At 37.5% G+C, this 69,417-nt stretch overlaps 7 protein-coding genes, 1 non-coding gene and 1 pseudogene across 16 annotated transcripts in view; 4 read left to right on the top strand and 5 right to left on the bottom strand.

The window, feature by feature from the left end:
* Window positions 1-450, top strand: part of LOC104731846 (xylogalacturonan beta-1,3-xylosyltransferase-like) — a 3,187-nt gene extending 2,737 nt beyond the window's left edge. For both annotated transcript variants that reach the window (XM_010451339.3, XM_010451340.3), the window contains exon 4: window positions 1-450. This exon is cut by the window's left edge and continues 394 nt beyond it. In XM_010451339.3, the coding sequence (XP_010449641.1) occupies window positions 1-269 (269 nt within the window). In that variant the 3' untranslated portion in view covers window positions 270-450.
* A 6,862-nt stretch (window positions 451-7,312) lies between these two features.
* Window positions 7,313-9,041, top strand: LOC147930558 (uncharacterized). Its single transcript, XM_087479423.1, has 2 exons — window positions 7,313-8,185; window positions 8,385-9,041. The coding sequence occupies exons 1-2, from the start codon at window positions 7,967-7,969 to the stop codon at window positions 8,844-8,846; spliced, it is 681 nt and encodes a 226-aa protein (XP_087335549.1). The 5' UTR covers window positions 7,313-7,966; the 3' UTR covers window positions 8,847-9,041.
* A 7,284-nt stretch (window positions 9,042-16,325) lies between these two features.
* LOC147930557 (ubiquitin-conjugating enzyme E2-16 kDa pseudogene) lies at window positions 16,326-16,977 on the bottom strand (annotated as a pseudogene).
* Window positions 16,978-44,099: 27,122 nt separating this feature from the next.
* Window positions 44,100-46,913, top strand: LOC104731845 (putative MO25-like protein At4g17270). Its single transcript, XM_010451338.3, has 11 exons — window positions 44,100-44,606; window positions 44,755-44,916; window positions 45,001-45,119; window positions 45,236-45,310; window positions 45,466-45,559; window positions 45,653-45,712; window positions 45,815-45,883; window positions 45,990-46,088; window positions 46,203-46,247; window positions 46,429-46,531; window positions 46,636-46,913. The coding sequence occupies exons 1-11, from the start codon at window positions 44,478-44,480 to the stop codon at window positions 46,704-46,706; spliced, it is 1,026 nt and encodes a 341-aa protein (XP_010449640.1). The 5' UTR covers window positions 44,100-44,477; the 3' UTR covers window positions 46,707-46,913.
* LOC104731844 (cytochrome b561 and DOMON domain-containing protein At4g17280) lies at window positions 46,883-48,717 on the bottom strand. Its single transcript, XM_010451337.3, has 3 exons — window positions 47,810-48,717; window positions 47,473-47,727; window positions 46,883-47,366 (listed from the first exon to the last, which is right to left on the bottom strand). The coding sequence occupies exons 1-3, from the start codon at window positions 48,440-48,442 to the stop codon at window positions 47,064-47,066; spliced, it is 1,191 nt and encodes a 396-aa protein (XP_010449639.1). The 5' UTR covers window positions 48,443-48,717; the 3' UTR covers window positions 46,883-47,063.
* Window positions 48,718-49,483: 766 nt separating this feature from the next.
* On the bottom strand, window positions 49,484-49,564 carry TRNAL-CAG (transfer RNA leucine (anticodon CAG)). The gene has a single exon. It is a non-coding gene; the product is annotated as a tRNA-Leu (tRNA).
* A 1,393-nt stretch (window positions 49,565-50,957) lies between these two features.
* On the top strand, window positions 50,958-54,609 carry LOC104731843 (asparagine--tRNA ligase, chloroplastic/mitochondrial). 2 transcript variants are annotated; one of them, XR_015573797.1, is made up of 14 exons: window positions 50,958-51,547; window positions 51,645-51,713; window positions 51,822-51,932; window positions 52,019-52,123; window positions 52,365-52,502; window positions 52,643-52,723; window positions 52,813-52,890; window positions 52,972-53,040; window positions 53,133-53,200; window positions 53,312-53,395; window positions 53,494-53,580; window positions 53,844-54,014; window positions 54,098-54,224; window positions 54,316-54,609. XR_015573797.1 is itself a non-coding variant. In XM_010451336.3 (14 exons), exons 1-14 carry the CDS (start codon window positions 51,101-51,103, stop codon window positions 54,429-54,431), a joined length of 1,758 nt encoding a protein of 585 aa, XP_010449638.2. In that variant the 5' UTR covers window positions 50,958-51,100; the 3' UTR covers window positions 54,432-54,609. The 2 variants fall into 2 exon arrangements, 1 of the variants encoding a protein (XP_010449638.2); XM_010451336.3 differs by having other exon boundaries at window positions 53,133-53,207.
* A 101-nt stretch (window positions 54,610-54,710) lies between these two features.
* LOC104731841 (protein NONRESPONDING TO OXYLIPINS 2, mitochondrial-like) lies at window positions 54,711-56,627 on the bottom strand. 4 transcript variants are annotated; one of them, XR_758671.2, is made up of 4 exons: window positions 56,351-56,615; window positions 56,092-56,266; window positions 55,282-55,326; window positions 54,711-55,027 (listed from the first exon to the last, which is right to left on the bottom strand). XR_758671.2 is itself a non-coding variant. In XM_087477499.1 (4 exons), the coding sequence occupies exons 1-3, from the start codon at window positions 56,497-56,499 to the stop codon at window positions 55,307-55,309; spliced, it is 288 nt and encodes a 95-aa protein (XP_087333625.1). In that variant the 5' UTR covers window positions 56,500-56,616; the 3' UTR covers window positions 54,711-55,027; window positions 55,282-55,306. The 4 variants fall into 4 exon arrangements, 3 of the variants coding, with proteins under 3 accessions (XP_087333625.1, XP_010449636.1, XP_010449635.1); XM_087477499.1 differs by having other exon boundaries at window positions 56,148-56,266; window positions 56,351-56,616; XM_010451334.2 differs by lacking the exon at window positions 55,282-55,326 and having other exon boundaries at window positions 56,148-56,266; window positions 56,351-56,627.
* A 57-nt stretch (window positions 56,628-56,684) lies between these two features.
* On the bottom strand, window positions 56,685-65,726 carry LOC104731840 (protein SWOLLEN 1). 4 transcript variants are annotated; one of them, XM_010451332.3, is made up of 18 exons: window positions 65,536-65,710; window positions 65,292-65,391; window positions 63,763-65,174; window positions 63,565-63,630; window positions 62,975-63,385; window positions 62,664-62,825; window positions 62,057-62,376; window positions 61,546-61,952; window positions 61,371-61,423; window positions 61,195-61,296; window positions 59,377-61,082; window positions 59,186-59,294; window positions 58,764-58,944; window positions 58,564-58,631; window positions 58,339-58,454; window positions 57,435-58,256; window positions 57,244-57,341; window positions 56,685-57,148 (listed from the first exon to the last, which is right to left on the bottom strand). In XM_010451332.3, exons 3-17 carry the CDS (start codon window positions 65,162-65,164, stop codon window positions 57,252-57,254), a joined length of 6,015 nt encoding a protein of 2,004 aa, XP_010449634.2. In that variant the 5' UTR covers window positions 65,165-65,174; window positions 65,292-65,391; window positions 65,536-65,710; the 3' UTR covers window positions 56,685-57,148; window positions 57,244-57,251. The 4 variants fall into 4 exon arrangements, with proteins under 4 accessions (XP_010449634.2, XP_087333624.1, XP_010449632.2 ...); XM_087477498.1 differs by having other exon boundaries at window positions 65,319-65,391; XM_010451330.3 differs by having other exon boundaries at window positions 63,565-65,174; window positions 65,536-65,726.
* Between the last annotated feature and the right edge of the window lie 3,691 nt (window positions 65,727-69,417).

Genomic DNA, 69,417 nt, shown 5'->3' with positions numbered 1-69,417 from the left:
CGGTGATCATATCGGATAATTATTCATTACCATTTAGTGATGTGCTTAATTGGGATTCCTTCTCAATACAAATCCCTGTTTCCAGGATACCAGAGATCAAAACCATTCTACAGAGTGTCTCACTCGTAAGATACTTGAAGATGTATAAGAGAGTGTTAGAAGTGAAGAAGCATTTCGTGCTGAATCGTCCAGCTAAACCCTACGATGTGATGCATATGATGCTTCACTCTATCTGGTTAAGGCGACTTAATCTTAGGCTTGGTACATAGTATACATTATTGTTTTGTTTTGTTTTGTTACAAATAAACTTTTAAGTGTCTAAATTCATATGAGTTACCATAGCTTTGTGTTCTTTCTATAAATTTGCATAGTTCTCTCTTGTATATATACACTACAATAAACATAAGATCAAAGAGTTTCATGTTAATAAGAGAAACAAAGCATTTGTTATTCTTGTTCTAACTGATATATCATGGTTTTTATGTGCTTTTAGCATGATAAAAGTCTTATTTATAGAGTATTTTTGGTATTTTGAGAGTCTTTTGAGTCTTTATAGGATTTAGTATGGATGGGAGCATAATGGAGCTAAATAGGAAGAATTGGAGCATAATCAAGCATTGAGGCTAAGCTGTGAAGTTGGGAGACGTGTTCAGAAGGATGCATCGACCGATGCAAATGATGGTGTCGATCGATGCTGAGTCTACAAGACAAATTGGAAGTTTTCCCACAAGTTTTGAAGATTTACAAAGCTGCCCCAAAGTTTTCCATATTTACATCATTAGTTCCTGGACGTGTTTTAGGAATATAAATAGGATTTTTGGGTCATTGTTTAGACCTAAGCTTTATTTTTCCTGCAACTTTTGAGAGAAAACCCGGAGAGATTTTTAGAGAGTTTTGGAGAGAAGAATCAAGACTCTTTCAGAGAAGATTCAGAACTCCTTTTCTTCCTTTAATCTCTTAATGCTATCTATTTTATTCATGATTTGTGTTCTTACAATTATGTCTGAGTAGATCTGCTTGTTAGGTTTAGGGTTTCTCATTAGGAATGTCATGGATTATTAGATTGATTAATTGCTTGGATTCATTATTTTTCTTGTTCTTCACCATAGGTTGTTCTTAATGCTAGATCTTTGATTGGTTATCTGGATTTTAGATCTTAAGATTATTGATTGATATGAGAATATAATTGATTTTCCTGACAAAAACCTTTGGTGAACAAAATTACTTTTTGCAAAGAAATTTGAACTAGTGATTTTGTGAACTTATCTAAACTTGATTTTATTGCTGGTTTTAACTTGAATTTTGCAAAGAGATTTAGATTTTTGGGTTTTAAAACTTAGATAATATTTGCAGTGAGAACTGATTTATTTTACAATTGTGTTTAGATTTCAAGAACGATGCTTAATTGTTGAATCCTGCTTGCTTAATTCATTGATCTGATTTTCCATGATTTCCTGAGAATTTCCCTAGGCCTAGAGTTTAATCCTTCTGAATTTTACAACTCTTTTATTTTCTGTTTAATCTTTCAATTTAATTACAATATTTTGGTTTAGCATAACTAAAAGACGACGGAAATGATTCCTAGTGCTATCACGCTTGAGTGTGAGTTAGATCAATCGACACGGTTGATAATATGAGGCTTTAATGACTGTGTGATGTAGTCATATTTCATTCATTAAAATAGCACAAAAACCCGTTTTCTTATGAGGAAAATCATTCCTAGTGCTATCACGGTTTTGTAACGTAATTCACACAAACATTCTAAGGGAATTTAATTAAAAAACCCCTCGCCGGATCCATTTTTAATTTTAAACTAGGAGATATCATGTGCTTAAAGCACGGATCAATATTTTAAAAGAAAATTATAATATAGTAATAAAAGTTATTGTTATATTTCTTTTAAAAAGTTATTTTCTTTGAGATAATATTTATTTTTAATTATTCTGTAAATTTATATATATCTTTTTGAATATTAATTATTTTAAAATACTATAGAATTTTATTTTTGATGTATATTACAGTTTTATATTGTTTGTTTGTTGTATTTGCATCATTATTTTGTGTAATATGAAATAGTAATTTTAATATTATAAATGTGAAAAAATAAATGGGGCATTCTCAAAAATGCCCCTTTTTCCATACCCCTTTTTAAAAATACCCCTTCATGTTAACCATTTTTAAAACTACCCCTCTTTATATACAAAATGACCAAATTACCCTTTTTTGAGTGACAGCAAGAATGTACAGTCATCAAAATCGAAAATATTTTCCCGCCAAAAAAATTTTCCGCCAAATTTTTTTTTCCCGCCAAAATCGAAAAGTTTTCCCGAAAAAAATATTTTTTCCCGCCAAAATCAAAAATTTTTCCCGCAAAAAAATTGAAATTTATACCTTTTAGAAACATTGTAAACGCTTTTAAAAAACTTTTAAAAGTGTTTACAAGGTTTTTAAAAAGTTTTTAAACACATTGTAAACGCTTTTAAAAACCTTGTAAATGCTTTTAAAAAGCTTGTAAATGCTTTTAAAAGGTTTTTAAACACCTTATAAACGCTTTTAAAAGCATTTACAAGGTGTTTAAAAACCTTTTAAAAATCTTATAAAAACTTTTACAAGGTTTTTAAAATCATTGTAAAATCGTTTACAAGGTGTTTAAAAACCTTTTAAAAATCTTTTTAAAAACTATTTGAAAACCTTTTAAAAACCTTTTAAAAATCTTGTAAAAGCGTTTACAAGTTGTTTAAAAAACCTTTTAAAACTCTTTAAAAATCTTGTAAAAGCCTTTACAAGGTGTTTATAAGGTAGAAACCTTATAAAACCTTTTAAAAACCTTGTAAATTATTTTTGGCGGGAAATTTTTTTTGTCAAAATTTTTTAACAAAATTTTTTTGACAAAAAAAATTTCTGGCGGGAAAATTTTTTCGAAAAATTTTTGGCGAGAAAATATGTTGGAAATTTTTTGGCGGGAAAATTTTGTTTTTGAATAAAATAATTTTCATCTAAGGGTAAAACGGTCATTAAAAATTAAAAGAGGGCAAAAATAAAAATGGCCAGAAAAGAGGGTATTTTTGAAAAGGGGTATATTAAAAGGGGCGTTTTTAACAAATTCTCAAAATAAAATTTATAATTTATCAATTATATAAATTTAGTTTTACCAACCCGCCAATGTGAAAATTAAAACACACATTTTTTTCCATAGATTGAGTAATATATATTTGTTTTAAAAAATTCAAATCACAACATATGTTGAAAAAATTCTGCATATTTATTAATCAGAAATATTATATAAAAATTTCAAACAATTTGTAAATAAAATTAAGAAAGATGATAGTAGAATCATAATTTGAAATCTTAATAAAATCATTGAAATCTAGTTATTAAAAATAATTTTATTGTCTACTTGGATATGAAATCTTAATTTTTGAATTGTGATTGGTTTATATTTTTTTTAAAAAAAATTAATAATTTTCGTCAATAATTTATTACAGAGAGAAAATAATTTTTAAAGCACAAATTAGTTTTGATCTGAATAGAATTTTTTATTTTTTTTTTTATTTTATTAGAGAGAGAAAATAAATTTTCAAGTACAAATTACTTTTTTATTTTTTTTTCAAGTACAAATTAGTTTTGATTTGAATAGTTTTTTTTTACTTTTCTTCTAGATTTTTCATATTTGATCTGTCAGCATTTTTTATTTTTTTAATTAATTTATTAATCACAATTAAGTTTTTCTAATGGCAATTGAATGTAATTTTTTACACATTTTAAAGTTAGTTTCATATTTGTACTTCTCAATTAATATAGTAGGATTCTCAACTATTTTTTTTTTCAACCAAACATTAATAAATTAAAAGAGAACTCCTAGGTTGGTTGCCTAAACCAGAGGAAAAGAGTTTACAAAAGAAATTTCAGTAGCTAGAATTCTAGAGGAACGAGCTAAACAATCTGCCCTTGCGTTAGACTCACGAGGAATCCTCGTCAGAGTGAAGGAAGGGAAATATGATCTGATCTAAGAAAAATCTTCCAGAAGGTTCGAGAAACCGGGCCAATCTTCGGGCTTCTGGACCATCGCAAGTAGCTCTGCACAATCCGTCTCAAAAGCTTGACAATCCACTCCTGCTGCTAAAAGAGACTCCATAGCCCAGATCAGGGCCTGAAGCTCCGCATGTAAGGGAGAAAGACCGCGACGATGACTCCCTCCCAGAAGAAATGTCAAGTCATCACCACTGCAAAGCCACCACCCCAAACCTTGAAGCGCATCCGAACCTTTCCAAGATCATCGATCTGACAGTGGGAAGAAGACTCCCTATCATCCAAAGAATCCGGAGGAAATGAGTAATTCCTAACAAAGGATTTGGCGTCATCCCACAACAATTTGTCATTCGTCGCCTGATTTAAGATCTCCATCGGTGCTGCCTCCATTCCCTGAAAAACCTTTTTATTCCTATCTTTCCAAATGGACCAGAGTATCCAGGGAAGGCGAAAGGAGACGCCAAGCTATTCACTACAAGAAAACACACCTTTTGCGATGGACGAATATATCGCTATTCCCTCGCAAATCGACAAAAGCGAGAGATTTACGAGGAAAGTCGGTTCCTCGCAAATCGCTTCTCGCAAATCGGTCAACGTCGCAATTCCCTCGCAACTTTTGCGAGGAATAATTGTCCCTCGCAAATCCCACGCAAATTGCGAGAAACTATTTTTCTAGCAATATCCTAGCAAATATGTCTCTAGTAAATCCCTCACAAATTTGTGATTCTTTTGCAATTAATATTTCCATCACAAATTGTAATAACGGTATAAAAAAATTATAATTTTCATTTTGGTAAGCTTAATTATCATTAAACATGTAATTAAAATTAAACCTGTAATTAAAATTATACCTTAAACTTATGCAAATTAAAGCTGTTATTAGAAGTACTAATTAGTTTACAAAATAAGTTCACAAAACATAATGGGTGAATTACTCAAATGTTACTCATTTTAGGTAATATTACCAGAATCTACAAAAAACTTTTTTATTACTAGAATGTTTCAGGTATTTTCAAAATACCCAGCGTGCCCCTGTTTTATGTTACCGGAAAAAACGTTATTACAAAAATGCCATTGCCACGTCAGACGCCACGTCAGAAATCGCTGACGTGTAACCATAACTCAGCCGTAACGCGATACAGAGTATGTTGCGGCTGAGTTATAGGTATGTTGCAGCTGAGTTATCGGAAAAACATTTGAGTAAGAGCGGACGGCTGACTTATGAAAATCTGGCTGAGTTATGCTCATAAGTCAGCCAAGCGTTATGGCTGACTTATTAAATTTGGCTGAGTTATGCGCATAACTCAGCTGTAGTAATGGCTGAGTTTTCACCTGATGGTTGAGTTGTCAAGATTTTGGCTGAGTTATCGCTACAACACGGTTAAGTTGTCAAAATTTTGACTGAGTTATCACAACGACACGACTGAGTTGCCATTTTCCGACTGGCTGAGTTATGAAAAATGGCTGACTTATGAGATGTAGTTACGGCTGAGGTATGGTAAAAAAACTATAACTCAGCCATCATAGGCTGACTTATCGACAAGTCAGCCGTTTGACGGCTGACTTATTGGCAAAAGATTAATTACTAGAATGTTTTTCAGTTACGGCTGACTTATCAAACGATACGGCTGAGTTACATATTTTCAGTTCATGAAGCGGCTGAGTTTGGCAGCAATTTTTTTTGCTTTTTAATTACTGTAATGTTTTTCGTGTTGTGGCTGAGTTTTAGTTAGGCTGAGTTATTGTATTGTTTCATGGCTGATTTGCCACGTCGGATGCAGCATCCATGTCAGCATTCCATGTCATCATCTTTTTTCTTCGGAAATACGAAACGTCGTTCGACTCTGGTTCTTCAACTGGTTAATAAGTGAACTATTTACCTTCTTATTCACCTTGTTCTTCTACTTCTTCTTCACTTTCTTCTTCACACCTTGTTCTTCTACTTTTGTTCTTCTCCACCTTGTTCTTCATTATATTTCATGGATCCAGTGCCGGTACTAGTTGTGTCCGGTAATTGGATAAAGACACAGATATATGTATTTAACTCCGACGAGAGAGGGTGTATAGTTGTGTAGATAGATGGAGGCACAACATACGACAAGCTTGTTAAGCTTGTTCTTGAAGACTACGGATTGGACTCGTTTAGACCTGAGCTAAAGCTGAGCTACATGTTCTCGAACAGGGCAATGAAACATATGGCGCATGATACTCCACCAGTTTTTGTCTCCAATGATCGACAGTTGCAATGTTTTTTGGGGCTATGGAAAACCGATCAGCTACGTCTCTGTGTAGAGTTTTCGGCGAAAGAGTCTACAGAAACTAGTGGAGCTAGAGGAAGTATGATTCGGTGAAGCAGAGACTCGAAAGCAGAATCTACATACGAAGTGTGCGGTGGGGGATTTGAAGGCACTTGTTTTGATTATGGTAAGATTGTTGACAAAGAAAACGAAGAAGAAGCTGTCGAAGTAGCATCTGACGAAGAAGAAGACGATGAATTTTCAACCGATTTGATGTTTTCGAGGACTCCGATGGTGAGTCATCTGATGACGAGAAGTTTTCTGTATTGGGCGAGCCTCAGAGTACAGTGGAAGACCCACCTACTCCGCCTCCTCAGAAGAAAGCTCATAGAGATGATAACTTTTCCGGATCGAAGATGAATCCGGAGGCTATTAGGTTGGAGGTGTCAACGCTAAAAATTGCTGTAGGACAACGATACAGTAGCAAAAAGCAGTTCAGGAATCACGTGAAACTTATTTCGGTTAGGGATGGATTTGATTTTAATGTACCAGTCTCAAATCCGAGACAAGTGGTTTTTAGGTGTTGGGTTAAAGGATGTCTTTGGAGAGTTCGTGCATCTGTACAAGGGGATGACCCGGATTTTCATGTTCGTGTATACGATTCGGAACACACATGTTCTGTGACGGAACGTTCTACTAGATGCCGTCAATCAACAGCTGATGTACTGGCAGGTCTTTATAGGGACTATCTTGGTGATCTTGGTCCGGATGTTAAACCTAAAAGTGTCGGAGTCATTTTCAATAAGCAATTTAGTCTAAAGGTAATTACTATGTTTCGACTGACTTATTGATAATAATGGTTGAGTTATAGGTATGTATAGGCTGAGTTACTTATTGATAACAATGGCTGAGTTATAGGTATGTATAGGCTGAGTTATTTACATTTTACGGCTCATTTATTGATTATTTAAGGCTGACTTATTCGAATGTATCGGCTGAGTTATTTATATATTATGGCTGATTTATTAATTTGTTGGTGTCGACAGATGGGTTTTTGGAAGGCATATCGAACGCTGCTGAATGCAAGGCAGATCCATCAGGGAACTCCTGAGGAAAGTTTTAGCGAGTTGCCTTCTTACATATTCAAGTTAAAAAGGGAAAATCCGGGTACAGTCACGCGTCTTCTAATAGGTGATGAAGATAGATTCAAATATGTTTTTATTGCTTTTGGTGCGAGTATTGTTGGGTTTGCTTTCATGCGCAAAGTTGTTGTTGTCGACGGAACGTTTCTCCATGGTAGTTACAAAGGGACACTTCTAACAGCCCTAGCTCAGGATGGTAACTTTCAAATTTTCCCATTAGCTTTCGCTGTTGTTGACACTGAAAATGATGAGTCTTGGCGTTGGTTCTTTACACAACTCAAAGTTGCCATTCCAGACGAAAAGGATCTTGCGATAATCTCCAACAGACATCAGTCAATAGGGAAAGCGATTCGTCAAGTGTATCTGTTGGCTTCACGTGGAATTTGCACTTACCATTTGTCTAATAACATCTTGGTGAAGTTCAAAGGAAAACATTTGTTCCCTCTGGTGAAAAAAGCGGCAAAGTGTTTTAGGCTAACTGATTTTAATGAGGCTTTCAATGAGATTGAAGCACGTCATCCCAAACTACATGGATACCTCCAACGAGCTGGTGTCTGAATGTGGGCGCGTGTTCATTTCCCGGGTGAAAGGTACAATTTAATGACAACGAATATTGCAGAATCAATGAACCATGCACTGTCGAATGCTAGAAGTCTTCCCATAGTTCAACTTCTAGAATCGATACGGGATATGATGACCAGATGGTTTTCTGAACGGAGAGAGGATGCGAAATCGCAGCAAACAACGCTCATTCGAGGTGTTGAGAAACTACTACAGGTAATTTTACATAAGTCAGTCGTCAATGTTGATAACTCAGCCGTAACAGTTACCATATCTCTGCCGTAATTGTTTCCTTATCTCAGCCATTACCATTATAGTTTCCATAACTCAGCCATTGTTGTTTCAATAACTCAGCCATAATTGCTTTCATAACTCAGCCTAAAACGTTTTTGTTTTTTGTTCTACTCCCTTATAGGACCGTGTCACCGGAGCAAGACTTATGGAGGTACAAACGATTGATGCTGTACGTGTTGAAGTGAAATATGGATCATCTTTGCATGTTGTAAATTTAGAAATAAAAAGTTGCACATGCCGTCGTTTCGACCACGAGAAAATACCATGCATCCATGCAATCGCAGTTGCAGAGCATATGGATGTGTCTCGTATATCCATGTGCGATACGAAATTTAGGAGTGTCGATTTGGTTAACAGATGGGCTGGTTCAATCATGCCTCCAGATGAATCATTCCCTGCTCCTGAAGTTGTGGATAATCAGAAGTGCTTGCTTCCGATTGTTGTGAACCAGCCAGGAAGACCAAAGAAGCGTAGGATTAAATCATCTTTGGAAGTTGCCACTGAAAATAAACGCCCTAGGAAGCAACACGCATGTTCGCGATGTAAGCAAGTTGGGCACAATGCGAAAACTTGTGCTCTATAGTTTATTTTGTGTTATTACTCATCTGTCAAAGTATTATTACTTTATTTTGTGGTATTACTCATCTGTCAAGTAGTATAACTCAGCCATAACACACTATAACTCAGCCATCACATGAATCGACGAGATATTTCGTCCTGTATCATGATAACTCAGTCGTAATAAACTATAACTCAGCCATATAATCAGTCGTATAAATCAGTCCTTTGTTTTCATATTGTTTCTTTGATAACTCAGTCATGACATGAATCGACTATATATTTCGTTTTCCCGTAAAAGCTATAACTCAGCCGTAAATTTTATAACTCAGCCATGACATTAAACTTTGCTAAAATCGTTTTGATTAGTTTCTATTACACTTCATCCAAACAACAACAAAAAATATATATAATAACAACGCCTAAACGAGAGATCTCTGGTTGGGGGAGCCCGATCGAAAAGTTTCGCCACCAACCCTCTAGCGTTCTGGACGGTCCTGCAAGTTTCACCCGACGACTCCACGAAATTGACGTATCGGATTAACCTAGTCAAGCAAGCTCGATAGGCCCAGACATCTGTCACGAACGGGAAGGCGGTTTCCCTCAGGGGTTCGCGATCGCCTTTCGGGAGATCGGGTACATCCATCTGATCGACCAGTTCTTTGCACGCCTTGTGCTCATCAAGTAGACGGACCATTCGCCAGTGTGCCAAGAAGTAACCTTCGACGATAAGGTCTTCCAGGACTAGAATGGTTCCCTCTAAACGGTAAAAACGATGGAGCTGGTCAAGTTTCAGCCGAAGCGCCCGAATATACGCGCTCATCCTCTTTCGCCGAGCTCGGTACTCTCGGAGTTCTAGCTGAAGGGGAGACACACCGGGGTCGACAGTATTTGAGTTCGGAGCGACCTCACGAGATCGGGACGTCTCTCCTACCTCCTGTGGAATGGGATTTTCCGGCTCCCGATTGCCGGATGCGGCGGCTATCCTTTCCCGGGCCTGTCTCAGCAATGCGGATCGAGTTCTTGCTGGCATCCTTCTATTTCTTACGCTGGTGGAAGTTAGAATGATTTATTCCCCAACCTTCATCCCTATTTATATAGAGTCATGGGATGTAACCGCCGCTGAGTCCACCAATCAGACTGCAGCGAAAATTCCGATGTGTCCCGAGAATAACTATAAAAGACCGTGCAACACATTTAATGAAACGCGTCTTTCGTTTTCCCGTAAAGCTATAACTCAGCCGCTAAGCAATATTTTGGCAAGTTAACCTAATAATTACAAAAACATTTCTTTTGATAACTCAGCCATATAGATCAGTCGTTTGTTTTCATATTGTCTTTTTCGATAACTCAGTCATAACTCACTATAACTCAACCATGACATGAATCGACTATATCTTTCGTTTTCCCGTAAAGCTATAACTCAGCCGTTAAGCAATATTTTGGCAAGTTAACCTAATAATAGACGCGACCTTTCTTTTGATAACTCAGCCATATAGATTGTTCATTTTGATAACTCATCCGTTATTCACTATAACTCAGCCGTCACATGAATCGACGTGACTTTTCGTGGTCCCATAAAACTATAACTCAGCCAATACATGAGAGTAGATACTAAAATGTGGAAGCATGAAAGGTGGATACATAGAATTAGCCGAAGAAAAAAAGGGACGTTTAATACATGAAAAAGATGGGAAACTATACGAATAAATGGAAAACAATTATTTTAAAATAAACAAAAATTAGAGTCACGAATTGATAAGGTAAAACTAAAAATCACTGCTGGAAACCCTAAAGGATCTCCGAGACTTTGAGGGACAACCACAGAAGGTAACAGTTTTCGCACATGATTTCATAGTCTCCATAGCGGAGAGAATGGAAACCATAATACAAACAACACATCACAGCACAAACGGGTTTAGGGAGTGACGGGCTGTCAGGATAGCGATGGGAGGCTGAGTATGAGTTTTTCCGGGCCGTCTTATAACGAGATAAATCATCCAGAAAATAATTACCGGTTACAATGGCATCCAAAGACTTCAGAGGATAATGATTTGCATCAAACAGCTGGAGGTAATGGACGGCCATATCCTCATTCCCTTGACAAATACTTAGTACCCCACATGCTAAGGTGGCATAACCATCGGCCGGTACAATACGACTGAGAATATCAATCCCACGCTGGATATCTCTATCCTCAGCCACAACCCTTAGCCCTTCGAAGTAAATGGCAATGGGGTTGCCGGCGTCAAAGCATTTGACGAAGAAAGGCATGTGCCGCCCTTCATTTTGGAGGCTACCATCAGGGGCATTGGATGTGTTGATTTCTGATGGATCAGTACAAAGGCAATATATAGCAGCTGTCTTTAGAACTTCATCACTGTATACTGCATTTTTCCCCCTACGACCAGCCCTTAAAATAGAACCAAGTGCGGTCCATCCACCATATTCTGCAGCATTTTCTGCAAAAAGGGAAACGATTTTGATGAAAACGTCGTCGGGGAGATCCGGCATCTTGGGTGCTAGCGCGGACATAGTGTTGAAAAAAATAATTTTATTCTAGTTTGTAGTTGAGAGGTAATAGACTAAAGTAACGGGAATATTATAACTCAGACACTTGGTTCTATTTGTAGTTGAGAGGTAATAAATAGACTAATGATTTTAGGGTTAAGCATATTTTGGCGGGAAACCATAAGTTAAAACTATAACTCAGCCATAACATGAATCGACGTGACCTTTCGCTTTCCCGTAAAACTATAACTCAGCCGTAAAGCAATATTTTGGCGGGAAACTAAATAATAAAATTATTGCAAGTTAACCTAATTTATTGGTAAACAATATTTTGGCGGGAAACCATAAGTTATTCCTGTAATAGACGCATCGACGAGACCTTTTCAGATTATTCCTACTGATAATTCAGCCATTACTAACTAGAACTCAGTCAATACATGAATCGATGAGAATTATGGCTGAGTTATCATTAGAAACGAAGGTCATTTCTTCAAATTGTTTATAATGATAACTCAGTCATCATTCTCTATAACTCAGCCGTCATATGACCTGTAACTCAGCCATATAGATTGTTCCTATAACTCAGTCATAACTCACTATAACTCAGTCATAACTCACTATAACTCGGCAATTAAGCAATATTTTGGCAAGTTAACCTAATAATAGAATCGACCTTTATTTTGATAACTCAGCCATATATATTGTTCATTTTGATAACTCATCCGTTATTCACTATAACTCAGCCGTCACATGAATCGACGTGACCTTTCATGTTCCCGTAAAACTATAACTCAGCCAATACATGAGAGTAGATACTAAACTGTCGAAGCATGAAAGGTGGATACATAGAATTAGCCGAAGAAAAAAAGGGACGTTTAATACATGAAAAAAATGGGAAGCTATACGAATAAATGGAAAACAATTATTTTAAAATAAACAGAAATTATAGTCACAAATTGATAAGGTAAAACTGGAAATCACTGCTAGAAACCCTAAAGGATCTTAGAGACTTTGAGGGACAACCACCAAAGGTAACAGTTTTTGCACTTGATTTCAAAGTCTCCGAAGCAGAGAGAACGGGAACACATCACAGCACAAACGGGTTTAGGGAGTGACGGGCTGTCAGGATAGCGATGGGAGGCTGAGTATGAGTTTTTCCGGGCCGTATCAAAACGAGATAAATCATCCAGAAAATAATTACCGGTTACAATGGCATCCGAAGACATCAGAGGATAATGATTTGCATCAAACAGCTGGAGATAATGGATGGCCATATCCTCATTCCCTTGACAAATACTTAGTACCCCACATGCTAAGGTGGCATAACCATCGGCCGGTACAATACGACTGAGAATATCAATCCCACGCTGGATATATCTATCCTCAGCCACAACCCTTAGCCCTTCGAAGTAAATGGCAATGGGGTTGCCGGCCTCAAAGCATTTGACGAAGAAAGGCCTGTGCCGCCCTTCATTTTGGAGGCCACCATCAGGGGCATTGGATGTGTTGATTTCTGATGAGGGATCAGTACAAAGGCAATAGATAGCAGTTGTCTTTAGAACTTCATCACTGTATACTGCATTTTTCCCCCTACGACCAGCCCTTAAAATAGAACCAAGTGCGGTCCATCCACCATATTCTGCAGCATTTTCTGCAACAAGGGAAACAATTTTGATGAAAACGTCGTCGGGGAGATCCGGCATCTTGGGTGCTAGCGCGGACATAGTGTTGTAAAAAATAATTTTATTCTAGTTTGTAGTTGAGAGGTAATAGACTAAAAACGGGAATATTATAACTCAGACACTTGGTTCTATTTGTAGTTGAGAGGTAATAAATAGACTAATGATTTTAGGGTTAAGCATATTTTGGCGGGAAACCATAAGTTATTCATGTAATAGACTAATAATCCTAGTGATAACTCAGCCGTCAAGTCATATATATATATTTCAGCCATCACTTACTATAACTCAGCCATTACATGAATATACGAGACCTTTCGTTTTCCCGTAAAACTATAACTCAGCTGTTAAGCAAAATTTTGGCGGGAAACCGTAAGTTAACCTAATAATAGACGCGACCTTTCTTTTGATATCTATAACTCAGCCATCACATGAATCCGTAAATCTATAACTCAGCCGTAAACCAATATTTTAGCGGGAAACCAGAAGTTAACCTAATAATCGACGTGACCTTTCGTTTTCCTATTGTTTTTCCTTTATATTCTCTTAATTCATTGTATCGTATTTTGGCGGGAAACCATAAGTTATTCATGTAATAGACTAATAATCCTAGTGATAACTCAGCCGTCAAGTTATATATATATATATATATATAACTCAGCCATAACATGAATATACGAGACCTTTCATTTTCCCGTAAAACTATAACTCAGCCGTTAAGCGATATTTTGGCGGGAAACCGTAAGTTAACCTAATAATAGACGCGACCTGTCTTTTGATAACTATAACTCAGCCATCACATGAATCCGTAAAACTATAACTCAGCCGTAAAGCAATATTTTGGTGGGAAACCATAAGTTAACCTAATAATCGACGTGACCTTTCGTTTTTCCATAAGTTAACCTATTGTTTTTCCTTTATATTCTCTTAATTCATTGTATCGTTTCGGTTTCTTACTCATTGTATCGTTTCCTTCTTCTCCGCTCACAATATATTGCACATACAAATCTCCTCTACAACCAATATCAATATATCCTTCGATCATTGCATACGTAAGTCTCCTCTCCATCCCCTCTCAATCTATTGCATATTTTCCGATTATTGCACCTATCAGTTGGTGAAGGTTGTTTTTATTTTGATAGCCAAGCTATGGACGGAGAGGGTTCCAGTAGACGTCAAAAACGCAAGGCAGACGAAGCATTATCGTTAGCAAGAGTCCCAGATTACGAGTGGGAAGAGGAATCACTATTGGCCGTGTCCGAAGCCTTTTCTCAGACAAGAGCCGCGGTCGAGGCGGAGTCAAAGCGTCGCTACACAAAAATTCTGCGTATGATGGATGAGCATATGAAGAAGAAGGAAGAGAAGACCGTCCTCGGGCATCAACTGGATCTAATCGACGCTCAACTAAACCAACTGAATCAAATCTTGGGTGGAGAACTTGTCGACTTAGCCACAGAGCACAAGAAGTTAGAGGAGATGAGAGAGATTGCGGAGGCCGATGCCGACCAGTGTGTGGTTCCTCCTCCTCCTCTTGATTGGTTTTTAGAAGCTCATGGTTCCTCCTCCTCTTAATCGGTTTTTAGAAGTGAATTCCATTGTAATGTCGTCTCTTCTTCTTTATGAACCCTGAACTTGTTTTATTTTTATTTCTTTTTGTAATGTTTCATATTAATATAACTCAGCCGGTATTATGATAAATCAGCCACTAAAGATTTATAAATCAGCCGTCACATGAATCGTTGAGACTTTTCGTTTTCCCATAAATATTGTAACTCAGCCGCAAAGTCATATATATCAGCCATTTATTTTCATAAAGTTTCTTGAGGTAACTCAGCCATACTCACTCTAACTAAGCCGTAACATGAATCGGTGTGACATTTCGAATTCCCGTAAATATGATATCTCAGCCGTCAAATCATATATATCACTCATTTACTTTCAAATTTTTTCTTGTGATAACTCAGCCATAAGTCACTATAAATCAGCCGTTACGTGACCTTTCGTTTTCCAATAATGGTTTTAACTCAGCCGTAAAGCGATATTTTGGCGGGAAACCATAAGTTAACCTAATAATTTTAAAATCCAGTTGTTGGCGGGAAACCATAAGTTAACCTAATAATATTAATATTCAATTGTCGAGTGATGTTCTTCTTCTTAAAAACAAAAATCCCCAAATGTCGAATGCTTAAACCCTAAAAAATCAAATTCTGGTAAATCATGAGCAATGTATCTGGAGATTCGAGTTGTGCATCAAATGTCCGAGAGAGAGGAAGAGGTACAGTTGTTGGCGTACCTAAGAGATGTTGGTGTGGAGAAGCAATCGTGGCCAAAAATTCGAAATCGGAGTCAAATCCTTGTCGACGATACTTCCGTTGTGGGTATGCAGCTGCGAAGAAGGTAGACTCTGTTCTTGGTTATGTTGAATCTGTTCTTGTTGGTTTATATTGAATCTGTTCTTGTTCCAATTGTTGTCTCCATCACCTTCATAGCTTATGAATGATGACCACGTCTTCAAGTGGGTCAATGAGGCACTGTTGGATGAGGTAGAGTCTTTCTCTGTTCAAACTGAAAAACTACAAATGGAGCTTGGGAAGGAGCTATTTGAGAGGGTTGAAGATGCAAAATCAGAATTGAAAGAAAGGATGAAGGTTATGATAGTTGTGATAGTTTTTGGTTATATAATCATGTTTGGTCTATTTAAGATAGCAGGATGAGATAGTGTATGATGGGATTATGTTTCCATAATGTTGTTGTTAATGGTTATGGATTCCAAGCAAACTAATGTTGTTGTTAGTGGTGTTTTATCAATCTTTTTTACTAACTCAGCCATATATTTACTATAACTCATCCATAACTCACTATAACTCAGCTGTCACATGACTTTTCGTTTTCCCGTAAATATTATAACTCAGCCGTAAAGTCATTTATATCACTCATTTACTTTCAAATTGTTTCTTGTGATACCTCAGTCATAACTTACTATAACTCAGCCGTCACATGACCTTTCGTTTTCTCGTAAATATTATAACTCAGCCGTCAAGTTATATATATCATTCATTTACAAGAGTATATCTGGTTTTTAGAAAGTTTTAAAAGGTTTTACAAATTGTTTATAATGATATATATCAATTTGATTTGCTTTTCTAAAAGCTTTACAAGTTGTTTCTAATATTAAAACAGTAGACTCTGAATAAAATATTTTTTAAAATAGAGTTTACAAGAGCAGTGACTGAAATATTTTATTAAAAAGTACAAAAACAAGATAAATTATTCAAGAGTTCTTAAAATAGATTTGAACTATTTAAGTTCATATTTCAGTTTCCTCTCCCAGCGTATTGAATTGTCATCTCTCTAGCCATTGCTTCAAACCTTCTCCTATCAGATTTGTAGAGGTTGGCAAGATATTCAATGGTCTGTTCCTCATCATTGACCTCTGGTTCAATCAACTTCTCCACTAATCCCTTGAAAAGCGTAACAATCGGCAAGGCAGTGGGAATCCAACGGTCGGTCCTCAAAACTTTTAGGTAAATGCCTCCACTATCTGATACATTTGGGTGGCAAATTCTTGTGATGAAAACAACCTGCATTATCAAGAAATTTTATTTAAAAAACTATGTAGTTGGGAGTCCTAATAAACATGCTTGCTAAAATAAAAAGGAGTATAATAAAAAATAGATACCTTGGGGGGACTTCTTGGGTAATCAGGTGGAAAACTAAGCCTAAGTTTAAACACTCCCCCTTCATAAGGAGTGTTCACCGGTCCGATTAGGGTGGCCTCCCAACGGAAAATGTCGTCATCAACAGTTACTAAAAAAAAGTCAAACACTCAGTCTCATTTATCCTTAACAGTAAAACAAATCTAATCTGAAGATGTATGTGTTTACCTGCTGTGATGTTTGGCGAAAGATCCCTGTTCAGATATTTCAAATCAGTCCTTATATAGTTTGAAGGAGAACGACGGGCCATTTCTGACGGATTGAAGGAAGAAGGTAAACAGACTTTTTGGATCTGAGAGATGATTTAGGATTTTTCGTGAGACAAAGGTTTGATGTGTAAGTGGAGAGCAAAAAGAATTTATAATACGCGAAGCGTCGCTTTGGTTTACAAAAAGTACCCCTTCGAAAACATAAATACATAATTCTAAGCCCTTCAACGCGTAATTATAACCGAACTAAAGCGACGCTTCGCGTATTACGCCTTCAATCAATTACGGTTTTACAAGCCTCTGGTGGCTATAACTCAGCCATAACGTTATAGGGCGCTATAACTCAGCCGTCACATGAACTTTCGTTTTCCCATAAATATTATAACTCAGCCGTCAAGTCATATATATCACTCATTTACTTTCAAATTGTTTCTTGTGATAACTCAGCCGTCACATGACCTTTCGTTTTCCCGTAAATATTATAACTCAGCGTCAAGTCATATATATTACACATTTACTTTCAAATTGTTACTTGTGATAACTCAGCCATAAATCAATATAAATCAGCTGTCACATGGCATTTCGTTATCCCGTAAATATTCTAACTCAGCCGTCAAGTCTCACATACACAGAGCATTAAATTCGAATTGATTACATTCAGTTCTGCAATTGATTACATTCAGTTCTGCAATTCGCCAAAAAATAAAAATAAAAAAAAATAAATGCGACAAGCATCATATTAGCGAACTAGTTCCCATGGGAAGGCTATCGTCTCTAGCATTCTGTACGGTCCTGAAGTCTCAGGATGGGAGCAGACCGTATAGATCGGACTCCAACGGTTCTTCCACCACCAGCTTGCTCAGTTCAGATCGCCAGATCTGACAATCCCACCTTAAGGATTCAAGCCTTTCCATCGGCACTTCGGAGCCCTTGGACACCATCTCCTCCAAGAAGGCACATGGACCTTCTATGTCATGGCTTTCGCGGAAGAAATGGTCCGTTGACTCCAAGTGGTTGATGTACCGCCTCAGCCTCTCCAGGCAAGCTCGGTAGGCCAAGACTTCCGTGTTGTGCGGGAAGTCCGAATTTCCCAAAGGTTCGTAATCACCTTCGGGTAAGTTGGGCACCACCATACGGGAGACCTGTTCTACGCAAGAGGCATGCTCAGCACGTAGACGAGTCATGCGCCACTTCGCCAGAAAAAAACCTTCGGCGATGAGCTCATCCAGGACTCGGATAGTCCCTTCCAATCGGCAGAGCCGAAAGACTTGCTCGAATTTAAGACGAAATGCTTTAATATAAGCGCCAAGTCTCTTGCGGCGAGCTCGGTACATCCAGAGTTCCCTTTGCAAAGGATTAAAGTAACGGGATCGAGACGGAAACTCTTGAGGGGGGGCATTATCCGATGCATTCGGACCGAAACCGCTAGTTCCAGCGGCTGTCAGTTCTCGGGCCCGTTTCAACCATGCAGATCGGGTAGTCACTGGCATCTTTGCTAGTTTCGTTCTAGTTTGGAATGCTCTTAACATTTCCAACCCTTTCCCTATTTATACTAAAACTTGGAACGCAACCCCCATTGATTCCACTGCCGGGAAACCATTAGTTAACCAAATAATAGGCGGGAAACCATAAGTTAACCAAATAATAGAACGTGTAAAAATCACTATAAGTCTATAAAAATCCTACATTACGGATTTATAATTGGTACGATATCTCAGCCATTACGGATTTATAAATCAATATAACTCAGCCGTTATATGAGTCGACGAGACCTCTCGTTTTCCCGTAAATATTATAACTCAGCCGTCAAGTCATATATATCAGATTGTTTCTAGTGATAACTCAGCCATAACTCAATATAACTCAGCTATCACATGACCTTTCGTTTTTCCGTAAATATTATAACTCAGCCGTAAAGCGATATTTTGGCGGGAAACCATAAGTTAACCAAATAATAGAACGTGTAAAAATCACTATAAGTCTATAAAAATCCTACATTACGGATTTATAATATAGCCGATATTACGATATCTCAGCCATTACGGATTTATAAATCAATATAACTCAGCCGTTATATGAGTCGTCGAGACCTTTCGTTTTCCATTAAATACCATAACTCAGCTATCAATTCGTATAAATCTGTCTTTTGCTTTCAGATTGTTTGTTGTGATACCTCAGCCATAACTTTACTATAACTCAGCCGATAAATGAGAGGAGATACCAAAATGTGGAAAATAGTGTAGGGACCTTTAATACATGAAAAAAGATACTCGCCTAAGAAATGGATAAGAATTATTTTAAAATAAACAGAATTTAGAGTCACGAGTTGATAAGGTAAAACTAGAATTCATTGCTGGAAACCCTAAAGGATCTCAGCGACTTTGAGGGACAACCACCAAAAGTAACAGTTTTTGCACATTATTTGATAACCGTTGAGAAGATGGAGACCGTTATCTACATAACACATCACAGCACAAGCGGGTGAAGGGAGTAGCGGGCTGTCAGGATAGCGAAGGGAGGCTGTGTATGAGTATTTCCGGGCCGTCTTATAACGAGATAACTCAATCATAAAATCATTACCGGTTACAATGGCATCCGAAGACATCAGAGGATAATGATTTGCATCAAACAGCTGGAGGTAATGGACGGCCATAACCTCATTACCTTGACAAATACTTAGTACCCCACATGCTAAGGTGGCATAAGCATCAGCCGGTACAATACGACTGATAATATCAATCCCTCGCTGGATATCTCTATCCTCAGCCACAACCCGTAGCCCTTCGTAGTAAATGGCAATGGGGTTGTCGGCCTCAAAGCATTTGACGAAGTAAGGCCTGTGCCACCCTTCATTTTGGAGGCCACCATCAGGGGCATTGGATGTATTGATTTCTGCTGGATCAGTACAAAGCCAATATATAGAAGCTGTCTTTAGAACTTCATCACTGTATACTGCATTTTTCCCCCTATGACCAGCCCTTAAAATAGAACCAAGTGAGGAACATCGATCTTCTTCAGCATCTTCTGCAACAAGGGAAACGGTTTTTATGAAAACATCATCGGGGAGCTCCGGCATCTTGGGTGCTAGAGCGGACATGGTGTTGTAAAAAATAATTTTATTCTAGTTTGTAGTTGAGAGGTAATAGACTAAAGTAACCGGAATACTTGTATATATACAGAGATGGAATAATATTATATTATTTGGTTGGACCAGAGTATTACAACTCAGCTGTCAAGTGAAAATATCAGCCATTACTCTTTTGATAACTCAGCCATAACTCACTATAACTCAGTCGTAACTTGACCTTTCGTTTTCCCGTAAATAATATAACTCTTTTGATAACTCAGCCGTTATAATATATCATTCATTTACCCGTCAAGTCATATATATCACTCATTTACTTTAAAATTGTTTCTTGTGATAACTCAGCCATTACTCAGACGTCACATGACCATTCGTTCTACCGTAAATATTATAACTCAGTCGTCAAGTCATATATATCACTTTACTCAGCCATTATGTTACTATCTCAACCATAAATCAGCTGTCACATGAATCGACGAGACCTTTCGTTTTCCCGTAAATATAATAAATCAGCCGTCACATGACCTTTTGTTTCCCGAAAATACAATAACTCAGCCATAAAATCATATTTTGGCGGGAAAAAATAGTTGTATGATTTGGCGGTATTACGATATCAAGGCAACTAACACCAGTTAGACAACACCATTTTAGCGGTATTACGATATCTCAGCCATTGCGGATTTATAAATCAATATAATTCAGCCGTTATATTAATCGACGAGACCTTTCGTTTTCCCTTATTCACCATAGCTCAGCCATACATTAGTATAACTCAGTCGTTTGCTTTCAGATTGTTTGTTGTGATAACTCAGCCATTACGTTACTGAAATATTTAATTAAAAATGGAGTTTACAACAGCAGAGACTGAAATATTTAATTAAAAAGAACAAATACAAGATAAATTATTCAAGAGTTCTTAAAAATAGATTTGAACTATTTAAGTTCATATTTAAGTTTCCTCTCCCAGCGTATTGATTAGTCATCTCCCTTGCCATTGCTTCAAACCTTCTCCTATCAGATTTGTAGAGGTTGGCAAGATATTCAATGGTCTGTCCCTCATCACTGACCTCTGGTTCAATCAACTTCTCCACTATAACTCAGCCGTCACATGACCTTTTGTTTTCCCGTTACTATTATAACTCAGACGTCAAGTCATATATATCACTCATTTACTTTCAAATTGTTTCTTGTGATAACTCAGCCATGACATGACCTTTTGTTTTCCCGTAAATATTATAACTCAGCCGTCAAGTCATATATATCACTCATTTACTTTCATATTGTTTCTTGTGATAACTCAGCCATTAATGAGAGGAGAGGAGATACTAAATTGTGGAAAATAGGGACCTTTAATACATGAAAAAAGATACTCGCCTTTAATACAAGAAATGGAAAATAATTATTTTAAAATAAACTTTAGAGTCGCGAGTTGATAAGGTAAAACTGGAATTCACTGCTGGAAACCCTAAAGGATCTCAGAGACTTTGACGGACAACCACCAAAGGTAACAGTTTTTGCACATGATTTCAAAGATGTCTCCACAGTGGAGAGGAAGGAGACCGTTGAGATGATGGAGACCGTCTTCTAAATAACACATCACAACACAAGCGGGTGAAGGGAGTAGCGGGCTGTCAGGATAGCGAAGGGACTGTGTATGAGTTTTTTCGGGCCGTCTTGTAACGAGATAACTCAAACATAAAATAATTACCGGTTAACATAGCATCCGAAGACTTCAGAGGATAATGATTTGCATCAAACAGCTGGAGGTAATGGACGGCCATATCCTCATTCCCTTGACAAATACTTAGTACCCAACATGCTAAGGTGGCATAAGCATCGGCCGGTACAATACGACTGAGAATATCAATCCCACGCTGGATATCTCTATCCTCAGCCACAACCCGTAGCCCTTCGTAGTAAATGGCAATGGGGTTGCCGGCCTCAAAGCATTTGACGAAGAAAGGCCTGTGCCGCCCTTCATTTGGAGGCTACCATCAGGGGCATTGGATGTGTTGATTTCTGATGGATCAGTACAAAGCCAATATATAGCAGCTGTCTAGAACTTCATCACTGTATACTGCATTTTTCCCCCTATGACCAGCCTTTAAAATAGAACCAAGTGAGGACCATCCACCATATTCTGCAGCATTTTCTGCAACAAGGGAAACAATTTTTTTTGAAAACATCGTCGGGGAGATCCGGCATCTTGGGTGCTTGAGCGGACAGAGTGTTGTAAAAAATAATTTTATTCTAGTTTGTAGTTGAGAGGTAATAGACTAAAGTAACGTGAATACTTGTATATATACAGAGATGGAATAATATTATATTATTTGGTTGGACCAGAGTACAAGAAAGTTTTCCCGTAAATATTACAACTCAGCTGTAAAGTGAATATATCAGCCATTACTCTTTCGATAACTCAGCCATAACTCACTATAACTCAGTCGTAACATGACCTTTCGTTTTCCCGTATATAATAGTATAACTCAGCCGTCAAATCATATATATCATTCATTTACCTTTAAAAATTTTCTTGTAATAACCCAGCCATTACTCTCTATAACTCAGTTATAATATGTCCTTTCGTTTCCCGTATATATTATAACTCAGCCGTCAAGCGATATTTTGGCGGGAAACCATAAGTTAACCTAATAATAAACGCGACCTTTCGTTTTTCCTATTGTTTTTCCTTTATATTTTCCTCATTCATATGTCTGACTCTCTTTCATCTCTTTCATCTCTTCTTCGTTTCTATTGTTTCTCTTTATCTTCTCTTAAATCACAGATCTGTATATCTGTTACATCTTCCTATCGACATGGAAGTTGTTCCTCACATCGATGGACAGTTTTTTAGAGATGTCGAAGCGATCATCTGCGCCACTGGTCGGGAGAATATTCCGGTTCTAAACCCTGGTGTGGGTTCCTTGGTTGACAAAACCACTGTTACGTGGTTCAAGTTCCTTCACGTTCTCTCTATCGCGATTGGAGGAATACTTCAACACAACTGGTACCATGCGTGGCCGACGTACTGCTTGATTCCCTTCCACTTTAAGAGACGGTGGTTTCTCCTCCTCGCGGTAAGATCAATAAAACAAACCATATTGATATTATTCTTTACTCTTATCGTTCCTTTCCTTTAATTGTAGCGTAAATACACGTGGGATCCAAAGCATACTTTAACGGTCTGGACACAGTTTAATTTGGTGGCTAGAACGATATTCAGATCCCAGATACGTGCTCTCAAGAGGATATGGGCGAGTGGTGGCAATAAAGCCAAGATGCTGACTAGCATAGTTTGGAATGATTTGGTCGATATGTTTGAAGAATTTGGCCCAGATGACGTCAGTTTCAAAAAGTGATTGTCATTGTCCTTTTGTGTCGTCTTCTACATAAACTAATGAACTATGAACTACGAACTATGATTTTGTGTTTTTTTATTTTTTTTTATTTCGTTTTGTTAGTACTTTCATATTAATATAAGGGAAGGGAATCAGTCGTTATTAAGATATCTCAGCCATCACAGAATCATAACTCAATCATAAAGTTCAATAAGTCAACCACAATATAGAATAACTCAGACATCACTTTACCGTAACACTTTGAATAATTATTTTAAATTTAGATTTGAGTTATAATAATTTTAATTTAAATTGTCGGACAAATACTTTTACAAAAAATAAAAATGCGTGAAACGTTTTAATAATATCGAGAGACGTTTTAATACTTTAAGAAAAATAAAATTCAAAATTCGAAAAATAATTATTTAATTATTTGCAATAATATCTTGTGATAAAAAGCTCACTTTATGAATTTATTATGCATGTGATTTGAGCAGGCACAGAATTAATGATTTTTCACGCTTTCCTAACAACACTTTTTGTAATATCGAGAGACGTTTTAATACTTATTAGTAATCTGACAGAACAAAAGACCCAAGAAAGAAAGAAGAATACGTTTTCATATCTTCATATTATTGAGAAGACCCTAAACAATAACTCAGCCATAACGTTACCATAACTCAGCCAACCCCAAATTAGAATGACTATATAACCGACCAAACCGACCCAAACCAGAAACTAATTTTTCCATTATTTTCGGTTAATTACGGTTATATTCGGCTTGCTATCGGTTATATTAAGTTAATCGACCTAATTTGGATAACATTTGGGTTATTTATGGTTATATAGTCGTCTAACCGACACATAACCGGAAATAACCGAAAAGTAATTTCAAAACTTTTTTAAAAAATTTGAAAAATGGTTATCATATTAGTATATCCAAATTACCACCTTAAACCAAACACAATATAACCAAAACCAAACTGTTTTATTAAAACCCATAATGTTGGAAATATGAAACATACATCTCTAACCCTAACCCTAACCCTAACCCTAACCCCTAAACGTCATGTGTTGTATGTTTTACACATCCTTGGTGAGAATGTGTAAAAATCAATATTTGTCTATAATTATTACTTTTCATTGCTTATAGTGATTGTAATATTCTTTTTTTCATTCTATATTTTAATTTTGAGTTATAATAATTATAATTTGCAAATATTTCATAAGTCAGCCGTTTATGTCGACAACTCAGCCGTATCAGTCAAATGTTTGAGAAATACTTTTATTAAAAAAAAAAATTTTAATTCAAATTCAAATTTTAAATTCTTTTTAAATAAAAAATCGCTAAAATCTTACTTATTACGCGTGTGGTTCTTAACAGTAAACATAATTATTGTTTGTGTCTTTCCAACAACACTTTTTGTCTTCTCGAGAAGGTATATAATAAATTAATATACCGTAAACGATAACTCAGCAATAACTTTACCATAACTCAGCCAACCCCAAATTAGAATGAATAAATAACCGACTAACCGAACCAAACCGGAAACTATTTTTCCATTATTTTCGGTTAATTACGGTTATATTCGGCTTGCTATCGGGTATATTAAGTTAATCGACCTAATTTTGAAACCTTTGGGTTATTTATGGTTATATAGTCATCTAACCGACACATAACCGGGAATAACCGAAAAATAATTTCAAAATTTTTTTAAAGATTTGAAAAATGGTTATCATATTAGTATATCCAAATTACCACCTTAAACCAAACACAATATAACCAAAACCAAACTGTTATATTAAAACCCATAATGTTGGAAATATGAAACATACATCTCTAACCCTAACCCTAACCCTAACCCCTAAACGTCATGTGTTGTATGTTTTACACATCCTTGGTGAGAATGTGTAAAAATCAATCTTTGTCTATAATTATTACTTTTCATTGCTTATAGTGATTGCAATATTCCTTTTTTCATTCTATATTTTAATTTTGAGTTATAATAATTATAATTTACAAATATTTTATAAGTCAGCCGTGTGAAGTATGTAAATCAGCCGTAACTTAACCGTAAACCAGCCATAATTTTGAAAATAGACAAATCAAAGTTTTACAAATCCAAGTACAATTCCAAAAGAAACGAAACGAAGGAAGGACATAATGCATTATTTAATCTGGATCAAAAAAACCAGGTGCCTCATCGTAGATTTCTGCAGCCATTTTAACCCGTATAGCCTGGATATTTTGATCACTGATTCCATCGAAAGACACACCAAGCGCTAGACATTCAATAAACTTTAAAGCGTACACGCCACAGTCACCAACCTGTACGTTTTGAGGGACCTTGGAGGCACTCTTCCTCCTGAAACCGAACTGACTGGCAGTAGGTGTACGAATTTCGTGAGGAACGTTTGCGTTCATCATTGCTGGAATCATCCGTGTAAACGCCCTACAATCATTCAGCATTATAAGCTCACTCTTTTCGGTTACTTGTCCCACGATGCTATCATAGCAATCAATATGCCTTCTCTTTAAATCCACGTGCAGCGCCACCCAGTGATTGCCTCCAGTTTGTGGAGCAATATACAGGTGATCCACATCTTCTATCCACTTCAAATTAGTCGGTTCATCTAGTGGTAACAAACCTTTAACTAACTCTTCATAACTATTGCCAGTCATTTTAAAAAACTTGGGTTTCATATTGAACATCGTATAATCACCAATCATCGATCTAGTGAACCACGGGTCTATAAACACAATCCGTTTGTTGTGGAATGGGAAGGGATCTCGTTTGTACCTAATACTGAGGAGTCTCATAAACGCGCCCAAGTGCTGTAAAACAGAAAACTGATTAGTAAACAACAACTCAGCCATAATGTAATATAAGTCAGTCGTAAACAATAACAAATCATACCACTGCCACCTACTGTCAATATGTATTATATCTCAGCCGTAAACATAATAACTCAGCCATTATGTATAATATCTCAGCCGTAAACATAATAACTCAGACATCAAGTTAAACTTACTTTATCAGACAGCCACCCAAATGTACCAGACGGCCAGTTATTTCTTTCGGTGATGAGAGTCCTATAGAATTCAATATTTGATGTTGACTTGCCTAATGGTGTACCCCTAAGAAAAAAATAAGAACAGGTTAATATAATTTTAACAAGATGTGATTAACAAGGGTCTAAAGGGTCATACTCGGCTTTCTTTAGGTACTCCAAAAGTTTCTGCAACTTGACCGGATCAACAGGTGCCAGAGGATCATATATTCCAGGTCCAGGTGAACAGTTCTTCCTCATGCACGTCAGTCCGTTGTCCCAATATAAGGAAAAGTCCTCTCTTGTGTAGCTTGTAGTTTATTCAATGAACTTCCATCCGGGGACAGCTTAACATTCTCCAGCCTTACAGCTTTGATTCTATCAAGCCTAATCTTTTCCTCCTCATCATCCTCAGATTCAGGTTCAAGGATATTGTTTTCAGCCATAATCTTGGCTGTCATATCACATATACTGCTGTCAGCAGCGTCGGCACCAGCGTTTGCACCAGCTTTGGATACTCCCTCATTCAAATCAGATCCCAATTGAATGATTTGATTAGGCTTAATAGTCTTTCTAACTCTTTTCGTTGGCAGATTATTTCCATCCTTCTCTTCCGCCAACTCTTTGACCTTCTTTGCAGCCGCCGCCTCATCTTCTGCCTTCTTTTCCGCAAACTCTTTGACCTTCTTCGCAGCCGCCGCCTCATCTTTGGCCTTCTTTGCCGCCAACTCTTTGTTTTTCTTCGCAGTGGCCGCCTCAACTTTGGCCTTCTTTGCATTTAATTCTTCGTCCTTCTTTCCATCATTGGCATTTTTCCTCGTGTTAGGCCGTTGAATTGGTTTCGTATCAGCTGGAGACTTCTCAATGAAATTAAGAGGATCATCTTTATTAAACTCATCTTTATCAAACTCTTTATTCAGATTCCTACTGATCCCAGCCAAACCACGGCCAACTACCTGTATAACATAGCGAAGACAATTAAAGATAATGATAACTCAACCTAAACAATCTGGAAACTCAGCCATAACATTAACATAATTCAGACATTACCGGAGGACTGTTGACAGAGTAGTTTTGGTGCATTTTTCCTGGAACTACTGGTACTGGTGGACTTTCTGGTGAAAACAGTTCATCCCTAAGGTTCTTTATTTTGAAATTTTTACAAGTGTTTTGTGACAACAGTTCATCCCGAAGGTCTTCAACATTGTTTTGGCCAGTTTGCCCAACACCCAAGGAAAACACGTGCTCTTTCATCTGCTTGAGATCACTCTCAACAGAACGAAACCTGGTTTCAAACCTTTCATTCATCCTCTCTTCTATTCTATCTCCAATGTTTTTTTCCAAGGTGTCAAACCTTGAGGTTAAATTAGACACCAACTCAATGAGAGTTCCAACCGGTCCACCACCCTGACTGTTGGAAACTACCACCTTCTGTTCAGCTCCTTCACCAGATCCACCACCCTGACTGTTGGAAACTACCACCTTCTTGACTTTCTGCTTCTTTGCGGGAAGAGAGTCAGAATCAACATTCTGCTTCTTTGCGGGAAGAGAGTCAGAATCAACATCCCAAAAACCTTTAACAAACTTATCCTCATGTATGTCTTGGATAAGGCGATCAACTGCTGGGTCGTCGTCTTTTTGATCTGGCCACGTATGAAATAGCTCCCGTACATCATCCTTCATAACCATTTTAGTCACACGCAGCTGTAACATAAGAGAATATGAGACCCATCAGTGAATAATAACTCAGCCAACACTAAAGCATAAATCAGCCATTAATAAAACATAACTCAGCCGTTACTAAACAATAACTCAGCCATAACTAAATCATAACTCATCCATTACTAAACAATCACTCAACCAGATATAAACCTTACCTCACCAAGCGCTTTGATCTCTTCAGCAATTACCGATACCATCGTAGAACGTGTACGGTTTCCACCCCATTGAAGCATCGGTATGCCACCATCATTAGCTGATGCATTCCCAAACCGTTCTCCAAAGCATTTGATGGACTCATACGCCCAAGCCTGTAACACGGGTGTAAACCCACTGAGGGTGTATGTCTTTCCCGTAGGGTTCAACATCTTTATGGAATCAACAAGAGCTTCAAATGCTGACCAACCCCACAGATACGTCTTCATTGCTTCATCATCAAAAACTCTTTTGGCACTTTCATATGGAATTCTAGAGTTATGATGCAAACCATAAAGTCCAATGTGTTCAAGAAGCAACAGCCCCAACCATTTACGATGATCAAGGTTAACCCATCCCCGGCACACTTTTAATGCTTCCCTGAGTTCAAGTAGCGTTGGACCTGCCCCACCAGGCACTTCCAAAAGTCTGAAGAAATATTTGTGTTCCTCTTCAAGTTCAAACCGTTCAGTAGGCATTGGGTCTATGTTTAACCCCGTCAGATAATGAAACTCATTCAACCCAAACCTGATAGGTTGACCGCCGACCACAAACCAAAGCTCCTTCTTATGTACCCTTAACTGGTTACATAGTAGGAAATGAACAACCTTACCAGACCAGACGAATTGGCTATCAACTAGCTTAGAGATTATTCCAATTGGTACATCCTTCGTTTTTTCCCACGCATCCAGTCCTATTGATTCCCTAATCTGAGGTAGTTCTAACATCTTGAAATTGGTGTTAATTTGTTTAGTATGTAGAATAGACTTCATTTCTGGCCAAAATCTTGGTGGGTAATCCCTTGCTTGTTCTTCAGAAATATCCTTAGCCATCTGATAGTAAAGCATAAAATAAATCAGCCATAACATATGGCAAACACAAGGCATATAATAACTCCGCCATAATACATAACTCAGTCGTAAAGCATAAGATAACTCAGTCCAAACTCAGCCATCCAAGACGGCGACAATCACCCGTAACTCAAAAATAAATAGGAAGACACATACCGGAACTCGAAGACGAGACGGCTTAGACGGAATCGAACAAGACCAGCGACGACGAAGAGAAGAAAGAGCGAATGAGGATATCGAGCGAGGACGGCGAGAGATGACGGCGGGAGAGTAGAAAAAGACAGATTATCGCCAGCGGAATTAGGGTTAGATTTCGCCGACGATAAGGACAGAGAGTTTTTTTTGTTTTTGCGGTTTAAAAACCGTTCACTTTCCCTCTCATTGTAACTGTCGATGCTGGAAAGATAACTCAACAGTCATAAACGGTATCTCAGCCAACCCTCAAATTAGAATGATTAAATAACCGACTAAACCGAACCGAACCGAAAAAATAATTTTTCCCAATTTGGTATTTTTGTATTGGTATGTTTGCCTAGTTTTCTTATATTCGGCTTATTTCGGTTATATTATGCTAATCTACCTAATTACAATATATTTTGGGTTATTTATTGTTAGATATTCATCTAACCGACCCATAACCGGAAATAACCAAAAATTAATTTCAAAATTTAAAAAAAAAATTTAAAAATTAATTTCAAAATGGTACTCATATTAGTATATCCATATTACCACCTTAATCCAAACACATTATATCCAAAACCAAACTGTTATATTAAAAACAAATAATGTTACCTCATCTAACCCTAAACCCTAACCCTAACCCTAACCCCTAAACAACATGTTTTGGTATGTTTGACACATTTTGATCAGAATGTGTAAAAATCACTTTTTTGTCTATAATTATTATTTTTATTGGTTATAATAATAGTAATATTCATTTTGCCATTCTAAATTTTAATTTTGAGTTATAATAACCTTATTTTACAAATATCTCATAACTCAGCCGTTTAAGTCAATAACCCAGCCACTACTTAGTCAAATTATTGGCCCCTTCTTTAATAATAAATAAAAATACATGAAAAATTTGAATTCAAATTTTTGAATTTATTTTTAATAATAAATCGTTTAAAATATTTTTATTAAGCGTATGGATGATAACAAGAAACATAATTATTGTTTGCGTCTCCCCAACAACCCTTTTTGCATTCCCGAGCGGGTATTAATAAATTAATAGGGTGGCCGTCGGATAACTCAGCCGTAACACCATTATTATGGCCGTTGCATAAGTCAGCCATAACAAACTTGTTAATTTAACTGACTATCCTAAGTCAGTCGTGTAAACAACACAACTCAGGCTTCAAGTATATTACTGTCAAACGACATCGTTTGATATATTGTTTTAGTATAAATTAAGGGATTTGTTGTGATTTATTGCTTCAGTAATCGAGATCGAGTCAAGATGATGGCAAATAGAGATAACTACGGCGGCAACTCCATGGCTGATGAGAAAACTGCTTCTGAAGCACTAGCTGAGGTAGATCTCTGGACTATCTGAAATCTCAAAGCATTATCTTAATATTGTGTTTGTGGAACTGTAGGAGCTGAATCGTAATGAAATAAATATGAAAATGAGGTACGGCGAAATCCGGAGGCGAGACAAGGGCGTTCCAATCGGGTGTAATTGCGGTGCGGTGCTTCTCGTTGCCACTTCTAATGATCCTACCACGAGAGGAGAACGTTATTTCAGTTGTCCGTATGACATCACATATGTAAAGATTTTTGTACTCTTATTTTTGAGTTTTGTGTTCTGTTTCTGACTTTTTTTTTTAGTCTAATATGAATTATGTACTATTTGTAAGGGTCCCGGTCAAGGCTGCGGTTTCGGGAAGTGGTGGACTGATGCAGTGCACGAAGAGTTTAGGGTTATTCAGGAGGAGAAGAATGAGATGAAGCAGGACTTGGATGCATCCAAGAAGCGCATCAAGATTCAAGAAGAAATGATCTTGTATTTGGAAAAGAAATATGACGCGCTGGCGAAGAAGTTTGAGAGCTTGAACAAGTATCTGTGAGATTAGTCAAGCTCCGTTGTTTTTTTTTTTTTTTTTTGGAATTGATATGAACTTTCTATGTTGTGGTGTTTTATCAATCTATTTTAATAACTCAGTCATGATTAATTATAACTCAGCCGTCATAAACGATATCTCAGCCAACCCTCAAATTAGAATGACTAAATAACCAACTAAACCGAACCGACCGATAAAATAAAACCCCTTCGACGACTCAGAGTCCTAGATGAGAAAAAGAAAAAACCGTCTGAATTCTAAGTCCAGAACAGTCGGGGTTTCACCATCACCGTCTGGGTTGGTCCTGCAGACGAAGTGGAGGCCGTGGACCTGATAGATCGTCTGCCAGCGGTTCCTCCACCGTTACCTTGTCCAGTTCGGTTCGCCAGAACTGACGAGCTTGCCTTAGGGTCTCCAGTCTCTCCCTCGGAACTTCGACGCCTCTTGACGCCAAGTCTTCCAAAAAGGAACACGGGCCCTCGACCAAGTGCCTCTCACGGAAAATTGGGCCGGCCGACTCCAGCAAATTGGCGTACCGCCTTAATCTCTCTATGGAAGCCCGGTAGGCCCAGATATCCACAGTAAACGGGTGCGCGGTATCTTCGAGAGGTTGACAGTCAGCCTCAGAAAGGACAGGCACCTCCATACTCGCCACCAGCTCTTGGCACGCCGCATGCGCGGCGAGCAGCCTGGTCATACGCCACTTCTCCAAGAAGAAACCTTCGGCGATTATTTCGTTCAGGACCCAAATAGTCCCGTCCAAACGATAAAGCCGACACACTTCAGCCAATCTACGGCGTCTCGCCATAAGGTGAGCCCCCAGCCTATAGCGGCGAGCTCGATACCTTCGGAGTTCCTGACATACGAGGCTCCCTTCTGCACCCGTCATATCGACATGCGGAACAGGTGCGCGAACGCGAAACGTTTCCATGCCCTCTTGGGCAGAGGGATTATTCGACGTTTCAGTTCGGCTGGAACCGCTCGCCAACGTAGCTATCCTTTCCTGAGCCCGTCTCAGCCTCGCAGATCGAGTAGTCACCATCTATTTCTCTCTATATCTTGGAAAGTTGTGGAGGTTGGAATATTTCAATCTCTCAGGCTCTCAAACCTATTTGTACGGGATTATGGGAAGTAACTGCCGCTGAATCCACCAATCAGAGTGCAGCGAGATTTTCGCTGCGTCCCGAGAATCTCGCTGATTAATTATAACTCAGCCGTCAATAGACGATATCTCAGCCAACCCTCAAATTAGAATGACTAAATAACCGACTTAACCGAACCGACCGATAAAATAAATTTTCCAATTTGATATTTTTGAATTGGTATGTTTGGTTTATTTCGGATATATTCGGCTTAATTTCGGTTATATTAGGCTAATCTACTTTATTACAATATATTTAGGGTTATTTATTAGAATGACTAAATAACCGACTAAACCGAACCGACCGATAAAATAAATTTTCCAATTTGATATTTTTGAATTGGTATATTTAATTAATTTCGGATATATTCGGCTTAATTTCTGTTATATTAGGCTAATCTACTTAATTACAATATATTTTGGGTTATTTATTGTTAGATATTAATATAACCGACCCATAACCGGAAATAACCAAATTTTTTTTTGATTTTTTGATTTTTTTAAAAAATATTCAAATGGTAATAATATTATTATATCCATATTACCACCTTAAACCATACACATTAAAACACATTAGAACCAAATCCAAAAATCAAATAATCTGAACCCTACATCTCAAACCCTAAACCCCAACCCTAACCCTAACCCTAACCCCTAAACGTCATGTGTTGTATGTTTTACACATCCTTGGTGAGAATGTGTAAAAATCAATCTTTCTCTATAATTATTACTTTTTATTGGTTATAATAATTGTAATATTCATAATTCAATTTTACATTTAAATGTTGAGTTATAATAATGTAAATTTACAAATATTTTATAAGTCAGCCGTGTAAGTCAATAACTCAGCCATCACTTAGTCACTTTGTCGGAATTTTAAGATTTTTTATTCGAATTTTGAGTTCAATTTTTTAATTATTTTGTATAATATATTGTGAAAAAACTAACTTTATAAATTGATTACGCGTGTGGATCTGAGCAGGCACAGAATTATTGTTTGGGCTTCCCCAACAACACTTTTAGTAATATCGAGGCACGGCACGAAAGACTAAACGAAGCCGTACCAAGTACATAACTCAGCCATAACTCACTCATCCGTACGAAGTAGATAACTCAGCCGTTCGAAATATATAACTCAGCCATAACATATATGTTTATTCAAGTACAATTCCTACCAAAAGAAATCCAAAGGTTTTTTTACATATCCAAAGTGCAAGTCCTACCTACCAAAAGAAATACAAATGTTTTTTACGTGAACTGATTCATAAAATCAGGTGACTCATCGAAGATTTCTGCTGCCATTTTAACACGTATACCCTGGATGTTTTGATCACAGATTCCATCGAAAGACACACCAAGCGCTAGACATTCTATAAACTTTAAAGCGTACACGCCACAGTCACCAACCTGTACGTTTTGCGGGACCTTGGAGACTGTCCTCCTCCTGAAGGTAAACTGTTTGTAAGTAGGTGTACGAATTTCGTGAGGAACGTTCGCGTTCATCATTGCTGGAATCATCCGCGTAAACGCCCTACAAGCATTCAGCATTCTAAGCTCACTCTCTCCGGTTACTTGTCCCACGATGCTATCATAGCAATCAATATGCCTTCTGTTGAGATCCACGTGCAGCGCCACCCAGTGATCGCCTCCAGTTTGGAGCAATATACAGGTGATCCACATCTTCTATCCACTTCAAATTAGTTTGTTCGTCTGATGGAATCAAACCTTTAACTAATTCTTCATAACAATTGCCAGTCATTGTAAAAAACTTGGGTGCGGACATGAACATCTAAGTAATGACGGTGAACCATTTCACTAGTGAACCACGGGTCTATAAACGCAATGTGTTTGTTGTGGAATGGGAAGGGATCTCGTTTGTACCTACACCTAAGGACTCTCATAAACGCGCCCAAGTGCTGTACAACAGAAAACTGAGTAGTAAACAACAACGCAGCCATAATGTAATATAAGTCAGACAACGACAACAATAACTAAGACATTAAGATAAACTTACTTCATCAGTAAGCCACCCATATCTACCATATTCTTCTGGCTTCTCTGGCCAGTCCTTTCGTTAGGTGATTAGCACCCTATAGAGTTCAATTTCCATTCCGCCTTTGTCTAACGGGATATTCCTAACAAACAAATAAACACAAGTTAATATAATGTTAACAAGCTGTTATTAACTTGTTAAGCAAAAGGGTCTAAAGGGTCATACTCGGCTTTCTTTAGGTGCTCCAAAAGTTTCTGAACCTTGACCGGATCAACAGGTGCCAGAGGATCATATATTCCAGGTCCAGGTGAACAGTTCTTCCTCATGCACGTCAGTCCGTTGTCTCCAATATTAGGGAAAATCCAGCTTGGATGATCTTGTTGTGTATTCAATGCACTCCCATCTGCTGACAGCTTAACACTCTCCAGCCTTAAAGCTTTTATTCTATCAAGCCTAATCTTTTCCTCCTCATCATCCTCAGATTTAGGTTCAAGTGAGTCGGCTTCAGCAAAATACTCGTCTGTAATATCTTCTGCACCAGCTTATGCACCAGCTTCTGAACCTCCAGGTAGTACAAATTTCAACGGGTTAACACCAGTAGCCACAACAGCAGCAGTAGGATTTTTAGGCGCCCTACCTCTACCTCTACCTCTACCTCTACCTCTACCTCTACCTCTACCTCTACCTCCACCTCTACCTCCAGCCGCAGCTACTTCTTTAGCCTGCTTTGCCGCAGCTACTTCTTTGGGCTTCTTTAACGCAGCTACTTCTTTGGCCTTCTCTGCCGCCTCTAACTCTTTGGCCTCCTCTGCCGCCTCTAACTCTTTAACATTTCTCCTCGTGGAAGGCTGTGTTTTCGTATCAGATGGTCTCTTAGTAGCTGGAGACTTCTTAGCATCTGGAGAAGTCAAATAGTTCTTTTCCTGTATATTAAAATTATAATAACTCAGCCTAAACATTATGAAAAATCAGCCATAAAACAAAGATAAATCAGACATTACCTTCTCTCCCGCCTCTAACTCTTTGGCCTTCTCTGATGCCTCTAACTCTTTGGCATTTCTCCTTGTGGAAGGCCCTTTTTTTGTATCAGCTGGTTTCTTAGCATCTGGAGACTTCTTAGGAGAAGTTAAAGAGTTCTTTTCCTGTATATCATAGCGAAGACAATTAAAATTATAATAACTCAGCCTAAACATTCTGAAAAATCAGCCATAAAACAAAGATAAACCAGATATTACTGGAACTTTTGGTGGACCTTTTGATGTCTGAAGTTCCTGTCCATGTCCCAGGTTATTTAGTTCCTGTCCCATTTTTAAAGTCTGGTCAGTCGTGCTCTTTGGAAGCACGAGCTCTTTCATCTGTTTGAGGTCCGTCTCAAAAGATCCAAGCCTGGTTTCAATCCTTTCATCCATATTCTTCTCCAGATTCGCCGATACATTTTCAATGTTCCTATCAACGGTGTCAAACCTTGTGTATAACTTAGAGATCAATTCGTAGAGATCATCTTCCCCAACATCTTCCCCAACATCTTCCTCCTCACTTACCTTTTTTTCTTTCTTCTTCCTCTCCTGTGCAACTCCTTCACTAGTTTCCTGACTGTTGGAAACTTTCATCTTCTAAACTTTCCGCTTCTTTGCGGGAGGAGATTCAGACTCAACAACTGCTTCAGCTTTCTTTTTCTTTTTCTTCTTATCACTCCCCTTAACTTCCCAAAAACCTTTAACAAACGTATTCATATGTATGTCTTCGATCAGGCGATCGATTGCTGGGTCGTCTTCTTCTTCTGGCCACGAATGAAATAGCTCGCAGCCATTTTCCTTCATAACCATATTAATCACACGCAGCTGTAACATAAGAGATTATGAAACCCATCAGTAAGTTTTAACTCAGACAAGACTAAAGCATAAATCAGTCATTACTAAAACATAACTCAGCCAACACTAAAGCATAAATCAGCCATTAATAAAACATAACTCAGCCGTTACTAAACAATAACTCAGCCATAACTAATCATACTCATCCATTACTAAACAATCACTCAACCAGATATAAACCTTACCTCACCAAGCGCTTTGATCTCTTCAGCAATTGCGGTTTCCAGCGATGAACGTGTACGGTTTCCACCCCATTGATGCATCGGTATGCCACCATCTTCGGCTGATGCATTCCCAAACTGTTCTCCAAAGCATTTGATGGACTCATACGCCCAAACCTGTAACACGGGTGTAAACCCGCTAAGGGTGTACGACTTTCCCGTAGGGTTCAGCATCTTTATGGAATCAACAAGAGCTTCAAATGCTGACCGACCCCACGGATACGTCTTCATTGCTTCATCATCAAAAACTCTTTTGGCACTTTCATATGGAATTCTAGAGTTATGATGCAAACCATAAAGTCCAATGTGTTGAAGAAGCAACAGCCCCAACCATTTACGATGATCAAGGTTAACCCATCCCCGGCACACTTTTAATGCTTCCCTGAGTTCAAGTAGCGTTGGACCTGCCCCACCAGGCACTTTCAAAAGTCGGAAGAACTTTTTGTGTTCCTCTTCAAGTTAAAACTGTTCAGTAGGCATTGGGTCTATGTTTAACCCCGTCAGATAATGAAATTCATTCAACCCAAACCTGATAGGTTGACCGCCGACCACAAACCAAAGCTCTTTCTTATGTACCCTTAACTGGTTACATAGTAGGAAATGAACAACCTTACCAGACCAGATGAATTGGCTATCAACTAACTTAGAGATTATTCCAATTGGTACTTTCTTCGTTTCATCCCACGCATCCAGCCCTATTGATTCCCTAATCTGAGGGAATTCTTTCATCCTGAAATTTGTGTTTATATCTCTAGACTCTATTTTAGCGTATAGTCTTGGGGGGTAATCCCTTGCTTGTTCTTCAGAAGAAATAATCACCATCGACATCTGTTATAGTTCATAAGTAAATCATAACATAAATCAGCCATAACATAAAACAAACTCATACATAAAGCATAACATAACTCAGCCACAAACACATAACTCAGATCTAAAGCACAAAATATCTCAGTCACAACTCATCCGTCCGCAAAATAAAACAAACAGTAAATCAGCCATCGAATCGAATAAATCTAACAAATCAGCCATAAACCCTAAAATAACTGAGCCGCAACATAAAACAAAAAGTAAATCAGCCATCGAATCGAATAGATCTAACAAATCAGCCGTAAACCCTAAAATAACTGAGCCGCAACATAAAACAAAAAGTAAATCAGCCATCGAATCGAATAAATATAACAAATCAGCTGTCATTAACAACGACGACAATCAGCCGTAAATCATCGAAAAAACCCACATTCAGCCGGAAAACTCGAAATTAAACAGTCGACACATACCGGATAGACGAAGACAAAGAAGACGAAGAAGACGAAGAGAGAGAGAGAGCCAATTGAAGAAAGAGAGTGCGACGACGAAGAAAGACGGTGAGAGATGACGGCAAGAGATGACAGCGGGAGATTGACGGCAAGAGAGTGGACAATGACAGTATCGCCAGCGACGAGAGACGAGAGTTTCGATAATTTTTTTTCTCGCGGTTTGTGAATAGTTAAAACTATTCACTTTCCCTCTCTTTGATATAAACGAGAGAAAACAAAACTGTGGATCAAAAAAACTGCTTAATGACGTGTTAATTCATATCTGATGTGTATTTTAATTTGTTGATGTGTATTTTTTTTTTTTTACTCAAATTCGGAAAACAAAACCCAAGGGGTAAATTGTAATTACACCCAGAGCACTAAACATTCTAGTAATTTTCAAAAGATTTATAGATTTGACTAATAAACCAACTTTTGGATAACATTTGAGTAATTCTTTCAAACATAATAACCATTTTGTTCTACAAAAAACATTACATATGAGAGGTTCAAAGGATAAAGAGTTCATCAGTTTTACTGTCCGGTGGTTCCATCTCCGGTCGCAGTTCTGGCCGGTGAATCCTCTCGGCGAAATTTAGCAGCAAACTCTGGATCTTTCGATGCAAGATAATCAAAGTATGCATCATAACTATGCATCTTCTCTGAATTTTCTTGCATCTTCAGATCATTTTGTTGCATCCTCACTGCATTTTCTTGCATCTTCTCTGCATTGGCCTGTAGTTGAGTTGCCTGAGTTGCAAGAACAGCTTCGGCAGCGGCAAGCTTCTCAGCTAGAACAAGTGGATCTTCAGAAGGAGGAGGCGGTTGAACAATCTGAGCTGAAGATGCTTCTGCTTGCATGTTACCAACCCCATATATCCGGTTCTTTTTCTTCGGAGCAACCTGCCAACAAAACATATACACACCATAAGTGTTTACACAAACATAAACATAAACAGATACACATAGTTTACACAAACACGAACATTAACATAAACAATGAAGCATGTTTTACCTCAGCATAAATTTGGTTCTTCACAGTTAGTGATAACCCGCCATAAACACTACTCTCCATGTTATCCGCTGATAATAGCTCAGACTCAGCTTCAGCTATCTTTGAGGACACTTCATTGAACACCTTCTCAGACAGTCCATCAACAAACGACCCATCAGGTTTCCTATGAGTGTCTTCTAGTACTCGCAGGAAATCAGGTAGTGGCTCATCAGTACACTCAGACTAAAAACAGAGAAATGAAACAACTATATCAATATATTGTAGATATGATATGAATAATGAACTTGTGTTAAACAGAGATACTTACAAGCTTTCGTTCTCGGGCTTTAAAAGAGGTCTGACCAAAACGGTGCTTATGTATTCTGGTGCCATTAGGATCACTATAGCGAGCATTACGGCTATTGATTCTCTTTGCTTCTGATTTTGGTTCACACCAAAACTTGACCAAGCCATCCCATACGGTAGGATCAAGCTACCGCGGCATTGCGTCATTACCTCTCTTCTTCCACTTACCCTTCCACCGAGACACTTGATCACTCATCCGACTCTTCAGCTTCTTTTCAAACTCAGCTCTAACTCTTCCATTGATGGACGCATCCCAGTTATATGTTTGCTTGTAAAGACATAACATGAATCAGAATCAGAATAAGAATCAAGTGATAAACAAACAAAATCTGTAATTTAAACACATCAACAATCTGTAACTTACCGCAAAAGTTTCAAATCACCGGTTTACAACCGGACCTGGTGTTTGGGTCCAATTGGCATGAGCTAATTTGAAATCTCTTTCAAAAATGGCCCGAATAGTAGCAGCAACCGAAGAATCCTGGTCAAACCTACAAAACATAAGATAAAAGGAATGAGGATCATTGAAAATACAAAACATAAAGATAAACTATAGGTTAGATACATAACATTCTCACTAGAGAGTATCCGGAGGTCGCTTAGGATCCAGTTTTGGTAAGCCAGCAAGCCCGGGACTTGCAAGTAACTGTTCCAAAGTGAAAAAAGTTTGAGAGGCAGAAATACTGTTGATACGCGAAGTTGATTGATGAGGAGGATTCTCATCATGCATCGCCGGAGAGCTTCCATGAATCTCATCAAGCATCGCCGGAGAGCTTCCATGAGGATTATCAGCATGCATCGCCGGTGATGTACCTTGAGAAGAAGCGGGAGAAGGTAACCTTCGGGGAGGAACAGAAGCAGAATGTGTCCTTCCAGCAGAGACTGGAGGACTTAACCCTTGAGAAGCAATGAAGTTTCTGTAAACGTTTTGGTTTACAGAAATATTTTGGTCTCGAGAAGACATCTGAAAGCAGAAAAAAAAAAACTGATTAGAAACACAAAAATTGAATCCCCAATTTCGAAACCCTAAAATCGAATTAAAAACCCCAAATTGAATCATAACCCTAAACCCCAAATTGAATCCCCAATTTTAAAACCCTAAAATCGAATTAAAAACCTAATTGAATCATAACCCTAAACCCCAAATTGAATCCCCAATTTTGAAACCCTAAAATCAAATTAAAAACCTAATCAAAAAATAACCCTAAACCCCAAATTGAATCCCCAATTTTGAAACCCTAATTTAGAAGGGGAGAGGAGGAGACTTACCGGCAAAGAGAGAACAGATCGAGTCGGAGATTAACCGGACAAGAGTTTTAGAGGACAAGAGAGAGGAGGAGGAGTAGGGTTCGAGAAGGGTTAACCGGGACTGAGAGAAGAGGAGGAGACTCACTGGAAAAGACAGAAGAGATCGGAGAAGAGAGAAGAAATCGGAGAAGAGAAGGATTAGGGAACTAGGGTTTTTTTTTTGCTGCGGATTAGTCAAGGTTTGATCTTCGCTCAAACTAGGTTTTCTAGTTATATAAAAAAATACAGCGTCGCAAATCTCTCGCAAATATTGCTATGGATTAGCTATGGTCCCTCGCAAATCCCTAGCAAGCATATAAAAATATGTAATTAATATATCCAGACATTGCGAGAGAGCATAGCAAATTCCTCGCAAAGTCTTTAGGGTTTAGGATTTGCAATTGTCATTAGTGTCTTATTTTTGATTATAAATCTTGAATGATATCATTTTAATCATTAATAGTAATGTAATTAGTCTTAAGGGTTTAGGTTCAAGGGTTTAAAGATTTTATTTGCGAGGGATTTGCTATGTTTTGAGTATTTTGCGATGGATTTGCGATTAATTTGCTATGCGTCTAGCAAATCAGTTGCAAATTTGTCGCAACCCTTGAATATCTAATTTGTAAAAACCATCAAAATAATTTTAAAAACTTAGTCAAATAAACTTTCAAGTATCTTATAAGGTCCAATGGTGCCATCATACTCTTTTCTATCATCAAACTTTCCAAAATTGTCCAATTTTACAGGATCTTCTATACTATATTACATATATGTTCAATACATTGAGACAAATATTTGACAAATTGTCCAATTCTCCAACAATTTTGTGTTGCACTGCTATCTTTGATTATAAGTCTTGGATTCATCTTTTTAATCATTAATAGTAATATCATTAGTCTTTAGGGTTTAGGGTTTAGGGGTTAGGGTTAAGGGTTTAGGGTTTGGGTTAAGGGTTAAGGGTTAATCATCAAAATAATTTATAAAGTTAGTAAATTCACCTTATGTATTTCACATTCAAATGTATTTCAGAATAATTATATAAAGTTTTGTAATATTTATAAAAAATTATTTTCCTAACTTTTCTTTGGCTTTCGCAATTCACTCGCAAATCTATAGCAAATTTGCTATGGACTCTATTTTCGCAAAATCGTCGCAATATTGCAATGGATTTGCGAGTGTGGACCTTCCCAGCGAATTTGTCGTAAATGCCTAGCAATTGAGCAGCGGATTTGCGACGACCGTGTTCCTCACAATTTTGCGAGGGATGTGCTAGGGTTTTTTTATTTCTCGTAAATGCCTTGCAAATCTACCGCAAATTTGAAGGGCCCGTGTTGACATTATTTTTCCTCCACCACGAAATCGAGTTTCTGCAATTCCTTATTTTGTCAACAAAACCCGGGGTCCGAAAATTCCTTTCAATACACTTTTTGTTTTATCGATTGAGTGATTATTAATTAAATTACTAACATAAATGTAAAAAATCTTCTAGAATATACCCACCTTTTGTCGTGTAGTTTCTTTAATAATATCGTAGTGTTACACGTAAATTTTGCTTCCTAGTAATGAATCTCATAATTGGACTCGTTTTTTACTTATAAATAAACATCATATTAAAACATCAAATATTACATTTTATCTTAACTGTTTGACAAAAGATAAATTATGTTCACATATATATATATATATATATATATATATATATATATCTTTTTACTTTAAAATATGTATAGTATACTATGTTTCTATATAGTATTTTTTTATTTTGATTCTCTTAAATCTACAAACTCTCCAAAAATAAAATACTTTTTAATTTTTATTTAAAATTCTACAACCTATCACTACTATTATAATTGTTTTTATTACAAATAGCTTTCTCAAATTTCTTCTTAGTATTTTTCACTATTTTTTTTGGTGTGTGTGATGTTCATAATAAGTTTTCTTTAATATGTTTTATTTCAAGTAACCTTATACATTATTTAAAATTTTGAGCCCTTGATTAATATTTTCTCTTTTTTGGATATACCTTTGCTTAACAAATCTCACCATTTTCAATTTTGAAAATGATAAATAACATAGATCACTCAAACTATTTTAATTGTTTATATTGTTTAGAATTCTAAATAATAATGTGCACCAAATGTTTTTAGCTTTAGTCGGTAACATGAATTTATAATTTAACAATAACAAACATAGTCTCAAGTTTTAAATACATATATTATTAATTATATGATAATATAATTGAAAATAATAATATAAACTGACTTTTAATCGATAACATGAATTTATAATTTATCACCAAGAATGAAAAATCTCTTGATTTAAAGACCTTTAAGTTTTTGTGTTTGTTTTTTTTAAAAAAAAACTCTTATTTTCTTTACCTTTTTTTTAGTCAAATATTTTCTTTATCCTAATAATTATAATTTTTGGAAGTAAGTAATTGGTGTTTCATTAAATGTGTGATAGCTTTATTTTTTTCTTATTTCTAGTTTTTTACAAATATTTACACAATTACTATATGTTATGATAGAAATATCTAATTTTATATTTATGTAATCTCTATTCATATTTTACTTTGATATTATTTTTTTGGTTGTATTTTTTTTATTTCGTTTTTAGTTTATATTTTTAGTTTAAATTATTATTATAATAATAATAAAAATATTACAAAAATGAGTAAATTAATTGATTCAGTAATTTTAGATTTTAATGTTCCTTTGATGATGTGAATTAATTTGTTGAAATTAAAAATAAAATGATGAGGTGGAGGAAGGAGAAGAGAGAAAAACCAACTTTGTATATATAGATTTATACTCTTAACAATGGTATAAACGGTTTTGTTTATGTTTTTGTTTTTGATTTTGTTTAACCCTTAACAATAATATAAACATTTTGGCTTTTGTTTTTGATTTTGTTTAACCCTTAACAATGGTATAAATATTTAACTCTCCATTTATAAAAACATTTATACCTTTAATAAATTTTACCCTTGTTTTCTTTTAATTTTATGCTATTAACATTTTTATAAACAAAGGGTTAATTTATTAATGATTTTTTTTTCAGGGTTTTATTTACTAAAAAAAATAGTTGAGGATTAAAAATGGATCAGGCTAATGGTAAGGGATCTTTTTATATTAAATTCTCGAGTATCAATGATGATTTTGGGGCGAAAATTCACTTTTTATGTTATTACGTTTTTTGGAAGATAATCCGCAAAAACATTGATATATAGGAAAATATGATGAATAGAAAGAAAAAAATAGACTGAGTTTTTTTTTTATTTTTATGATCCTAAAGACTTTCTAGACCCAAATACTAATTTCCGAAGACAAAGAAAAACCATATTAATTTTCAAACCCGTGGTCAATGCTAATAGACAGAGTTTTTAAGCCCTTAACAATCTAACATTATGAATGTCGAAGATAATTTTGGCGCGAAAATATCATTTTTCGTACTATTGCATCTTTTGCAAGATAATCCGCACAAACATCCGATCCGTATATCGGAAAATATGATGAACAGAAAAAGAAATAAAAAAAAGTTTTTAATCTCTTAACAATCTAAGAATTATGAACATCGAAAATGATTTTGGTGCAGAAACACCCCAAACATTATTAATGAGTCAGAAAATATGATATGCAAAAGAAAAACAGCGATCAGGTTATATTTCTTCTACAATTGTTATTTTACAGGATTGTAATTGTGAATGTGAATTTCAAAACCAACTTAAAATAAGAGATGAGGTGGCACAAACTCATATTAATTAGTAAACATGTGTGACAAATCGAACCAAATAAGTAAAGAGATCTCTCTATCTGAATGCTCAAAACGGAGAACGCGAGGGAAGGAAGAAGAAGAAGAAGAAGAAGAAGAGATAAGCGCATAGTGAAACCCTAGTGGTGGTGGTGGATTCATAAGAGAGAGAGAGAGAGCTTCTTCAAGTCTAGGTAAGAAGGGGGGAAATCATACAACTACGTTACGATAGGATCGTGCGTCTCAAAAGAAGGTGGTGCTGCTGATCCCAGCCGTAGATTAGTCTCCGTTTCTGGTTGTTCCGGTGGAGACGCGGCAGAGATGAGGGGTCTTTTCAAATCCAAACCTCGGACTCCTGCTGATATTGTTCGTCAGACTCGCGATCTCCTTCTCTACGCTGATCGATCTAACTCCTTCCCTGACCTTCGAGAGTCCAAACGCGAGGAAAAGGTTTGGTTTTTTCTTCAGATTCTGATCTGATTTCTCGTTGTCGGTTTCTGAAAGTTTCTGATATGAATGAATCAATTGTGATTCAATTGATAGAATCCTGCGCAATGTTTTGAATCATGAGGTTTGAAATTGTGATAATTGGTTGTAGATGGTGGAACTAAGCAAGAGCATACGAGATTTGAAGTTAATTCTCTATGGAAACAGTGAAGCTGAGCCTATAGCTGAAGCTTGTGCTCAGTTGACTCAGGAGTTCTTTAAGGAGGATACTCTTCGCCGCTTGCTTACTTCTCTTCCTAATTTGAACTTGGAGGTAACATCTCTTCTTCTCATGATTTGATTTCAAAGACGGTATTCAACAATTCAATAAGAAGAAATTATCTTTTGTTTTTGTTAGGCAAGGAAAGATGCTACTCAAGTTGTTGCAAATCTTCAGAGGCAACAAGTCAATTCACGTCTTATTGCATCTGATTATCTTGAATCCAACATTGATCTTATGGACTTTCTAGTCGATGGGTGAGTTTAGGAGATGGATTTGGTTAATGGCTGCCACAAATTTAAAGTATTCTTCTAAGATCATGATCAGTGAGGTTTGTTTTATCATTCATATGGGTTTCTGTGATTTCTCTCAGGTTTGAAAACACAGATATGGCGCTACATTATGGTACTATGTTTAGAGAGTGCATCCGCCATCAGATTGTTGCAAAGTGAGCAAATTTTATATTTATCTTTGCTTACGACTTTACATTCTATACGTTTTTATACATAAAGCGACAATCTTCTACCAAATTAGAAACAGTTCACTAGTGGTGTTTCTGTCTGGGATAGTACAATGAAAGCTGCTTCTCTTTCTTTGGTTCAGATATGTTTTGGACTCACAGCACGTGAAGAAGTTCTTTTACTACATACAGCTTCCCAATTTCGACATTGCTGCTGATGCTGCTGCAACTTTCAAGGTTCGGAAACACTGCAACATACTTGGAATAGAATGTGAAATTTTCTCGAAAACACGCCATCATAACTCCAGTTGTGTGATTATTTTCTTGCAGGAACTTCTGACAAGGCACAAGTCTACAGTTGCTGAGTTTCTCATTAAGAATGAAGACTGGGTAAGTTCTCTTACTGTGTACCAAATCATAAAATATTGCTTTAAAGCATATGTATCTGTGTTCATCTCTGACAGTGCGGAATTGATCTGGTATGATTTACAGTTTTTTGCAGACTACAACTCAAAGCTTCTTGAATCAAGTAATTATATAACCAGACGGCAGGCTATTAAGGTAGAGTAACTTAGAGGAGTGGTAATATTACAAAAGGGTAGTCACGAAATATCAGTGACAGAGCATTCTGAATTTCTGATGGATTGTAATGTGTACAATTTTACAGTTGTTGGGCAATATACTACTGGACCGGTCAAACTCGTCTGTGATGACGAAATATGTGAGCTCAATGGATAACTTAAGGATTCTGATGAATCTTCTCAGAGTATGATGATGCTTAACCTGATACCTCATATAATTCTATTTGGTGTCTGGCTCTGCCTAACAGAGTTAATATTGGATATAAACTGAAACCTGTGGATGGAAATCTCTCTTGCAGGAATCAAGCAAGACCATTCAAATAGAAGCTTTCCATGTTTTCAAGGTATTTTTCTGTATTCTAAAAACATGGGAGTAGTTTTTTTACCCTGTGAAACATGATCATCAGTCAGACCACTTTGAAAATTGGATTATCTGGATTTTTTAAAGTGTCTGTTTTGATGTGTTTGTAGTCTGAGTTTTGATAGGGGCAATCAAAGTGTACTGACATTATTGTTTTCGTACAGCTTTTTGTAGCGAACCAAAACAAGCCTTCAGACATCGCCAACATTCTGGTGGCGAACAGAAACAAGCTTCTGAGATTGTTGGCTGATATCAAGCCGGAAAAAGGTATGGGACTTGTGTTATGAGACTCTTGTATCACCAGAGTTTGGACTTCATTCTCACCGTAAACAAATTTCTTATGTTTATGATTCATGTCTGTTTTATGGCAGAGGACGAGAGCTTTGAAGCAGACAAAGCTCAGGTTGTGGGAGAGATAGCAGGTCTGCGAGAGCTCGCTTGAGCTCGCACATATGCACAGAAGCTCATGCTTTCTGTTTAATCTTTGAAAGACATTTTTGGAACATCAAAGATTTGTTGTTACTTATTTATTAGGTACTCTCTCTCTCTCTCAGTGACTGAGGTGTTGACTGGTATGGATCTTTTAGATTATATGAATTCACATGTACACTCGTTTAGTGTGGATCAAATAAAATGGCATTATAAATCATTAAATCCTACATCCTGAATGCAAAAAAATCATAAAAGCATATGGCAACCCGACGTTAAACCTACTGAAAATGGATAGATAAGCAGATAAACCATATGAATCACTCTCTCTATGCACAAAGAGAAAAAAGAAGCAAGTCAAGTGCTAATCTTAAGCATACTGAGACCGAGCCCCGTTGGATGCTCCATGCTGAGCCGTTTTAGCCTCCAGTTTCCTTCTCTTAATGACTACAAACCAAGTGAAGGCTTCTAGTAGGGTGGCCACGATAGCGAGAGCAACGATAATACCTATGTAAGAATTTTTCCACTCTTTCTTGGGACTCAATATTCCTAACCCTTTGAACACATTCACCACCCCTAGGATGATTATTGTGTAGCCGATTGTGTGGTGGTAAATGTTCCAGTAGAGCCTGTGCTTGTGCTCTGGTTTTGGTCTCAGAAACATCGCAAACACCTAATGTGTCGCAAGCAATTAACCGGTTAATAAAGCTATATACCTATATATTACTGGTTTTCTATGTAATGTGAAGTGTTCTTCAAGTGTGAAGTGTGTAGTGTACCTGAATTGTTGCTAGAGAGAAGAGAGCGATCCCGATAGCACGGTGGGTGCTATACTGAATCCCTGGTGAGTCGCCACCAAGTTTGAGACCAGTAGCCCATCCGGCAACGCCAACGATGTATGCAGAAGCCTGGCAGAAAACGTGAATATAGAACCAAGCAGGGTCTGCTGATTTGGCTACTCTCAAGTATCGAGCAATGATTGCCCCTATAGGCATCATTATACCCCAGCTCACAGCGTTCAATATTCCATGTATCTGCTCACCATTTGACCAAAACCAAATCATTATTCTCTGTTGGCCACATTAAAAAATTAAGGAAAGAAAAGAATCAACTCACGTTGCGTTTGCGAAGCTTGGAACTTCCTCCAGCTCCTCCCGCAGCTGCTGAAACACCGGAGACCAGATTGAGAGTGGACATGGTGCGAACATTGTTGCCAGAAGTTGGATGAGGCAGAGGACTGTTCCCAGACATTGACCCATCTTGCCACACTGTGTTAATGGTTCCACCATTCCCTAGATCCTGTGAAAGTTTCAGACTTGCCAACACAACAATCTCATTGTTCTGGTAAGTTGCAGACAACCCAGAGACGTTGAAGCTCAGATCACCCTCTTGTAGACTGGTCTGGTAGCTTTTGATAGGGGAAGTGTAAACCCTGACAGTGCCATCTGATTGTGGATAAGCCACGATGGCTTGAGCTCCCACCATTCCCGTAGACGTAGGGTTCACGGCCCAAGCCACCCATTTGCCAGAGGTGAGCTTGGTGTGGCGATAAGCGATGTGGAGACTCCCGGTGGAAGAATCATAAGTGTAATGGAGGAAAGAATCAAGAAAAGGTAGGTCGTTGCAGGAGTCAAAGACATTGTTGCTGGAGAATTTGTATTTGGAACATGTCTGAGCAAAGGACAGAGTAGTCATGGAAAGGGAAAGGACAAGGGTAAGACAGAGGATTTGATTGAAGAACTTCATCATAGAGATATGATTACTCTCAGTGGATCAGAGGGTTTAGTAAAGAAACAGACTCAGATGTAAAGAGAAGGAGATGGTTGAAGAAAGAAGGAAGGGAGAAAGAGAGATTAAATATGAAGAGAAAAGTGTGGGGTTAGCTTTGTTGGTTAAGCTGTCTAATGGAGATCATCATAACTATTTCTCTTTTCTTATTTGAATCAAATTATGCTTATTAGCTTGCTTTCTATTTGCTGTTTCTTTTTTTTTTTTGTAGAGTGAATAAATGTTTTTTTTTATCTATTAGCATATATACTTGTGTGATCTATATACAACATTAAAATTAATGGCTCAACAATAATGCTCGTTGACTTAAAGCACACTTCTTTAAGTTAAAAAACAAGAACCTCTAGTTTATAGATTAGGGTAAAATACAGAATCTAGTTTACAGACAATTACAATTACTAGTTTACTACTAGAGTAAGAAAAGAAAAGAAGAAGAAGGGTTAATAATGGTGAGGGTCAACAACAACCGGTTCACACCTGTCTCGCCTGTTCTTTGTTTCTACCAACTTCTCTTTCTCTCTCTCTCTATCAATGTGTATATCACAACTACTATTGGTACATCTTGAACCTAAAAGTAAAGTAAATAATTGATGGCTGTTTAGAACTTATTAATTTGTCTTTTACTTACACGAATATATGCGTGGAACCATAGATACTTAACATAGATGTATCATTAAAAAAAAGAAATGAAAGGACAGGGAGGAGTGAATGCAGGTGAGCAACCACACCGGTCTGTGAGAGATCCTATGCCAAGTGGTTGGGGTTTTTGGGTTTCTAGAGTTTATTAGTTTAGTTTTTCATTTGGTCAAAATCTCAACTGCCTCCATGTGGATGTTGGACCCCTTTGCTTCCACGTGTCATTCAAGTTCGTCTCATCGTCAACGCTTTTGAGAGCTCAATGAACCCCTCAAAACCTAAACCTACGTTCGTTTTTTTGTGTGGCCCTCCCCACCCACTTTAATAAAAAAAATACCCAAAAAACAAAAGAAAAAAGAGTAGTAGTGTCAAGAGTGGGATTTGAACCCGCGCCCTTTCGGACCAGCACCTGAAGCTGGCGCCTTAGACCAACTCGGCCATCTTGACGTTTTTCTCATTAACTCTACATTTGTAAATATAAAAGCCATGTAAATGTACTAGCCGACTATGATGATTGATGAGCATCATACAAACATAGTTAGTGCAATAATACTACTAAGCAATTAATATATGTCTCTCCATACACTTATGCTCGAGTTTGACACACGACAATTACTAAAAAGACACATGGTTTGGTGGTGTGACTTTAGTCTCAACTTTTTAAATGTTACTAATTAACAATTTCCGAAACTCTTGGATATATAAAGAGGGAAAATTCCCAAAAAAAACCTCAACTAATTTTAATTTGGATGTTTAATACCCAATAGTTTTTGATTGGAATAAAAATACCCGATATATTAAATTAATATCAAATAAAACCTTATCTTTAAATCTAGGGAACATTCAAACACGGAACTTAACAGCCGTCAACGACCGTTACGGAATTACTAACTGGCGTTAAATTTCAGTCACACATGTTTTAATAGTTATATAGTTATATAGAATATATTTCCAACAGTATTTGAATATGTTGATGTAGTCTAGTGGTATTCGGTTTGTTTTGAAACCAGGTTACCTCGGGTTCGATTCCTTCTACCTTCACCTTATTTTTGCTCGCTTTTTTTTTTTTTTTTCCTCGAAACCAGTTTGTAAAGAGAATCTGGTCGGAGATGCCGTGTAGCCATATATATCCCTCTGAATCTCGGATAGCATCGTTCCTTGGCTCTCGGATCATAACCGTGTTCGCTTTGCCGATTCGAGCTCCCTACAACATCCAAGGGTGGTTCAAAGAGATATAGATTGTCAGATCTGGCTACGATTACAGCATATGGTGATGATGTGGAAGACGATTGGCTTGGGATTAGAAACACGTTGAGGAGACTGGTTCGTCGTCATGAGCATATGAGATTGGGATTGGGAGAGATGGAGGGAATTTGGCTCGGATTGTTTCAGGTCTTGGGATCTGGACGACACGGAGGTGGAGGGTGAAACACTGAAAGGCTGTTTCAAGGGAAGAAAAAAAAAACCAAAAAAACGCATAGTTAGCACTTACTAGGATTCGACCCCTGGTAAATCAATAATAAAACAGACAAGCAACCACTAGACCACATGAACATATTCGAATATATCTGTAAACATATTCTATATATGTATTGAAATATGTGTGACTGAAATTTAACACCGGTTAGTAATTCCGTAACGGCCGTTGACGGCTGTTAAGTCCCGTGTTGGAATGTTCCATAGATTTAAAGATAAGGTTTTATTTGACATTAATTTAATATTTCAGGTATTTTTATTCCAATCAAAAACCATTGGGTATTAAACATCCAAATTAAAATTAGTTGGGGGTTTTTTTTTGGAATTTTCCCTATATAAAGATGAATAAAAAAACAATAGAGATATGCTTTCTTCATGCATTTTGAACTATTGATTCCTTGTTGACTGAGTCGAAGCCCTTCGTAAGATTACGGGCCTCTGGACTCTAAATGGGCTTATTTCGGGTAACAGTTTACGGGGCGGGTTATACCAAATCGGGTCGGGTGAATGTTCCATATGAAGAGTGGGTTGAATTGGCGCATTCCCAAACAATCGATTACAATGGCGGCCGCGTTTCTGCCGGCGACGACTCTCCGTCTAACTCCCTACTCTACTCTCCGCTTCTTATCCTCCTTCCCTATTTCTAATGCTTCTCATTCTCTCCTTCGCCCTCTTCGGCGCCGAGTTCTCCCACTCTTCGAAGCTTTTCCGGCCAACTCTCGCCGGAGATGCTTTTGCACAGCTGTCTCCGAATCTCTCGGTTCCGGAGAAGGTAAAAAAGTTGAGAATTACGAGAAACGATTCGGGAGTAAAGTTGGAGAGTTCAGGAAGAAGTTGAAGATAGCGGAAGTGAAAGGAGGAGCAGACGAAGGGCTGAGCCGGGTCGGGCAGAGTCTTAACATTATGGGTTGGGTCCGAACACTTCGATCTCAGAGCAGTGTCACATTCATTGAGGTTATTCTCATTATCTGTTCATATTTCCCTATCAGTCCCTTGATTGATTGATGACAAAGTTATGGTTTTTGATATTTTTTTTGGTGTGTGTTTAAAGATCAATGATGGTTCATGTTTATCGAACTTGCAATGTGTGTTGAATTCGGATGCAGAGGGGTATGATCAGGTAATCACTATGACCTGAGAACAATGATTAGGACTTGGGAGCCTTCAATATTTGAGCTTTATATATAAACCCTGTGTTAACACTGAGATTACTGGGACGGAATAATAGGTAGAATCTGGTTCGATTTTGACTGGAGCATCCGTATCTGTACAAGGTACTATTGTGGCTAGCCAGGGAACAAAGCAAAAGGTGGAACTTAAAGTTGAGAAAATCATTGTGGTATGTCTTTGCTTCTTCTACTTTGGATTTGAGATTGAAAGTATGTTTTTCTAAATTTTATCACTTACTCCCCCACTTTATCATAGGTTGGAAAGTGTGACTCTTCTTATCCGATCCAGAAGAAAAGGGTCAGCCGGGAATTCTTGAGAACCAAGGCTCATCTACGTCCTAGAACCAATACTTTTGGGGCGGTAACTTTCCTTTTTCCATTTACCTTTTATACTTTCCTGATACTCCATACTCTAGACGACTCCTGTTACCTTCTTGGAATTCAATGTATCATCTCGCCTAGAAATGTCGCTCTTATGTTGAATACTGCGTATACTACTCACCTTTCAAGCTTCGGTTTATTGAAACTTGACGGCGAACTTACAGTCTTGCGATAATTACCAACTTCTATATTCTTAAAATAGGCAAAACATCTTGTTTCAGGTGGCGAGAGTTAGGAATACTTTGGCATATGCTACACACAAGTTCTTTCAAGAAAGTGGTTTTGTTTGGGTTGCAAGCCCAATTATTACAGCGTCAGATTGTGAAGGAGCTGGAGAACAGTTCTGTGTCACTACACTCGTAAGGGTTTTAGCTCTCAACATCTCTATATTCGTTTATAACCCATTAGCAGCTTGATCTTTTTCACCAAGAACTATAACTCTCAACTCCACATGGAAGAAAAAAAAAAAATTACTTCTAAATTTTACTTCAATGTTTAGATTCCCAGCTCCCATGAGAACACCGATACTTCCATTGATGCAATTCCGAAAACAAAGGGAGGGTTGATCGATTGGTCTCAGGTGTGTTCCAGCTCCATATATTTTGTATTTAAGAATGGTAGAATATGAACTTGCACTGTAACAAATTTCATGGATGTATTACTCCTTAGGACTTCTTTGGGAAACCAGCATTCTTGACCGTCTCTGGGCAACTCAACGGAGAAACTTATGCAACCGCTCTCTCAGATGTAAATGTTGATTCCTCAAGTGATTGTGAGCTAGATTTTGGTTAGTCAGTGACTTAATTTATCATTCGTATAACGTTACAGGTATACACATTTGGTCCAACATTTCGAGCTGAGAATTCTAACACGTCTAGGCACTTAGCCGAATTCTGGGTCAGCATTACTAAATTCTCCAGCCAAACTCGCAATTAATTTTTTCTTACCTAACTGCAATATACTGAAGACCTCTCTTTCTACCATATAAGATGATTGAACCAGAACTTGCTTTTGCCGACCTGGATGATGACATGGCCTGTGCCACCGCCTACCTCCAGTACGTAGTATGTTACTCTTTCACTTTATATTTCCCTCAAACTATATATGAGCTTGTCAGTTTGTTGTGTCATTTGGAATTAGTGTGATTTATCTCTTGGTATTTGGATAGGTAAAATACGTTCTTGATCATTGCAAGGAAGACATGGAGTTTTTTGATACATGGATTGAGAAAGGAATCATTCGTCGCTTGAGTGTATGTCCTTCAATTCTCACTCTATGATCGGAGAATAATATTATGCAGTTTGCACTGGCTGATATTGTTATTATTGGTTTACAATTTATCTTGTAAAGGACGTAGCTGAGAAAGAGTTTCTACAGCTTGGTTACACAGACGCCATTGAACTTCTTCTGAAAGCAAACAAAAAGTTTGATTTTCCGGTAAGGGCTTTACTTTCTCCTTTTTGGGATAGATTTGAACTGTAAATTTTGGAATAAAAATGCAAAGTCGCATATACATTTCTTTTTCTAAACCTGTGACCTATTAGTCTACCTGTTTGTGTTTTGGTATTTTCTGTGTAAGCAAGCTGTGATTCCATATTCATTTCTAGTTGGTATATTATTTAAATTGATATTATTTCATTGTCGCATGTGAGTAGAAACATCAAATGTTGCTTGCCTGATAGAGCTACTGTATGTGGCAGGTGAAGTGGGGGCTGGATTTGCAGAGCGAGCATGAAAGGTATATAACAGAAGAGGCATTTGGGGGTCGCCCAGTCATAATAAGAGACTATCCGAAGGAGATAAAAGCATTCTATATGCGGGAGAACGATGATGGGAAGACAGTAGCAGCAATGGATATGCTCGTGCCTCGGGTAAGTTTAAGATAATTCAAAATCCTGTTGATAATAAGAAGTTGTTGATAGTGAATGATGTTGATAGTTTTGAGTTTAAAAAGATAGGAGAGCTGATTGGTGGAAGCCAGAGAGAGGAAAGGCTTGAGGTGTTGGAAGCGAGGCTTGATGAGCTGAAACTCAACAAAGAGAGCTACTGGTGGTACCTCGACCTACGCCGCTATGGATCAGGTCTCGTTCTTCTTCTTATTCTTTGAATCAAAAGATAAAAAACTTGGGGAGGCTGATGAAGTAAGTGCCATTATTGTTTGTGTGTGTGTAGTTCCTCACGCAGGATTCGGTTTAGGGTTTGAGAGGCTGGTCCAATTTGTCACCGGAATTGACAATATTAGAGACGTTATTCCTTTCCCGCGTGCACCTGCCTCTGCCGAATTCTAATTATTACTTGACCCTCCCATCCCAGTGCTCCACATTTCTTCCAAGTTCTTGCTCTTATGTGCCATTTGAGATAAACAACAAACAAAGAAACCTCAAAGGAAGTAATTGTTTGTTCCAAATTTTAAAATATATTTGTATATGTTATCACCCTTTCATAAAAATTGATTTGTTTTATAGAGTTTTTGGTTTTGTTTCAGTAGATAAAATTTTTACTTTCTATGTACTTATACCTTAACTAATGTTGATAACATGTAAACTTCAAAAAATATTGATGGAGGATTTTATGGGTAAAGAAAATATGGTGTATGTATAATTACACTGAAAATTGTAACAAAATAAATAATCTACATAGTAAGTTCTACTAATTTACTGAAAAAGGCAACAAAAGCTGACAATTTGTATAACATTTCTCTCATCATAAATCAAAGTACATAAGATTTTGTAATTATTTGTCACAGAAAAGAATGACAGACACTTGTTGTGTCTCTAAATTTGACAAAGGGAAGAAGAAACAACTCTTCTGAAATCCTGCCCCTTCAATGGAATTAAACCTTCATGCCGGTTTTAGAGTCACCTCGGAACTGAAAGGCCAAGCTCTGGAGCAGCAAAACATAAATGATCACCAAGATTATATTAGGGTGCTGATTGTGGTAAAGAGACAAAGATGGATGCATATGGCTTAATGATTCCATTATAATATTTTAGGAAAGGTTTTACGAATCATACAGAAACCAAAACTTGACAAAACAATGAGAGCTTTAAACTAGACTATAAAATCTCATCTAAAATAGCTTCTCCCAAATCTAGACTATAAAATAACTTGTCAGGGATCATTGGTGATAGAACCCACCTTTAAAACAAACTGCAAACACATCTCACGTGCCATCGACTCCATCTGACCAAAGAACATTTTATAGATTACTACGTTACTGTGACACTCTTATACACGGATCAAGAACTAACTTGAAGAAACTAGAATTCACATAAAAGCAAAAGCACAAATACAGTGCGCAGATGATGCAATTTGGCATTATGTTTACTAAGTGCCCAGTTCAAGTTCTGTATATTTTCAGTTTTTTAGGCCAACATAGTTACCTAGTCCTTTTTTCTCAGATTTTCATCTGAAAAAGTTGCAAGGGTCCATGTGGTGATGGTGAGACTATGTGCCTGCATTAACCAAGTACTCATAGTCCGACACTGAACCTAAAAACTCTTTCCCTTAGAAACTGTGTCACTCAGACAATATAAGTTGCCTTCCTACTTGTTAAACCCAAAGATATAATCTTACCGCACTGAGCCACACAATGCAACTAATGCGCCAGAAACACAAAGACTTCGGCCTTCGGGAGTACTCTACTTTCTACTTAACCAACTAAACTAGTCACAAGCGAAAAAATTCAATAAAGACCAAGAATCCACGCAGCTAGGAAGAAGCAAAGAATCAAACACATACAATGTTTCATTGCAGCAATCAATCAGCTCCTAAGATCTACCTACTATTGGATCAGTTACTAAGGCACATTGGAAAGCAACTATAATTTTAGTAACAACTATTATAGCCATAGATCAAAAGCAAGCAGAGAAGAGCCAAAATGAGTTAAATTCAAAACAAGGAAGGAGAGTAAATGCCAATGGAGGAAAGCAAAAAAAGTGAACTCACAAGGAAAAGTAAAGAGAAAATGCATTAGAGGTCGGGAGAGGTGCAGCAAAGTGTACCCTGAGAGAGAGCTCGGCTACTCCTTGAAGTTGTGCTTAGGCACGAAGTCAACCTCGCTGCTGCCACCGTGCTGTGCAGCGGTAACAAAGACTGAACACATCCCAGTTCTGATGGACACCTTAAGAGGTTGATACATTTTGTAAAAAAATTGTCAGATAAAAGGAAGATTGAAATTGGGTAAATTTATATATCGGATGCAAACCTGGAGAATGAGAAATGGCGAGAGGGTTGAGAAGGTATACGAAATCCAGCTGATGAGGCAGGCGACGATGATCCAGTGGCGGATCTGAGGGCAGATTTGAGAGAAGAGACAGAAGCTCTGTTAAACAGCTTACGACAAGCAGCAGCCATTATTACACAGAGACAGACGAAACCACGACCAATGTGATCCAAAGAAGGATCGGGTTTTTGTTAAGGTTTTAAGCCTAACCAAAATAACTTTACTTTTAAGAATGTGCAGAATCATATTGTTCGAAACAATCCCAATTTAGAACCATTTTTTAATAATCCAAAATATTGTTGCGTGATTACGTGAATTCATAAAAGCTTATTCATCCATTTATCGCATATATAATACTACAGAAACGGACTTGACATTGTATCAGATGATGTCAAGAAGACAAAAGCAAAAGGGTTGATTGAAAGAGGCAAATGGAGTTAGAGAGATACTTGGGACAATAATCAAACAACATGTACAACTTCTTCTTATCTCTCTCTCTGATGAGACACACCCGAGTCATGAGAGATAGAGCTAGCGAGAGAACATCTGACTGACTAAATAAATAATCAAAAGCAAATCATTCACACCTACAAATAACATCATCATTTTTTTTTTCCTTCTCTTCTCCTACGTTTTACGTCTCCTTTTCCAACCAACAACGAAGTTTGATTTTTTTTAGAGCATAAATCTATAATTAAAAACAACCTAATATCAGCCCACACTGCTTCTTTTGTTTCCTCCACTTGGGTTTATGTGCACTTGATTCTGCTCTTCACTTGCCTGCCAAAATGCCAATAACATCATCATCAACAAATCAGCTACATATGATTCCTTCTAAAGTTATTTCACTATTCAACACTCTTTTATCACATCACCTCTACTGCTACTTTTTGCTTTGACTTTGGTGACTTCTGCTGTGTGATACCGAAGGAATTTTCGATGTCATCATCGACGATTGCAGACCTTCAAGTAGCTGCAGAGCAACACACACACACACAGGTTTAAAACGAACGCGCCCAACCAGAATTTAGGGACATTATGCAAACTTCAATATATAAATACTTACTCTAGAAGTTGGCTGGATCCTGCGGATTGATCTACGTGGCTCTATACCCTCTGATGTTTTTGAAGAATTCTCAGCCAAAGCTTTATCCTCTTCGATTTTGGCTAACCTTCCCGCAGTAGGAGCCACTTTCCCTCTATTAGTGTTCGAGGAGGAACTATTCTTGGAACCAGTATCATGGGAGGATAGTGTGGTTTGCTCTTCCACTGTTCCCTTGAATGGAACACCAGATGCAGGACACTTGTTTTCTGCACTTTCATCAGCAACGTCATCAGATTCCATATCTGAGGCTGTTGTACTACGCGACTCCTTGCGGGTAATTATCCTAGCAGCAGCACCCAGTTTCTCTTTGGGTTTGGGCGCAGGTTTAAAAGTCTTGGGCTTCGATATTGTTGTCTGTTTCTCTCTAGATATAGTTTTCGGTGGCACTCTCCAGCTACCTATTCCAGAATTTTGGGGCACAATTGTTTTCACAGGCTTAGCTGGTTCCTTCCGTTCCCGAGTTTTACTGCTCGCCTCTGAAATGTAGTGTTGGCTCACGTCCATAAACTTCCTTTTCTTTCCAGGTTTAGGGACACCAAAAATCACTTTTGAACCTTGCTTTTGTAAACCAGTTCTCTTCATTCGGAGTGGATCTGGTTTGTTCTCCTCTCTGGTACTCCTTCCAATGTTAAATGTATTCTCTGAGACACCGAGGTCAAGAACGCCAATCTGAGGCGGTTTCCCTAAGTCTGGATCATCAACGATCTTTATACTCTTGTCTTTTACTTCAGCCACAGGAGCAGGAGTTCCTAATCTAGGACGCTTCTCCTTTGGGGTATCACCCTGCAATTCAAAAATCTCAGTCTTGCAAAATAGCCAAATCATCCAAAAGAGAAGCCTCTAAATCCATAAAAGGGTGAAATACCTCATGCGACGAGTAGATGTTTTCTCCTGAACTAGAACATTCAATCCACTTTCCATCTTTCCACTCAAGAGAAGGCCGAAGGTTCCAAGCTTTGATCGTCAAAGTGTCTCCTTGTGCTGCAGATTTTTTAAGAAAAAAAAGAAAGTTATGAGAACAGTGGATCAGACAAGCAACTTAGAGCACAAAAATAAGATATCTTCATCAGGCATTGGCCTCTTCACGCACCAGGAAAATGCACAGTTACTGTATTTTCATCTTTCTTGTTCTTCTCTGTAATAACACCCTCCAACCAACTGAAGGAAAAACAAATACAAATTAAGTTTCCAAACTTCTTGGAAAGAATAAGATTTCACAAACGGATTTTGTGCTTTGGTCTGATGTTAGGGGAAAGAATTAAAACAACTGACTATAGAGACAGTGATTACCTGTCATGCACCCATGAGTCTACCCTATCTCCAATTTTCCAAACATGATCCCCAATAGCAGCTCTACGTCTCTTCCTGGTTCCTTCATAAGGCATGGCAGTAACAGAACGAGCAGTTCTTATTTTAGGCGCCTGATCGCCTTCGCCCTTGAGGGCTACCCACTCCTTCAGTTTATCTGTTCCTGATAAAAGATAATATAAACGGATCAACCAATCAATTAATAAAGCAATGGAGCCTCTTTGTAGACTTCAGTAATCAGTTCTGCAACCTTTCAAATAATTTTACATGCAGATAATACAATACTTGAAAGTAGGTGATTACATAGGATTACATATTTACCTATACTAGGAAGAACTTGTGAACTAAAAGATCTATTGATGATAATAAGGTTTAAAGCAAACCATTTTGTTAAATGCACAAACCTTGTTCTACAGAAAGGTCACTGAACAACACGTAAGCTTTATCATCCTCTAAGCTCAATACATTGGCTGAGTACCATGCGGTTCTTAATCCAGATTCTTCCTTGTAAACCTTCAAAAGGAAATTTTATATCCGTTACAGAAAGAACACAATCAACTTATGAACAACGTATATATGCAAATGTAGCACAAACCTCTACATTAGAACCCTCCTTGATGTTATCATTATTTGTCGCTTTCATACTCTGTTGACTTTCAGTTTGGGTGTCAACCGAAATTTTTGACCCAACTTCTGATTCGAAAACCACATCACTGTTTTTAGCCAAGTCTGCACCTTTATCAATATTTTGTCCCTTTTTCTTTCCAGTAGCAGGAACTGGACCAGACACACCATCTGCGGTTTTCACAGAGCCGCCCAATTCAGTCTGCACAGTTCTGGGACTGGCAAAAGTTCCCTCACTAGTCGCCACAGTTTCTTTTTCTAAAACTGCAGTTTTACAGGGCTGCACTTCCTGAGATTCTTGAGCTTGCCTCCAGTAATTACTTGGACCTGCCTCCACCAGCTTATTGAGCAACGGAGGATGACCCATGGAAACAAGTATTCCAGCTTGTGAAACAGCCTCTGATGCCAATTCCGCTGCTTTTACAATGGAGTCCATATTTTCAGCATACTTGGTAGCCGCTGTGGCAGCTTCAACCCTCTTCTTAGCTGTCTCTCTCGCAGCAATAAGAACAGAACTGGACCTCACCACTGCACCTTCACCCTTCCAGACAGAAGCAGGGGTACCCTGGCCTGGAAATATATTATCATTTGACTTCAGGAGTCCCTGATCAGTAGCATTTGGAAGGGATGCTTCTTCAGCCATCAATTTGGCCTGCAATGCAGCATTAGCTGCAACATTGGCGGCAGCAGCTGCAGCCTTTGCCACCGCAGCAGCAGCAGCTATGGCAACAGCAGCCGAAGCTAATCTGTCTTGAGTATCTGGCTGGAGGCCAGCATGCCTTTGTTGCTCTATCTGCTTCCATACATATTCACTGTGACTAACAGCTGCAGTAGCAAGAGCAGATGCATCTTCTGCATGTATCTTAGCCTCCTTAAGCTTATCAATGGCATCCTCTGACAGGACAGATCTCTGCTTTATTTCAGGTACAAGGTTACCACCAAAAATTGGAGATGGCAAAGATGATTTGATTTTTTTCCCGGGAAACGTAGATACCAGGTTCATAGGGACTGCAGTGATAGAAACAGTACTGGGCAGTGTGCCAGCATTAAAACCCAGATTAGCCGGAGTAGGTGTAACAGGCACAGATGTCGACATAGAAACAATAGGTGAGGCAGCTAATTCTGTCTGCTTTAGCGAATTCAAAATGCTTGGACCAGACTCAATAGAGACTGGCATCTTCTTTCGCTTCCTTGATTTTGTCCCGGTGGAATGTTGAGCAGATGCTACAACTGTACTCGTTGGCTCAAGTGTAGGTGTCACTTTGAAAACATTGCTAGGGGTTCCACTCTGAACATGCTTTGCGCCAGAGTAAGTCAAGGGTGATTCTTTCATGGGAGTCAATTTTACAGGTTCAGTGGACGGATAGACGGGAAAACGAGAACCAACATCTAATCCACTAGTTTGCTGAGAAGCAAGCCAAGGGTTACGGTAAGCGAGAGGTGACGTCCAAGGGGTATTATGTCCAACGATATTTGTAGTTGGTGGAGTTTGGTGAGTATGTGATGAAGAAAGCAATGGCTGCTGAGTAGCAGCTGAACCTCTCTGAGCGCTACTTGATTGTAAAGTATCATGGGAAGTTGATAAACTCCATAAAGGTGATGAGAGTGGAATCATGGGGTTTGCTGTTGAACTCTCTTTCCTACTGGTGTGACCTGCTGATGGAGCCTCTTTCTTCCCTGGAATTGCAGTTTGGGTATTTAGATCAGCAATGCGTTAACAACAGCGCTGAGAAGTAAAAGCTTAGCAGACCATAAGATTTTTAAATGCAAAATAAATAAATGCAGAAACCTGCACGTGATTGCAATGGCGTTTCAGGAGTAGCAACCAGCGATTTCTGAGCTCTTACAGCACAAGTACGCCATGCTTTCTCCCAGCTGTCCTTCCCACCATCTAAAGAAGTGAATAGTGAACAAACTTTGTCTCAAACGTGGATAACGCAACAGGTAAAGAACAAACAATCTTACCTGGACCACCAAATGCAGATATCATATAAGCTTCATCGGGTGCTGTTCCTTGGCTGTATCAGAAGAAAAAAAACATAACAATCAAGAATAAGATTGCAAGAAGTTCAAAGGACATCACGCTCAACTCTCACAGACACAACAAGACTTAAGAGCATAGGGCTAAGAAAGAGCTTACATCAGAGCCCCATATACAAAAATCTGTGCACGTAGTTGCACTTGTTGCAAGTCTGTAAACGGTCGACGCAGAATACTTGAGAGAGCAGAAGAGTTCAAATCCGGTACACTTGCCGTGGGGGTTGATAGGGTTCCAAAAGATTTTAGATTAGGGCTCTGAAGAATTTGCTGCTTCTCAGTAGATTGCGTTATCGGAATAGGACAAGCCAAATTTTGATTAACAGCATTTGTTTTGCCTCCACTTTGAAATTGTTGATAAGGTGTAGCCCCTTTCACACTAGTTCCTTTCCGAGAAGTCTCTTTTCCTGCAGACTTGGATGTTCGCCTGGGTTTCCGCTCAGATTTTGTTTTGGAAGACTTTGCAGCTGTTTTCTCTAAGCTAGATGTTGAAGGAGATCCAACCACAATCTGAATAAACAAAAACAAATGCTACGTAAGGACGAAACATACAAATGCCACAGAATTCGTCTTGAACACTGATAAAAATATTTTAAGATATAAACAGGAGGTACCGGAGAGACGAGGGTAGCCTGTGAAAAATTAACAGCTTTGGAAACTTCCCCTGCTTTCAGCTGATCGGGAGTTAAGTTCATTTCACTGCTGAAGGTCTCATTTTTATTCAAGACCGGAGACCCAGCAGACGTAAAACTCAAAATATTCTGATCTTCTGGCTTTTTGACACTGTTTGTCTCTATCTTATTAAGTTGTTGTTCGGAAGTCTTAACAGCAGGCGAAGAATTAAGAGGAGTCTTCAAATCAGTAGCAGCGTCTTCTGTTGCGGTTACATAAGATTTTATGGAAGGCTCAGAACATGCCGAAGCATCTATATCACCTGCAATATCCCCAAGCACAAGTACACATTTTTGATGAGTGCATGAAATTAATTGCATGGATCTTGAAAAAGGAAAGCCGTTCCAAGATCAAGATCTGATGAAGTTAGACAGAAGTTTTTCAGTAACTGTATTCTTTTGATTAAGAGCCTAGAGTGTAGACTCTGTCGGAATGCATACATGCTACACCTAATATGTAATTTCCTAGTAAACCATTGTGAGGAAAACAGAAGGAACTGCAAAAAAAGAGAGGAAATTTCCTGCTGCTTCGAAGATCATACAGACTCACCTTTGGGGTGTGAAACAGGAGTCCCAGCTGTCATAACACCACCGGATGCAGCAGTGTTATCCTCTTCCTGGCCATCTTTTCCAGCTTCACTCCCAAGATTAGCCAAGGAGCTAGTGCTAGGGATTTCATTTATACTATCCTTGTCCAGAATTGACTGAGTCTCTGCCAAGGAAGAGGCAAAAGAAAAAATATTGCTACAACATAAATCAACCGATCGAAAGGTAAAAATACCTGGTAAGGTCTACATGGAACGGCAAAATACAAAGAAACAAGATAGTGCAATTAGTATGGCCCAAAATAGAAAACGTTACCAGGAGCTTTTACAACTTCTGTTACTAGATGTTCTTCTAGAATTGTTTCCTCAGGCTGCTGTTGCAAAACTTGTCCAGCAGCATCAGTATTTACAGCATCTTTTGACTCCTCAGAGCCAGGAAAGTCTTCAACAAAGTGCGTACTTTGCTGAGTATCTTCAGCATGCTTCTTAGCTTGTTGGTCCATCTGACTCCATGAACTACTTGCATCCACAGGTGGAACGGTTTGACCATTTTCAGGTTTACCCGATGAAACCTTCTCAGTTTCAGAGAAACTGCCTTGGTCACTTGCATCACAGGATGTCTTTAACATATGTAACTCTATTGAAGAAGTGGGACCAACAGTAGGTGCTCCATCTTGACATAGAGGTTGTAATTCTTTGGGATCGAGAGAACCGTCAATCATAGTCTCTGTGGAAGACATTTAGAGGGGTTTTAACAAGTAATCATGTTAAATGCCATATGCAGCAGGAAGGTATCCCCAAAAGAAAAAGAAACGCAAAACGAGGGCTACTGAGAGAACGAGAAGGCAAGTGTAATAATACACACAGTATGAATAGTATATAAAGAGGATTAGACAATCTGATTACCTGACTTGTCTGTTGGAATGGTGTCAGATTGAGATTCTGACTCCGCCAGTTTGGAAGCAGACCCTCCTGAAACATAGCCAACAGAGTCGGACACAACGCTTTCAGATAGAATTAGAGAGCTCTTGACATCGTGATATCTATCATTGGCATTGGCATGCAGTTCCATGCTTTGCTCGAGATTAGAAGTGCGAGCACTACCTTCATTACTGTCACCCTTCACAGACAGACCACCTTCTGTAGCTTCAACCACTGAGTCTGTAGGTGAAATATAAACACTTTCTGAAGTTTCAACTGCTTTTATCTGTGTATGTGTCTCAGTCTCTATCTGAAATGTAGACTCATGTTTACTTGTGATAACTTCCATATGTTGATGACTAAGTGACTCAGGCTTCTCAATGGAAACACTGTTTGCTATAGTTGTCAATTCCCCAGCACCTTCCAGAGATGTTTCAACCGCTCCGCTAGTATGAACAGTACTGACAAGGAGATCTTCGCATTGGGTCCCTGAAACATCTCCTCCACCTACCTCAAGAGTAGAGAGAGCTTGGTCTCCACTTTCTAGTACTGTGACATCAGATCGCTCTGTCTCCTTCAAATCAGGCTTTGCAGTTTCGTCAATATTTTCAGCTCCCACATTTTCAACTTCGGAAACTGAGTCTGCATGGCTATCAGAATGAGCCTCAACCAAAACCGACCGTGCATCAATAGTTACTTCATTGCGATTAAAACTACTTTCAATCTGGTTGCTGATAACATTTTCATCATTCGAAGTCTCTGGAAGCAAAGTGTTCTGATTATTCAACTCACCACTAGAAGTAATCACAGTAAGTACAGTTCCATCGTTACACTCGTCTTCCATCCTTGATTCTGCATTGACTTTGTCTTCCGCTTGGTCAAGAAGATTATCAGTTGTCTCAGTTCCTATCTTATCAAGTTCAGCAGTATCTGCGGCCTCTACTGTCGCGGTATTTGACGCCAAGATAGTATTCTTTTCCTCAAGCGATGCCTCTTCCGCAGTGGTTGGTAAGTCATCTTTCACCAGAACCTGTTCCTGTCCAGCATCTGTCTTTACTAAAGAGGACTCTCCTGGATTATCATCAACAGATGGGCTTAGTTGTAAGTCCGTGATTTCCTCTTTCGAATGAGTTTTTTCAAGGGATGTCTGACCAGGCTCCATTGGTTCCTCCATTGTACAACCTAGTTCATCAGAAGTGTCAGATTTCTTGATAGTATCTTCTCTTACAACAACTTCGTCCTGTCCAACTGAATTCAAAAGCATTTCAACAGATTCCGACGAAGTAGCCTCAGACCATACATTATTATGCCTCGAAATGGCACAGGACTCCGTTGCAACTGAACTAAACACTATACCACTACTTCCACGAGAGAAATCCTCAATCCAGTTATTATCTTCGTTACCCTCAATACCAAGAAAAGCCTCACTTTCACCTAGACTGTCAAACCTCAGATGCGTGTTGAGTGTATCGTCAAAATCAAACTTCGGAAGAGGATAAGGCTGTAAAACTGGTGGGAATTTGTTGTTTGCTTCACCACCTAAATGGAGATTCTGGTTTTGAAAGTCATTGTCATCGTACTCCATGGGTTAATTTCTGAAACAAGAGACATATATGGAAGATTCAATACAAAAAAAAAAAAAAAAAAAAAAGACTCATAATAATATGATGTGGAGTGGAGTAAAAACAAACAGTAGGAAAACGAAAAAGTACCGAAACAAGAGTGTATGGAGACGCTACCTCCCTCCATTCGGTGACAAAAAAACCTGGCCGTCAGACCTCAGCTTTTCCCAAATCGCGCGTTCATCTACTACTGCTCTCACCACAACAACACCATATACGATACGCGTCAATTATAAAAAATTTCATTCCCACTCAAATCCACGAAAAACCTAACTGCGTGACTCGCTAGAAATTGGAAAAAAAATTGAAACGGTGGTGAAGAAGTAAAACTCACCGGAAAATTCAAACAGACGGAGAGGACCTAGGGTTCCGGCGAAGAAACGAGGTTTGGTTTGGCGAGTGAAGCAGATTGGGGCAGAAGAGAGAAAAAAATGCCCGATAAATTAAATATTCGCTTTCCTCGGCAAATGCAATGAGAGAGAGTCTTCTTCTTGTTTTAAGTAAAGCCCAAATTCTAATATTATTAATTAATATTAATAATAACGCCAGAAAATAACATTTGGAGAGGATGCTGATGCGACTCAATCCTGAGCGACACGTGTCGAATTTCTGGATCTTGTGGCTAAGATTGAATTCAACAGAAAGACGCCTCCAGGTTTTTCACTTTTTGAAACGTACGCTCTCAAATTTATTGGCTAAACAGTTCCGTTAAAACATAATATATTTTAAATGACTGAGAGAGAGAGGTAAAAAGGTAAATATTTTGTTTGCCGACGAGGACGACCAAGAAAGAGGTAGAAAGTTAAATGTTGAAATGACTATTGACCCACTGGTTTTACTGGAAGGAGGATGAAGAGATTGGCTGAGTTTCAAGATGATTGGCTGAGTTAAATACTGAAATTGAAAGTATTCTTTTTTTAGGGTAAAATTAAAATCAGATGGAGGCTTTTTTGTGTGTTAGAAGGCAATTGACGGAAGCTTATTAGGTTAATATGGGCTTAGGCCCATGCATATGTGACCCACACCATTAGACGATTTGGAACAATACTTGTGTTCACCCCTAGCCCCTCCATTCACCCCCTAACAAAATAAGACAATAAAGTCTGTATACATTATTGTAAAATGAAAAAACTTAAACCGCACTTTAATCAACTTAAACCGACATATATAAAATCTAAACCCTAACCATCTCATTTGTGAATCCAAACTGATATATAATTTCATTCTACTTATAAAATCTAAACCCTAATCATCTCATTTGTGAAGCCAAACCGACATATAATTTCATTTTAATTGTGAAATCTAAACCCTAACATCTCATTTGTGAACCCAAACCGACATATTATTTTGTTCTACTTGTAAAATCTAAACCCTAACTATCTTATTTGTGAACCCAAACCGACATATAATTTTGCTCTAATTGTAAAATATAAACCCTAACCACCTCATTTGTAAACCCAAACTGACATATAATTTTGTTTTAATTGTAAAATCTAAACCCTAACCACTTCATTTGTAAACCCAAACCGACATAATTTTATTCTAAGTTTAAAAATCTAAACTAAGCCAATATTTAACTTTCCTTAATTAAAAGTATACAGAATTTGTTTCTTTAATTTGGTTTGCTTTTTAATTTAATTTAAATTTAATTTTAAAATAAAATATTAGATGGAAGATTCTGATTGGCTGAGAGAAGAGGGGGTGAATGGAGAGGTTCACCCCTAAGTATTTTTCGACGATTTGGAAATGGAGGTGTAACATTTTTAACCAAACCGAACATGTGCTATGCAGTAACACCCTCACAACCTGTTTGGTTAAGTTTTGTTTTCTCTGATTCGGTTTGGTTTTAAACCAAATAGAACCAATAACACAATACTGTATTTTTTTTTTGTGTGTTATAGTACCACATTGATTTCTCCAAAAGATAATGATAAAGATCATTTAGACAATAGTTGGAAGGTTTGACAAAAAAAAAAAAAAAAAAAAAAAAGACAATAGTTGGAAGAAAGTAAATCAACCGTATTGCTTCGAATGTAATTTTTTTTGTAAACAAACTCTAAAACAAATCAAACACAAATTAACTTCGGTTAAAGCTCATCTAAATTTCTAATAATTACTTACAAACCAAACCGAATCCAAACAAAAACCTGAAATGACCGTCCCTTTTTAAGCGTAAGTGGGTGGAAATACACATGTCAGGCATCGTTCTAGGAAAGAGCATTCCACTTCGTTGTTATATATTGCAAATTCTTGTTAATAAACAAATTTATCCATAAACCATTTTACTACTAATATGAAATGTTAGGGGACGGAAAAAGTAATATAAAGAACCGTCCGCTCTGCCAAAATTTATTTAATGTCACCACTAATGTGTACTATTACTTTTCTAAGATTTAAAAGTTTCCATTTCAATATGTCTTATCTATACAACTGTATTTAGTGTTTGTTGTAATAGTTATAACTAGATTCGGACCCGCACGTACGTGCGGGGATGATTTCAAAACCAAAATTTGTTATCATATTTGCAATATATTACGTATATATATATATATGAAATTATTAATGTAAACATATTTTTTTAAGAATGTTATTAACATTCATAACCCTATCTCATACTATAAGTTTAGTATTCAATTTATTTTTTATTTGGTTAGACAACAAATGATGAGATTACATTGAAAAAATGGTAAGAAAAAAGTGATGTATCTATTTGGGACTGAAAACTCGTCTTGTCCCGCCCCAAGAACTATCAAACCGGGCTAAAATATTAAAACTTCTCAAATCAAATGACCTAAATTGTCTACCTGAATAAATCCAACTCGATAGGCTTGCCCATAACAATTTTGCTATTTTTTCCGTAAAAACCCATAGGAGAAATGTCTGCATTTATCACATTAAAATTTTGCAAAGCCCATGGATAACATGTGTTTCAATTAAAAAAAAGTTCCAATATAGATAATTATATGTTAAAGGGATTGAGATAAATTTTTCGTTTTTATATTCTCAAACTATCTAAAGTTTACCAAAAAAAAACCCAGTTTTTTTCTACCAATCCGAAGTTGACATGTAGAGTTAGTCAGTTACTCAAGTGAGATTTGAGAATTGAATATAGGTACCAAAAAAGAAATTAGTTTATCCAGATTTTTGTCAGATATTTTATAAAGAATATTTGGATAGTATTTTTTCGTTCCCTTCTTCCATATTTTTTGTATGTCATGGTCCTTTTTCCGCAGATAATTCGAAATTAAGCTCGGAAATCTCGGCTTAGTTGAATGTGTTGAGATTGGATTTGATATTCGTAATTCTTGTTTCAAAATTTATTACAATTAGTTAGAATATTCTTTCTTCCTTAGTATTTAATTTTCTTACAGGTCTGTTTGGATACACTTATATCGTATACAGTTCATATATTAATTGTGTATGTTTGGCTCTAAGTTATACATATCCTTATTCTGTTTTTAATGGCATTTCATATAATAAATAATCTTTAACCCTATGTCTACTTATTAAAAATGCTTTCTTTTTAATAGTATAGATTTTTTCTGATATGTAATATGTAAGATATATATTAAAGAAATGGGTGAAAGATTATGACGGATTACTCGTATTTTCATTTTTGATATTCTCAAACTCTATAAAATATTCAAATACTAATTTTTTTTTTCAAAATGATCATCTTAAAGTAGGCACATACCCATTCTGAAGTTGACGCTTACTCAAATTAAAGATTTTGAGAACTGAATCTAGCTAGCAAAAATGTTTATACTTTAACTTGTTACCCATTTTTTTACACTATAATGTTTTTTATTTTTTGAATTACACGTGTGTATCTTATACCCGCTATAATTAGTCATGATATTTGAAATAAATAATATGGAGATTTTGAATATATTACACCGTCCCATTTATCATGAATAGTTTGTCAACATTTTTTATTTTTATATATTCAAAAATAGAAATGTATATGGAAATATTTTTCTGATAGATAAAATTAAAATAAAATATTACTATTTAAGTCTTACATGTGTAAACATTATTTTGTTTTGTTTTGTTTGATTGACATAATTTAAATAACGAACAAATTAAATGAAAATAAAACAGATAATGTGAATTTACAATTTCTAATTAGTTTTATAAAATGTATTATTAAACATTTTCATTATGGGACATAAATGTCTACACCTTGTGATATATGTTGTGTTGATGGATACACAAA

Source organism: Camelina sativa, chromosome 12 (assembly GCF_030686135.1).
Source record: "Camelina sativa cultivar CO46 ecotype springtype chromosome 12, ASM3068613v1".
NCBI classification, from domain to species: domain Eukaryota; kingdom Viridiplantae; phylum Streptophyta; class Magnoliopsida; order Brassicales; family Brassicaceae; genus Camelina; species Camelina sativa.
The sequence above is the reverse complement of the archived record's forward strand: the minus strand, read 5'-3'. Positions and strand labels throughout refer to the sequence as shown.

What these genes read in the sequence shown, in the direction of transcription:
- LOC104731841 (XM_010451333.2), bottom strand. Translation starts at nt 56,499, where the DNA reads ATGGCTGCTGCTTGTCGTAAGCTGTTTAACAGAGCTTCTGTCTCTTCT. An exon ending in CGCCATTTCTCATTCTCCAG is followed by an intron (nt 56,267 to 56,350) that starts GTTTGCATCCGA and finishes CAACCTCTTAAG; the next exon opens with GTGTCCATCAGAACTGGGAT.
- LOC147930558 (XM_087479423.1), top strand. Translation starts at nt 7,967, where the DNA reads ATGTGGGCGCGTGTTCATTTCCCGGGTGAAAGGTACAATTTAATGACA. An exon ending in GTGTTGAGAAACTACTACAG is followed by an intron (nt 8,186 to 8,384) that starts GTAATTTTACAT and finishes ACTCCCTTATAG; the next exon opens with GACCGTGTCACCGGAGCAAG.
- LOC104731840 (XM_010451330.3), bottom strand. Translation starts at nt 65,164, where the DNA reads ATGGAGTACGATGACAATGACTTTCAAAACCAGAATCTCCATTTAGGT. An exon ending in AGGCTACCCTCGTCTCTCCG is followed by an intron (nt 61,953 to 62,056) that starts GTACCTCCTGTT and finishes TTGTTTATTCAG; the next exon opens with ATTGTGGTTGGATCTCCTTC. An exon ending in TGACCTTTCTGTAGAACAAG is followed by an intron (nt 58,945 to 59,185) that starts GTTTGTGCATTT and finishes ATCTTTTATCAG; the next exon opens with GAACAGATAAACTGAAGGAG.
- LOC104731844 (XM_010451337.3), bottom strand. Translation starts at nt 48,442, where the DNA reads ATGATGAAGTTCTTCAATCAAATCCTCTGTCTTACCCTTGTCCTTTCC. An exon ending in CCAAGCTTCGCAAACGCAAC is followed by an intron (nt 47,728 to 47,809) that starts GTGAGTTGATTC and finishes AATGGTGAGCAG; the next exon opens with ATACATGGAATATTGAACGC. An exon ending in TCTCTCTAGCAACAATTCAG is followed by an intron (nt 47,367 to 47,472) that starts GTACACTACACA and finishes GCGACACATTAG; the next exon opens with GTGTTTGCGATGTTTCTGAG.
- LOC104731845 (XM_010451338.3), top strand. Translation starts at nt 44,478, where the DNA reads ATGAGGGGTCTTTTCAAATCCAAACCTCGGACTCCTGCTGATATTGTT. An exon ending in AGTCCAAACGCGAGGAAAAG is followed by an intron (nt 44,607 to 44,754) that starts GTTTGGTTTTTT and finishes AATTGGTTGTAG; the next exon opens with ATGGTGGAACTAAGCAAGAG. An exon ending in ATGGACTTTCTAGTCGATGG is followed by an intron (nt 45,120 to 45,235) that starts GTGAGTTTAGGA and finishes GATTTCTCTCAG; the next exon opens with GTTTGAAAACACAGATATGG.
- LOC104731843 (XM_010451336.3), top strand. Translation starts at nt 51,101, where the DNA reads ATGTTCCATATGAAGAGTGGGTTGAATTGGCGCATTCCCAAACAATCG. An exon ending in CCGCCTACCTCCAGTACGTA is followed by an intron (nt 53,208 to 53,311) that starts GTATGTTACTCT and finishes GTATTTGGATAG; the next exon opens with GTAAAATACGTTCTTGATCA. An exon ending in GAATCATTCGTCGCTTGAGT is followed by an intron (nt 53,396 to 53,493) that starts GTATGTCCTTCA and finishes TATCTTGTAAAG; the next exon opens with GACGTAGCTGAGAAAGAGTT.